Source organism: Mercenaria mercenaria, chromosome 5, assembly GCF_021730395.1.
Source record: "Mercenaria mercenaria strain notata chromosome 5, MADL_Memer_1, whole genome shotgun sequence".
NCBI classification, from domain to species: Eukaryota; Metazoa; Mollusca; class Bivalvia; order Venerida; family Veneridae; genus Mercenaria; species Mercenaria mercenaria.
Window position 1 is genome coordinate 94,225,012 of NC_069365.1, and position 72,089 is coordinate 94,297,100.

Here is a 72,089-nt window from a genome sequence, read left to right on the forward strand (position 1 = left end):
AAGTGCATCAAAACTTTAACCTGAAAATCTAAGTGAAAAGGGGGGATAATTCATGAAATATTGGTGCCAGAGTTATGGCCCTTAGGTCAGATGATGTGGATGATGATGAGGAATAAGTATTTCAAGTTTGAATCAAATCCATCAAGTAATTACAGAGATAAGTTGAAAAAAGAGAAAGTGCACCAAAACTTTAACCAAGGTGGGGAAGCGGAAAGACGCCGACGCCGGGGCGAGTAGGATAGCTCTCCTTATACTTCGTATAGTCGAGCTAAAAATGCACGTCAGCTGGCAGGAAATGCCAGAGCACCAATCAGCACAGAATGTGTATTAACATAAACAAACTGGAATAAAGATGACATTTTTTGTTGGGGTTAACGTCGCACCGACACAACTGTAGGTCATTTTGCGACTTTCCAGCTTTGACGGTAGAGGAAGACTCCAGGTGGCCCTCCCTGCATTATCTGATCACGGGCAGGCACCTGGGTAGAACCAACGACTTTTCTTTAACCTGCTGAATGGCTTCTCACATGAAGGGTTTAACACCCCGAGCGAGATTCGAATCCACAACGGTGAGGGGTAAATGATTTTAAGTCAGCAACGTTAACCATTTGGTCACTGATGCCCAAAGTAAGATATTTAAACTGATTTTAATTTGTCGATTTCGTCAGCAAAAAGGATATGTTAAATCACAATCAGATTTCCATCGATATTTCCTGCCCAATACTGTTCATAAATATAGTTTAGTCAAAATGAGAGACAGAACACTTTAGATTCCCGTGCATGAAGATTACCTGTAATCCACGTGTTGACAAAACATATAAAATAATTGTTTTCAGTTTCGTGGAGAAGATCTGACTGGGTTTTTTAGGTCACAACCTTGTTAATTAACACACTATATAGAAGTCATATTTTCTGCTTGATCTTTTAAAACATTGTCAGAATGTTTGTCGTACAATTCAAAACCTGGTTACATGAGGTCAGAAACTAGATCAAATGGTCAAAACATAGAAAGACCTTGCTTACACTTAATGTTGATCCTCATAAAACTCTGCTAGAATGTTTATCTTTTTGGAAAGTAAGTAGGTTTCAAAACTGGGTTACCTGAGGTCACTGGGTAAAATAATTGAAAAACTTTTTTTTAACACTCTAAGAGGTCACATTTTGTACTTGATCATCATAAAACTGTCTCATGTATAACTAAATCAAAATTTTCTGAAACTTTCGAGTAATTCACATTGGAACATAGATTCAATGACGCTGCACAACAGAAAATTAATTTAATCTAATTTTCAATTAAACAGTACATTGGAACATATGCATTAAAATATTATCAAAAAAAGGCCTGTGCGCCTTAATGAGATACAGGCATAATACGAAATCGATATTGGCACAAGGGCTTTCAAAACCTCTCTTTGTATTAGGTACACCGGCCCTGTAAAATAATCTATAATCATTAGTTTGTGCACAGAGCCACACCAGAAGAAGACATACGTTTATTTACGGAATCGGCTTCTGTTTCTCCAGGTGTATGATATTTCCGTGCGTAATCTTGAAATAGCGTTCTATACATTTGTTTTGACACATGAGTTTTGTTTTCCTCACTACACATTCTTAAATAATCAGTATACATCTTCGCCGTTTTAACGCTTTTTGGAAGAGGAGTATGATTGGGAAAGTTGGCAAGGTAAATATCTAAATGTTTATGTACGGTGTCAATTTTCTCTTCTGGGGTTTTGTTACTTGGTACACCTTTTCCTCTCATGTCTTGAACAGTCGAATTCCGAGCTTTCTGTGCGAATGCAGTACATATGTAACTGCTGCTAATACAGAGCGTTCTTATAAAGAATGTTTTACACACAGACACGTGTTTACCATCAATCTCAAAGGAAAATAGTCTGTGTACCTGTCTCAATTTACTCGTTTTTGTTGCCACTTGTTTAACTTGCGACAAAACAAACTCCTTTTGTGCTGTATATGATCCTAACTTCCAGAACGCTTCAAATATAAGCATTCTAGTTTCTTCCGAGATTTTTTCTGTACATCTTTGTTTACATTTTGTACAATCGACTGGTTGCAAATGTCTTGCAGAAACTACTTTACCCTTTGTGTTCATGTATGCCTGTCCCTCTGATCTCAGTTTTTTCCTGACATTTTTCTTCCAGTTTTCTGGCCTTCCTTTCACTCTTTTAACTGACTCGTTTTCACTTTTTTCTCTATTCTTCAATTTCTCCTTACCTGATTTTCCTGAAGTGTTTATCATTTCCTGACTATGAGTATTATTCAACAATTCAGCGTTATCTTCACTCTTTGTGGTGTTAATGTTAATGTCATTTGACGCATCAGTTGGCAACACAGATATGCTGGTCTGTGTCACTGTCATCATTTGGTAACACATATTGTTTGCTGTTTCATCCTTATCTTGCATTAAAGTTGGTTGTGACAAACGTTCTGTAACAGGCAATCCTTCCGAACATCTATCTTGGAAATTCGAGTGAGCAGAAAAATACGATCTTGCAGACTGGTTAAAAGTTCCATGTTGTAATGTCTCCGGTTGGAAAGTCTGGATTGGCTTTCCATTTTGCGTTATAATTCCCGGCCCGAATGTTTCATCCTGAGCAATCAGTGTTTCACAAGTTCCTGCCTGTGCAGTCAAGTAACATCCTCTCTCATGTGCAGTGTCGGGAGATAAATCTTTTTTCTCATCCAATACATCTTTATTTTCATTTCTTCTTTTTACTGCAATGTATCGTTCCTGAGCACCTATAGGATATTTCTCTGTATAGTCTTTAAATATTTTTCTATACATATGGTTTGAGACTGGTGTTTTATCTTCCTCCCTACACATAATTATATATTCATCATACAATATGACCAAGTTGATTCTTTTTCGAAAATTCATGCACATAGGATATTTTGCCAGATAAATGTCTAAATGTTTATGCACGCTGGCAATTTGTTCCTCTGATGTTTTGTTACTTGGTACACCTTTTCCCCTTCTGTCTTGAACAATCATATCGCGAGCTTTCTGTTCAAATGCAGTACATATGTAACTGCCGCTAATTCCGAGCGTTTTTGTAAAGAATGTTTTACACACACACACATATTTACTATTAACCTCAAAGGAGAATAATCTGTGTACCTGTCTCAATTTATTTGTTTTTGTTGCCACCTGCTTAACTCGCGACAAAACAAACTCTTTTTGCGCTGTGTATGACCCCAATTTCCAGAAGGATTCAAATATTATCTTTCTGGTTTCTTCCGAGATTTTTTCTGAACATCTTTGCTTGCACTTTGAACAATCAACTGGTTGCAAATGTTTAGCAGAAACAAATTTACCCTTTGCGTTAATATAAGCCTTTCCCTCTGTTCTCAATGTTTTCCTAACATTTTTCTTCCAGGTTACAGGTCTTCCTTCCCTTCCTCTTTTCACTGATTCAGTTTTGTTTTCTCTTTTTTCTTTATTTCCAAATTTCTCCTTCTTTGCAGTTTTTATCACTACTGGAAAGGGAGTTTTATTTAATATTTCAGCATCAGCTTCACTTTGTGTGATGGCAATGTCACTGTCATATGACGTATCAGTCGGCAACACAGACAAGCTGGTCTGAGGCAATGTTATCACTGGGTTGTCCATATTGTTGGCAGTTGCATCAACAGCTTGCGTAACAGTTGGTTGTGACGAACGTTCTGTACCAAGGAATCCTGGTGAACATTCAGCTTGGAAAATCGAGTGGGTATGAAAATGTGTCCCTGCATCATACTGGCTACACGTTCCATCTAGTAATGTATTTGGGTGGGAAGTCTGGTTTTGATATTCGCCCCAAGTCATACTGCCTTGAACACATGTTTTATCCTGTGTAATCCGTCGTTTACAAGTTTCTGCCTGCGCAGGCACGTAACTCCCATTCTTTTGTGCACTGCCGAAAGACGAATTTTTCTTCTCGTCCAATACGTCAACCTTTTCATTCCTTCGTGCGATTTCAACAAACCATTCCTGAGCACTTCTAGGATATCTCCACATATATTCTTTATATATTTTGCTATACATGTGTTTGGACACAGGTGTTTTGTCTTCCTCTCTGCACAAAACAACATACTCATCATACAACTTCACCATTTTGATTCTTTTTTGAAGATTATTGTTCATAAAATAGTTTGCTAGATAAATGTCTAAATGTTTATGTACGCTGTCAATGCGCTCCCCCGATATTTTGTTTCTTGGTACACCTCCTCTTCTGTCTTTAACAATCACATCCCGAGCTTTTTGTATGAATGCGTTACATATGTAACCGCCGCTAATACCAAGCGTTCTTGTAAAGAATGTTTTACACACAAACACACATTTACCATTTACCTCAAAGGAGAAAAGTCTGTGTACCTTTCTCAATGTATTTGTTTTTGTTGCCACTTGCTTAACTCGCGACAAAACAAACTCTTTCTGTGCCGTGTAAGATCCCAACTTCCAGAAAGCTTCAAATATTATCTTTCTTGTATCTTCCGAGATGTTTTCTGTACATCTTTGCTTACACTTTGTACAATCAACTGGCTGCAAATATTTTGCAGGGACTAATTTACCCTTTGTGTTGATGTAGGCCTGACCTGTCGTTCTCAATCTTTTCCTTATATTTCTCTTCCAGGTTTCTGGCCTTCCTTTCCTTCTTGTCAATAATTCGATTTCATTTTCATTCTTTTCATTATTCTTTAACAAGTCCTTACTTGATTGTCCTGGCAAGTTTATTATTTCCTGATCAGAGGATTTATTTAACATTTCAGTGTCGGTTTCAGTTTGCATAATGCCATTGTTATCTTCATGCAAACTGTCAGTTGGGAACACAGACATACTAGTCTGAGGAACTGTTATCACTGGCATACCCGTATTATTTCCTTTTGCTTCAGTGACTTGCAATAAAGGTAACTTTGGAAAACTTTCTGTACCAAATAATTCCTGCAATCTTTCATCTTTGGACTTCGAGTGGGATCGTGCATCATACTGGCTAAATGTTTCATGTTGTAATGTATTTGGTTCGAAAGCCTCACTTCGGTTTCCGCCCGTGGTTACAATTCCTTGCACAAATTTTTCATCCTGTGTATTTACCCTTTCACAAATTTCAGCCTGTGCAGGCAAGTTAATCCTCTTATATGCTATGTCATGAGAAAAATCTCCCTCCCCATCGGACATAACTTTATTCTCATTTCCTCGACTGATTTCAATTGATCGCATCTGAGCAGTTGTAGGATATTTCCGAACATAGTCTTTAAATATCCTCCTATACATGTGTATCGACACAGGTTTTTTGTTTTCCTCACAACATACAGTTTTATATTCATCATACCACTTCACCGCACTGATGCTATTTTGTTGAGATTTATCAAAGGCATATTTCTCTAAGTAAATATCTAAATGGTTATGTACGCTGTCAATTTGCTCCTCTGATGTTTTGTTAGATGGTACACTTTTTCCTCTTCCGTCTTGAACAAACACATTCTGAGCTTTCTGTTCAAATGCTTTGCGTATGTAACTGCCGCTAATGCCGAGTGTTCTAGTAAAGAACTTTTTACACACAGACACACATTTACCATTAATCTCAAAGGAGAATAGTCTGTGTACCTGTCTCAATTTATTTGTTTTTGTTGCCACCTGCTTAACTCGCGACAAAACAAACTCTTTTTGTGCTGTGTAAGATCCCAACTTCCAGAACCATTCAAATATTACTTTTCTTGTTTCTTCCAGTATTTTTTCTGTACACCTCTGCTTACACTTTGTACAGTCAATTGGCTGCAAATGTTTTGCAGGGACTAGTTTACCCCTTGCGCTTACATATGCCTTTCCCATTGTTTTCAATGTTTTTCTTATATTTGACTGCCAAGTGTCTGGCCTTCTTTCCCTGTTTCTTATAAAATATTTTTCTTTTTCACCTTTTTCTTTATTAGTAAATATCTCCTCACTAGGTTTTCCTGGAGAGTTCATCAATTCCTGGACTCTTGCACTTCTTAACATTTCTTTTATAACTTCAGCTTCAGTTTGTGTGATGTCATTGTTATTGTCATGTGTCAGCGGCACAGACACACTGATCTGAGGCACTGTTATCATTGGCCTATCCATATCGTTTGCTTCTGCATTAAAACTTTGAGTACCAGTCAATTTTTGAGAAAATCCTCCATGGAAAAACAAACCAGTACAACAAGGTCTTACATTCCCCTTCTCGCTAATGACATCTTTATTTTGACTTGCTTGATCATTTTCAGTTAACTGTTCCTGAGCCCCAAGTGAAGTGAAAACATCACGACCTGAAAGCAGAAATAAAAGACAGCTTATTGGGAGCTAGATCTCAGTATGTATAGCATGCCCATAGATATAAAATTCATAGTTCCCTGTGAAATAATATCAAATGTTCTTATAAACTCAAAGTACAACAAGAGTGCCAGACTGTCAAAAATACGCCCATCATCGAACTTGGCCTAATTCAAGGGCCATAATCCAAGAGTGCCACGGGCGATTTGGGTGGTTATCGAACTTGGCCTAGATATTATGCCCACAAACATTGTAAACAAGTCTAGTGAAGATCGGATGAAAACTGACTTAGACAGCGGACAATTTTCCGAGAAATTCAAGGGCCATGATACAAGAGTGCCTAAGGCGATTTGGCTGGTTATCAAATTTAGCCGAGATATTATGCAAACAAATATTGTCAGCAAGTTTGGTGAAGATAGGATGAAAATGGCTCGACTTAGAGAGCGGACATGACAAAATTTGCATTTTTACAAGTAATTCAAGGGCCATAATCCAGGAGTGTCTGGAGCGATTTGGGTGGTTATCCGAGATATTATGCCCAAAATCATTGTCAGCAAGTTTGGTGAATATCGGATGAAAACTATTCGACACGTGAGAGTGGACAAGGCTAAATTTGCAGTTTTTCAAGAAATTCAAGGGCCATAATCCAAGATTGCCTCGGGCGATTTGATCTGTTATTGAACTTGGCCGAGATATTATGCCCACAAACATTGTCCGCAAGTTTGGTGAAGATCAGATAAGAACTGTACAACTAAAAGAGCAGACATGCTTTTGGACGCGACCAAAACCCGATAGAGCACCCACCCGCCTGCTGCCTGCCATGGGTGTCCCTTTCTTTCAGTTGTCTTTAAAGGTGGTCAAGCCTTCCCATATGAACAAATCTGAGGCAGAATTTTATACAGATTCTTCGAAGATCACGCAATAACCTCGGAGTCCACATTTTGGTTAAATGATTGTTCTGTAAAAAAGGTTTTGTCACATTATGGACGTTAGAACATGACTTTTGTTTCAAAACTAACATGACAATGCCAAATCAAGGGAATTCCCTGAAAAACAGCTTTTCAAACATGTTCTATTTTCAGTAAAACTGACCTTGAACTGACAGTTACCTTGACCCTAGTGGCGAACAAGAAGACCCTGAAGGCCCTGTATCGCTCACCAGACCTATGGACCTAATGATCACCAAGATTAACATTCTGACCAAGTTTCATTAAGATATGGTCATAAATGTGGCCTCTATAGTGTTAACTGGCTTTTCCTTTGATTTTACCAAGTGACCTAGTTTTTGACCCCACATGACCCAGATTCGAATTTAACCTAAAGATAATAAAGATTAACGTTCTGACCAAGTTTCATGAAGAAACAATCATACATGTGGCCTCTAGATTGTTAACAAGCTTTACCTCTAATTTGACCTGGTGACCTAGTTTTTGACCCCACTTGACCCAGATTGGAACTTGATCTTTAGGTCATTAAGATTAACATTCTGACCAAGTTTCATTAAGATACGGTCATAAATGTGGCCTCTAGAGAGTTAACTAGCTTTTTCTTTGATTTGACCTAGTGACCTAGTTTTGACCCCACATGACCCAGATTTGAACTTGACCTAAAGATCATTACGATTAACATTCTGACCAAGATTCATGAAGATACAGTCATAATATGACATCTAGAGTGTTAACAAGTTTTTCCTTTGATTTTTTGACCTGGTGACCTAGTTTTTGATCCCACAAAATCCAGATTCGAACATGCCCTAGAGGTCATCAAGACAAACATTCTGATTAAGTTTCATAGAGATAAAGCCATGAATGTGGTTTCTAGGGTGTTAACAAGCTTTTTGTTTGATTTGACCTGGTGACCTAGTTTTTGATCTCAGATGATCCAATATCAAGATCGTCCAAGATTTTATTGAGAATAACATTCTGACAAAGTTTCATTAAGATTGGGCCAAAATTGTGACCTCAAGAGTGTTAGCAAGCTTTTCCTTTGATTTGACCTAATGACCTTGTTTTTAACCCCACATGACCCAGATTGGAACTTGACCTAAAGATCCTAAAGATTAACGTTCTGACCAAGTTTCATTAGGATATGATCGTAAATGTGGCCTCTGGAGAATTAACTAGCTTTTCCTTTGATTTGACCTGGTGACCTAGTTTTTTATCCCACATGAACCAGATTCGAACTTGACCTAAAGATCATCAAGGTTAACTTTCTGACCATTATTCATGAAGATACAGTCATAAATGTAGCCCCTAGAGTGTTAACAAGTTTTTCCTTTGATTTTTGGACCTGGTGACCTAGTTTTTGACCCAGATTTGATCTTAATCTAAAGATCAACAAGATTAACATTCTGATCAAGTTCCAAAGAGATATTGCCATAAATGTGGCCTCTAGAGTGTAAACAAGCTTTTCCTCTGATTTGACCTGGTGACCTTATTTTAAACCCACCTGATCCAGATTTGAACTTCATCTATAGATCACCAAGATTAACATTCTGACCAAGTTTCATTAACTAGCTTTTCCTCTGATTTGACCTGGTGACCTAGTTTTTGACCCCACCTGACCCAGATTTGAACTCGACCTAAAGATCATCAAGATTAATATTCAGAAAAAGTTTCATTAAAATATGGTCATAAATGTGGCCTCTAGAGTGTTAACTAACTTTTCCTTTGATTTGACCTGGTGACCTAGTTTTTGACCCCAATGACCCGGATTCGAACTTACCTTAAAGATCATCAAGATTAACATTTTGACCAAGTTTCATGAAGATACAGTCATAAATGTGGCTTCTATTGTGTTAACAAGCTTTTCCTTTGATTTGACCTGGTGACCTAGTTTTTGACCCAAGATGACCCAATATCGAACTCATCCAAAATTTTATTGAGGGTAACATTCTGACCAAGATTCATTAAGATTGGGACAAAATTGTGACCTCTAGAGTGTTAACAACCTTTTCCTTTGATCTGACCTGGTGACCTAGTTTTTGAAACCAGATGACCCAATACTTAACTCGTCCAAGATTTTATTGAGGGTAACATTCTGACCAAGTTTCATTAAGATTGGGCTAAAATTGTGACCTCTAGAGCGTTAAGAGTCAAATTGTTTACGACGGACGATGGACGACTGGCGACGACTGACACAGGGCGATCACAAAAGCTCACCTTGAGCACTTCGTGCTCAGGTAAGCTAAAAAACCAGTCCCCTAACCTTTCTCTCCAATTAAGCTACCTACATATAAAATTCCATTGCAATATCTCTTTCCTAATTACAGCTACTGAGCGGAAAGTGTTTTTTTTAATTTTTAGTAACAGTGACCCTAAAAACAATCCCAAGCTCATTCTCCATAAAATACCCGCTGTACACCAGTTTAGTGACAGTATGTCAATTGTAATTAAAGATATAAACTGGGAACCTATTTTTCGATGGTTCAATAAAATAAAATAATTAAAATCTACTTTTAGTAGCAGTGATACTGACCCTATGGAAACTAACTGGTTCTTTTTCTATTACCCCCCCCCCCCCCAAAAAAAAAAGTTAAGGCCATACCAGGATTAGAAAAACTACTTATCCATTGTACTTCAAAATTACTAAACAATAGTCTAACGTAGTTCACAAAGCAGCTATGGAATTTTTAAAGTATGCACATAAAATAAGTTACACTGACCTTGATCTTGACCCTACTGAGCACATAATGCAATCCTAACCTTCATTTTTCTATAAGCTACCTATATGCCAAGATTAATTCCAAACACATCAATCCAAACAGAAGTAATTGAGTGGTAACTGTTTTTTCTATTTTTAATAACAGTGACCTTGATCTTGATTCCGCTGATCCAAAATACTATCCAAACCTTGATCTTACTGTAAGCTACACCTATTCTATAGACCAAGTTTCATTTCAATAACTCAACCCAAACCAAAGTCATTGAACAGACACCAAATTCAATCCCAAGCTTGGTCTAACTTCAAGTTTCCAACCGACCAATTTTCATTTCAATACCTCAACCCAAAACAAAGATACTGAACGGACACTACATTTTGTTGACAATTCAAGCAAAAACAAGAACTGTCACTATTGGTGACAAATGCCCCAGAAGCGTACCCAGCAAGAATGCTACAGTTGTCTGTGCAAAACAAATCACACATCATTTCGTGACCTTGACTTGAAAGAGTTAAGGACTAGACAAGAAACACATTTGACTTCTAAGTGTGCCCTGACCTTGGAGCTAGGGGTCTGAGTCTTCCGCATGACACATCATCTGAATATAGGGAAAATTTTTGCCATGTGATTTTAAAATCCCTTCATCAATCACAGAGGTATGGATCGGACAAGAAACAGAACCTGTTAACCTTTAACCTGTAAGTGTGACCTTGACCTTAGAGCTAGGGGACTATGTCTTGCGTATGGCATGTCATCTCATTATGGTACACATTTATGCCAAGTCATTTCAAAATCCCTTCATGGATGGCAGAGTTATGGACTGGACAGGAAACAGACCCTGTTAACCTTTGACCTCTAAGTGTGACCTTGACCTTAGTTCTAAGGACCTGGATCTTGTGCATGACACTCCGTCTCATGGTGGCAAACATTTGTGCCAAGTTATATCAAAATCCCTCCATGCATAAAGAAGAAATGTTCCGGACAAAGTTTTCATTCTTGTATCATTTGACTTCTAAATGTGACCATGATCTAAGACCCTGTTAACCTTTGACCTCTAAGTGTGACCTTGACCATAGACCTAAGGACCTGGTTCTTATGCATGACACTCTGTCTCATGATGGTGAACAATTGTGCCAAATTACATCAAAATCCCTCCATGCATGAAGAGGACATGCTCCTGACATAGTCATTCTTGAATTTGACCTTTGACTTCTAAGTGTAACCTTGACCTTTGACCTAGGGACCTGATTCTTGCGCATGACACTCCGTCTCATGATGGTGAACAATTGTGCCAAGCTTGATCAAAATCCCTCCATGCATGAAGAAGATATGCTCTGGTCAACGTCGGTGGACGCCGCTCGTCCGCCCACCCAAACGGGCAAATAAAAACCTTGTTAAAACATGCAGGTGTCGCGCCCGGAATTCCGCAGCAAATTGAGCAATAAAATTTTTCAATCGTTGTAGACAAATACACCACAGAGAAAGTACAAGTGTTATATTTTAAAGGCTGCTAAAAAAATGTGGCACATTTAATATGTTCACATGTATGATGTAAAATACATTAATTGTATCTATTTCAAGGGCAAAAAGTATTCCTTGTGTTATTTTAGCAAATGATTTTCATTATACAACTAGGCTTTGTGTTTGCAGCTAATGCTACATGCACAATTCATGAAGATGCTGCTACATGCACAATTCATGAACATGCTTGTCAATGAGAAATGTGACAGACCAGTAATTTAACAGATATTTCTTTAAAAGTTTTTTCTTTTAGCACGGTTTGCCTTTATACGAAACAGAGCAAATTCTTTCAACAACTTTGGAAAATGACCATCAAAAGAAAATTCATGCTTAATGGGAATTTATGAACTTCAATAAAATGTTTTAGAAGAGAGGATGTTCTTGAACCAGGGACAAGCATTGGAGAAAAGACACTGAGTGATCACAATAGCTCATCTTGAACTCCTTATGCTCTGGTAAGTTCACTGAAGCAAGACGGCCATCAAGCCCTTTATAGCTCACTTTACTTACTTCTTCAAACCTGACCCGCTTTCAGGAGACAACCAATTTTAGGAAGTTTCATGATGACTGGGAGGAAAAATTGGTTTTTATAGTGTTAACTAACAAGATTTATTTAAAAAAATGATCTACTTTTTGACCTCAGATAGGTACACAAATTTCAAACTTGATCTAGAGTTCATGAAGACAAACAATTTCACAATGTTTCATGAAGATCAGGTAGAAAATAGCTCATCTAGAGTTAATAAGGTTTTTCTACGATTTATCCTAGTGACCTAGTTTTTGACCAAAGATAACACAGTTTCATACATGACAAAGATTTTAACAAGAGCACCGCCTTGTGGGTGCTGACGCTCATCTGATTTTTTTTTGTATAACAGAAAAATTGTCCTACCCATGATTTTCTAAGTCCAAGAAGGGCTATAATTCTTGCAAAAAGCAGGCTGGAGTTATATTTCTTGATGTACATAGTCAGCTTATGATGGTGAACAACTGTTGCAAGTTTCAAAGCAATAGCTTGAATAGTTTAGGAGAAAAGCTGACCTAAACATAAAACATAATCAATAAATCTGATATTTTCTAAGTCCAAAAGGGGCCATAAGTTTTGCAAAAAGCAGGACTGAGTTATGTTTCTTGCTGTACATGGTCACCTTATGATGGTGAACAAGTGTTGCAAGTTTTAAAGCAATAGCTTTGATAGTTTATGAGAAAAGCTGACTTAAACATATTACTCAACCAAGAAAACTGATTTTCTAAGTCCAAAAGGGGCAATAATTCTTGAAAAAAGCAGAATGGAGTTATGTTTCTTGATGTACAGGGTCAGCTTATGATGGTGAACAGGTGTTGCAAGTTTCAAAGCAATAGCTTTGATAGTTTAAGAGAAACAGTTGACCTAAACATAAAACTTAACCAAGAAATCTGATATTTTCTAAGTCCAAAAGGGGCCATAAATCTTGCAAAAAGCAGGATGGAGTTATGTTTCTTGCTGTACAGGGTTAGCTTATAATAAGGGGAACAAGTGTTGCAAGTTTTAAAGCAATAGCTTTGATAGTTTAGGAGAAAAGCTGACCTAAACATAAAACTTAACCAAGAAAACTGATTTTCTAAGTCCAAAAGGGGCAATAATTCTTGCAAAAAGCAGGATGGAGTTATGTTTCTTAATGTACAGGGTCAGCTTATGATGGTGAACAAGCGTTGCAAGTTTTAAAGCAATAGCTTTGATAGTTTAGGAGAAAAGCTGACCTAAACATAAAACTTAACCAAGAAAACTGATTTTCTAAGTCCAAAAGGGGCAATAATTCTTGCAAAAAGCAGGATGGAGTTATGTTTCTTAATGTACAGGGTCAGCTTATGATGGTGAACAAGTGTTGCAAGTTTCAAAGCAATAGCTTTGATAGTTTAGGAGAAAAGCTGACCTAAACATAAAACTTAACCAGGCAACGCCGACGCCGATCAAGTGATGACAATAACTCATCATTTTTTTTCAAAAAATCAGATGAGCTAAAAAGGCAAAAATTCTGATAAAATTTCATGAACATCAGGTAAAAATTGTGACATTTGGGTATTAACAAGGATTTTCTTTGATCTGACATAATGACCTAATTTCTTGGTTACAAATAAACCTAAATTCCAAACATTCTGGTCATATTTCATATAAATCAGGTAGGCAACTTGTTTTCTGGATTGTTAAACAAGAGGGTTATGATGACCCTGAATCGCTCACCTAAGTAATAAGAGCCACATGTTTCAAATGGAAAATTGACTTTAAAATATTAGAAAGTAGGTCAGTAGGTCACATTCATGGTCACTGAAAGACAGTTTTAAGATTGGTGTGCAAAACTGTACATGTCATCCACATTTCAAGTCTGTACCTTAAAAAACAAACAAGAGCTGTCTCCATAGGATGACACATGCCCCCGATGGCACTTTGAATGAATAGTTATGGCCGATGTTAGAGTTTAGGACCCTTGACCTACGGAGCTGGGTCTTGCGCACGACACGTCGTCTTACTGTGTCACACATTCATGCGTAGTTATTTTAAAATCCATGCATGAATGACAATGATATGGACCGGACACGTCCATCAATGCACAATCATGAAAAATGACCTTTAATGTCTAAGTGTGACCTTTACCTTTGAGCTACGGACCTGGGTCTTGCGTGCGACACGTCATCCTACTGTGGTACACATTCATGCCAAGTTATTTGAAAATCCATCCATCGATGACAAAGATATGGACCGGACACGCCCATCAATGCACTATCCTTTATTGTCTAAGTGTGACCTTGACCTTTGAGCTACGGACCTGGGTCTTGCGCGCGACACATCGTCTTACTGTGGTACACATTCATGCCAAGTTATTTGAAAATCCATCCATCGATGACAAAGATATGGTCCAGACACGCCCATCAATGCACTAATCTTTAACGTCTAAGTGTGACCTTGACCTTTGAGCTACGGACCTGGGTCTTGCACGCGACACGTCGTCTTACTGTGGTACACATTCATGCCAAGTTATTTGAAAATCCATCCATCCATGACAAAGATATGGTCCGGACATGCCCATCAATGCACTAATCTTTAACGTCTAAGTGTGACCTTGACCTTTGAGCTACGGACCTGGGTCTTGCGCGCGACACGTCATCTTACTGTGGTACACATTCATGCCAAGTTATTTGAAAATCCATCCATCGATGACAAAGATATGGACCGGACACGCCCATCAATGCACTATCCTTTAATGTCTAAGTGTGACCTTGACCTTTGAGCTACGGACCTGGGTCTTGCGCGCGACATGTCGTCTTACTGTGGTACACATTCATGCCAAGTTATTTGAAAATCCATCCATCGATGACAAAGATATGGACCAGACACGAAAATTGCGGACAGACTGACAGACCGACGGACCGACAGACGGTTCAAAAACTATATGCCTCCCTTCGGGGGCATAAAAAGTAGGTCAGTAGGTCAAGGTCACAGTCAAGTGATCCCTAATCGCTTGGGTCATCAGGTAATTATAATTAAACAGTCTAGGAAATATGACCTGATAATTTTTGAAGTATTTTTTCCTATATAACTCATAATTATAACAAGTGATCCCCAGGGCGGGGCCTCGTTTCATCCAATGGGCATAATTTGAACAAACTTGTTAGAGATCCACCAGGCAATGTTACATACCAAATATCAAATGCCTAGGCCCTGAACTTTCAGACAAGAAGATCTTTAATTTCTTTTCCTATATAAGTCTGTTAAACTTGGTACCCCCACTGCAGGGCCTCTTTTCACCCAAGGGACATAACTTGAACAATTTTGGTAGAGAAACACTAGGAAAGGCAACATACTTAATATCAAAGGTCTAGGTCATGTGGTTTTAGACAAGAAATTTTTTAAAGTCTTTTTACTATATAAGTCAATGTAAAACTTGTGATCCCCGGGGCGGGGCCTCTTTTCACCCCAGGGGCATAATTTGAACAATCTTGACAGAGGACCACAATATGCCAAATATCAAGGCTCTACGCCTTGCGGTTTTGGCCAAGAAGATTTTTAAAGTTTTTCCTTTGGGTTGCCATGACAACCAGAGTTCTGCATGGAATTTAATTCTTTGAAAAATTTTGAAAGGGGACCACCCCAATGATCATTCCTGTGAAGTTTGGTGTAATTCTGACCAGTGGTTTTCAAGAAGAAGACTTTTTTTTTCAAAATGTTGACGGACGCACAACTGACGACGGACATTGAGCGGTCACAAGAGCTCACCATGAGCCTTTGGCTCAGGTGAGCTTAAAAGGGTTTATTTTTAATGGTTTTACTTAGTGATCTACTTTTGATCCCAGATCATCCGGTTTCAGCCAAGAAGAATTTCATTAATTTAGGAAAAACTTTCTGACCAAGTCTTCTGTAGATCAGGTAGGAAATATAGTCTATTGAGTGTTAACAATGTTTTTCTATAATAATAAATTTGACCTTGTGACATAACAGTGACCTCTAGACTGTTGCCAAACTTTACAAAGTTTTTAAATCATCTGACCTAGTGATCTAGTTTTTGATCCCATATGACCTAATTTAAAATAAGTCCAAAATTTATTAAGGAAAACATTCTAAGTTTCATTAACACTGGGCAAAAAAGTGATCTCTAGGGTGTTAAATTGTTGACAACTGATGGTGATGATAGACCACAAAGGACACAGGGTGGTCACAATATCTCACCTTGAGCACAGTGTGCTCTTGTGAGCTAAGAAACATGTTCATAATACAGATTATGTCTGATTTTGTTTGTGTCACCTTTTGGCTCTGCTACTTCTTTGTCTTTGACTTGACTAGAACTAAGTCTTGAAAATGATTTGCAAGTGGTGTTTCCTTGCTTTATTTCTCTTGTTTCTTTAAGCTTTGTTATAAAATCTTCCGGCTCTGATTGTTCCAATGTTTCTGGATTTTCTGCTGGCAAGTCTTCATTTTCTATGGGTTCCACTTTTACTACAATATTTATCGGAACTTCTTTAATACAATGCACTGGTCCTAAGTTCTCTCCATGCTCAGTTTGTTCTTCAATAGATTTGGGCACAAGTTCAATATTTGCAGTTGTCTGTTTCAATGGTTCCGAGTCATTTTCATAATCAATAATGAAAGAATCAAATATTTCCCCATCTTGATTTTCAATTTTAACAACACTTGATTTTGAAACCCTTGAGTCATTTATATCATATTTAAAGTCTGTTTCAGTCTTACTCAATTCATCTTGATTCACTTCAGTTTTAATATCACATTTTACAGAGGTAGGGATCTGCATTTCTGCAGCATAATTAAACTCTTCTGAATTACTTTCAGTCTCATCCTGACAAACCATTTGTTCAGGAGATAATGGTTTTACTGTATTAGCCTCATCTGCATGCAAAGCAACACATTTTTCAAGAGCTTTTTTTCTGCATTTGACAGTATGTAACTTTGTATTATTTAATCTTTGTCGTTTTTCGGCTTTCATCTTTAGCATTCCTTCACAACAGATCGTTCAGAGGAAGACATCACCACTCGTTTTCTTCGAATTGTCTAACTGACGTGACTACTGGTGGACTGATGTTGGGTTTATTTCCCTTGCAGTCGTGCAGGTTTGTCAGCTTGTTTTGGGGACTGAAAAGAAAATTAATGCACATTACTTTTAATATGAACTCAGAACGTATACAATAAGGGCAAAGAAATAATATATCCCTTTGGGGTTACCAGACTGACCTTAAACTTGAGCCCCAACCCTAATACTGTTTAATAATTTGAAAAAAAAAAATTTCATCAAAAGTGTTTGAGGCATGTTCACCTGATATTTGCAGCATATCATGACAAGTGTTCAAGGCAAACTAAAACATTTCCATAATGGTCACCTGACACTGTTTTTATTTTCTCATTTTTGTGTCTTAACCCCATTTGTTTACCTATCCATTATTGAACCACAACATCCGCATTGACTTTCATGAGAAACTGATGACCTAACGTGAAAATTGTAGCATCTCATTAATTCTGAATGCTAAAAGGTCAACATTTTTTATACAGTATTTATAAATTTAACCCAACCTATAATCATCAATGAAAGTACATAAAAACATACAGTGTTATCAGTGAAAGTACATAAAAACATACTGTAAAAAATTTAAATCCACATAATATTATCTATGCCATCCTTAACCTAACCTCAGTTTTTCTATACACTACCTAAATGCCAGTTTAATTCCAATATATAAATCAAAACTTTAGTTATTTTAAGCAGATTTTTGCTTCTATTTTAGTACAAGTGACCTTGACCTTCACCTTGACCCTAGTGACCTTATATGATCTCCAAAGCTTCATCTCCATGCATGGTACTCAGTATACTAAGTTTTATTGCAATTAGCCACTCCTAACGTTTTTGCAAGAAGACAAAAGTTTCAAAGCCCGCAAACAAACCGGCCCACCCAATGACAGTCTCCTTCTGGTTATCAGTTGTTTTTTGAACACCTGACTGAAAATGAATTAAAAACATATCAAAGCAAAAGGTTAGACTGTGACAATTTGTAATTTATGATAAATATATAGTGTCACAGATTTCTTGCATAATTCCTGGCTAGGTTTAAATAAGCGGTTTGGAGACCTAAAACACTTGGTAAACACAATGTCATACTTGATTTCAATTTTTTACACTAGATGAATTCTAGCAAAAAAAATCTGAGAAACAGCATGAACAACAAGAGCTCTATCATGACAGCATGTTCCACTAGTCAAAGGACTGTTTCTACCTAAGAATAGGTATACTGTCCAAATTCATGTAAGAGTTATAATATTTGATGCTATGATTTTGCTTAATTGCACACTACATCCGTGTTAAGTTTTAACCAATTATCTGCATTAGTTTTAGAGATTTTAGTAATTTCTAAGCAAACCTTTAAACTGCATTTTCTCATAACTCTTACATTAACTTGGAAAATCTAGGTTGAAGTTTTGCATACAAAGTCAGAGTTCTGCCGAGGCTGCGTTTTTGCACCATTGGCGCGAAAAAAATAAGAATGGCGCAGCAAATTTCGCGTCGGTGGGCCTTTGGCGCGCCAGAAAATCTGACACTCGAACCCGATAACAATTGCTAGTTTGCCGGTCTTGCACGGTAGATAGACATACCTCCAGGGGAGATCACTGTGACGGATTTGAAAAAATAATGTGTCGTGATAATTGCACCATGATTGTATCAAAATGGCGGCCGCACCGAAAGGAAAAGCGATTTTGCACAAATGATTCAGTCCTTCTGCCCCTAAGAAAATGAACCAGACTTTAGTTACACTGGGGAAAGATACAAATAGAAATGATACATTGAACAAAAGCGACGATTCAACTACATATGTCGCTGAACATTAAACAACAACCCCAGAATCACAGTGATTCGACCCCCACCCAGTCAAGTAATTTGAGTAGAGCGAAAAAGTAAGAGTAAAACATCTGACAAAAAGAGCTTTCAGAAGAAGTTATTGGTTGAGTATACATGGTTAAGTTATAAGGAAAAGAGAATAAATGGCATGAACTTTGTGTATAATTTTACATTTAAAAAAAAAAATACACTTCTTAAATGCATAAGAAATGTAAAGTCTTTTTAATGTAAAATTGGTTCTTTTTGAATGGCCCCAAAAGTTTCAGAATGGCCCCATGTTTTCAGGGTAGATGGGCCATGGGCCCATCATGCTGAAATCCTCGGCAGAACTCTGCAAAGTGCTGTTTCCAAGGTCAATACATGCAGGTATTGAACTGAAACTTAATGCAAGTTATTAAGGCGAATAAAAACAGCTAAAAGTGCATGTCACATATTTCTGAATTATATTTTGGCAAAGTTATGCCCTTTTTTTAAGTTACAAAACCAGCTACTTATAGTAATAACAAAGGAAAGTAATTCTATAAAAAAATATTGTTAGTCCACAAACAGGGATGTGCCAAATAAAAAATATATTTTAAGTTATGCTCTGGACACGAAATATAATGGACAGATCTGTCCTTGCTTTGCTGTGACCTTTACCCTGGTTCATGCACTCTGCACATCATCTCACCACTGCCTACCTACACACCAAGTTTGAAGTCAATACTTTGAATGGTTAATTAGTTATGCTCCCGACATGAAATATGATAGACAGTTTTGACCTTTTAGCTCAATTCATGACCTTGACCTTCTGTACAGACCTGGTTCAAAATGCATTGCATATCATCTCGTCGCCACCTACCTATATGCCAAGTTTAAAGTCAATACTTTAAATGGTTAAGTTATGCTCTGAACAAATTATGACTGACGGACAGACGCACGCGCCATCACATAAATACGTCCAGTTTGTCCAAAATGAGGCATAATTCTGGAAGTATTGCAGGCAGAGTTATAACTTGTCATACTAATATAATTTGTCACTATGAGCAAGCGCAGCAATATTCAACTGAATATCTTCAATTATTAATAACATATTAGATTTGATTAAAAACTTTAAATATTAATTTTACTAATAGAATTATGGTATTTGTTGCGGTGTTGTTTAATATCTAATTAAAGTCTACTGATTTAATATCTTAACTCATTCTGCCCTAAAGGGTTATCTCCACTTCTACTCTGCTGATACTTATCTGTCAGCCACCTAGGAGGCTGATAAGCGGATCTACCCTGAATACCTAGAGATGTTTTGAGAGATAACATTGATTTTGTAGTTATTTGCTTGGGCTATTGTTGTTAATTAGTGACAAATGACATCAAATATGTGCTAATAGATATAGAATTTGCACTTTGTAAGTAAGTTGAAGTAGCTACGCAACAAAGATAATGTCATGCAGCTGTGTAATACATTCATTTCAACAGACTGTTGAATAAACACAAAACATCAGATTTTGTTTAGGCTTAAGGGGACGCATACTTTGAAATTAGAAAAAAGTGGGTGGGGTATTATAAAATTTACCTGCAAAAAAGTACAAGGTTTTGGTAAATGAAATGAATACTGTTTCAACTGTTATAAGTACACAAAGGATTGCTCACTAAAATAAAAATGAGAAAAACTGAAACAAGAAAGTTATTGTTGAATTACATAAGACTTCTTGCGTACATTCAAAGTCAACAATTAAGACTTTTTGGTGCGAAAATAATAGTGCTTCACTTTGTCCAAACATTTATCAATGTCCTACAGATTCTAATTTAAAGAAAGAATGTGAAACAAGTTCACTGTCTTGCTTTTCATTTGGCATATGTGAGCTAAAACACATTATTTAGTTTGTTTACAAAGTAGTGCATAAGAAAAGATACGGTGGTCAAGGAATGCCACATTACAAAACTAAAAGAGTATATTCCCCTTAATACATTAAACATTTATCATTACAGAAGTCTAGTGGCTTACAATAAAGGCCTAGAAATGTTGCCATTATTAATTTTTAACTTGGTATTCATGAACTGCAATGCACTTAAATATCAAAACACATTCAACAAACTTTTGAAAATGTACTGTCTTAAAAATCCCTAAAATAAGGTATGAAATTTGGTTGAGAGGTCCAATCAATGTGTATATGTGCAAAAGCAACATTCTAATCTTGTTCACAAAAGTTACTAATACACAGCAGGAATGTCAATGATCAAAACTGGACGAATATACTGTTATCCTCATTTTAATGTCATTTATAATTTGTCCTTGAATTCTCCACCATACTTTTCATAACTCTGTTTGCATGAGTTGCACGAGAATGCTGTCATTCACGTAAAACAAGAGGGCCATGAAGGCCCTGTATCGCTCACCTGACCTATTGACCTAAAGATCATCAAGATTAACATTCTGACCAAGTTTCATCAAGATATGTTCATAAATGTGGCCTCTACAGTATTAACTAGCTTTTCTTTTGATTTGACCCCGTGACCTAGTTTTTGACCCAACATGACCCAGATTCGAACTTGACCTAAAGATCATCAAGTTTAACATTCTAAGTTTCATGAAGATACAGTCATAAATGTGGCCTCTAGAGTGTTAACAAGCTTTTCCTTTGATTTGCCCCCATGACCTAATTCTTGACCCAACATGACCCAGATTCGAACTTGACCTAAAGATCATCAAGTTTAATATTCTGACTAAGTTTCATGAAGATATAGTCATAAATGTGGCCTCTACACTGTTAACAAGCTTATCCTTTGATTTAACCTAGTGACCTAGTTTTTGACCGAAGCTGACCCAGGTTTAAACTTGACCTAAAGAGCATCAAGATAAACATTCTGACCAAGTTTCATTAGATATGGTCATAAATGTGGCCTCTACAGTGTTAACTAGCTTTTCCTTTGATTTGACCAGGTGACCTAGTTTTTAACCCTACATGACCCAGATTCAAACTGGACCTTAAGATCATCAATATTAACATTCTGACCAAGTTTCATGAAAATATAGTCATAAATGCGGCCTCTACAGTGTTAACAAGCTTTTCCTTTGATTTGACCTGGTGACCTAGTTTTTGACCCCAGATGACCCAATATCAAACTCGTCCAAGACTTTTTTAAGGATAACATTCTGACTACGTTTCATTAAGATTGGGCCAAAATTGTGACCTCTAGAGTGTTAACAAGCTTTTCCTTTGATTTGACCCAGTGACCTAGTTTTTGACCCCAGATGACCCAATATCGAACTCATCCAAGATTTTATGGAGGGTAACATTCTGACCAAGTTTCATTAAGATTGGGCCAAAAATGTGACCTCTAAGAGTGTTAACAAGCTTTTCCTTTGATTTGACCTGGTGACCTAGTTTTTAACCCCAGATGACCCAATATCGAACTCGTCCAAGACTTTATGGAGGGTAACATTCTGACCAAGTTTCATTAAGATTGGGTCAAAATTGTGACCTCTAGAGTGTTAACAAGCTTTTCCTTTGATTTGACCTGGTGACCTAGTTTTTGAACCCAGATGACCCAATATCGAACTCGTCCAAGATTTTATGGAGGGTAACATTCTGACCAAGTTTCATTAAGATTGGGCCAAAAATGTGACCTCTAGAGTGTTAACAGTCAAATTGTTGACGACGGACGGACGGACGGACGACGGACGACGACGGACGCCGGACACAGGGTGATCACTAAAGCTCACCTTTGAGCACTTCGTGCTCAGGTGAGCTAAAAATGGGGTCAAATAAGTTGTAAATGCAATATCATGTAAACGCAGTTAATGGATTATGCAGTTCAAGATAAACTTTATCTCATAACGTAACGAACATGTATAATGTTGTAACAACAACTTTACTTACACTGATTTAAGTAGCAGTCGGTTTATAAGTGACTTTATTGATTCATTTTGTGTTTTGTTATTGTTGTCAAAAGTATAACGGAAGTGCCTCGCAACTGAAGCGGAAACCAGTTTGATGCGCAAAGTAGTCCACTGTAGGTAATATTTTTTGACAAATATCCACAGAAATTAATAATTTTCTAATATTAAAGACGAATATCTGAATAGGATTCATTATTTGATAAGAAATTATAATCATCGACATGTTTTTTTTAAAAATCGTACACGTGCTGACACCTAAGTTGTCTCCCGTTGTTTATTAGAGTTACCTTTCGTCCGGCGCAGTAATACATTTGCAGTGAATCGCCGAGAAGTCGTGGGAAAATTAAAAACCATGTAAACAAACTAAAATTAACCACCTTTTCAAGATGAATTTCAAGTGATCGACATTATGCATTTAACCCGCCTGACCTGTGTAGCATCTTACATATCTGTTCTAAGGTATTCATTGTGTAGAATGTCATGTTCACTGGCACCAGATCAGAAAGAAAATGCCTCCGTACGTGTTAAACCCTACCCCTAGGTATTCTATAAGAACCATGGTCATGAACGGGAAAGTGCACTAACCCGTTTCAATCGTACATTTCTCAACTTAAACGCGCAGTTCGGCGAATGGGTACCTAGTATATTGAACAAGCGATAATTTATCTTCCATCGTGTACCAGTCACATTGTCTCAATATTCCATATTGCTGAGATTATCAACATATTTATGCTTTCGTCAACGTTACAGAAAAAACTTGCTTGAACTTCCCTAATGAACATCCGGTCTAGAGGTCACGGCAGTACGCACATGTTTGGCGAAACGTAAACAAACAAAAACAGATTTTAAAAAAATCACAATTTTACACTAAAAATCGAAATGATGAATGAAATTCATCTTGTATATGATCTTTAATTTGAAATCGTACATTGGTCTGCATTTGTTCTGTATATTTTATTCATTTTGCACATTTTGCTGCATTTTCACATTTTAGCGAACACGTGTAGTAAAATGACGATTGACATACATTTTCACAACAGCCAATCAGAATGGTTTTGTAATCTAGAACGGAACTTCACCAGGGAAGTTCAAGCAAGTTTTTTGTGTAATGTTGAAATTACTATAAACTACGCGTTGTTTTTCTAAGATAAGATGTATTGAAAAAATGTGACCGGTACACAATGGAAGATAAATTACCACTTGTTTGTTATCCATAGTACACATTTACCACACTGCGTGTTTTAGGTATCAAATGTGCGATTGAAACGGGTTAGTATATTTTCCCGTTCACGACCATGGTTCTTATAGAATACCTAGGTGTAGGGTATAACACGTACGGAGGCATTTTCTTACTGATCTGGTGCCAGTGGTCATGTTATGCCCTTGCAATGCTAATCCCACACTGATTTTTTTGTTTACATTTTTTATCAATGAGAAATATGGCGTCCATCCCGAGATGAACTGACGTGGCGTTAAATTTTTACATGTTTAAGCAAACCTGGTGTGTTAGAAAGAAAATCTCATCCCTTCAACATTATTTGGAACACTGTTATTGTAAAAAACCTGTTTTTTCCTTATACAAAAGCTTAATATTTTGTATTGAATGTACTTTCACAAACACCTCTGTTTTCCTATTACATTCACAGTACCACATCCTTATCCACAAAATACTGAATATTACAGGTGTCCATCAGTATTATATCAGTTTAGGAATATGTTTTTTATTTTCCCACCATGGATTTCTTGAATATGCACCCCTTCCGCATTGCTGTATGAACTGTGAATGTAGCAATATGCGTCCCCTTAACAACATTAAAATGCTAAATTTTATCATGCACGGATTTAAACAACAAATAAGAACAATTCTTAAAATATTTCTAAATAAATACGATTGTCATTTTCTAACACTGATTTTACTGTTATACGCATCCAGACAATTAAAACGCATCAAAATAAAGTTATTTCTCATAAAAATAGTGTATGTATCTAATATGAAGATGTAATTAAATGAAAATAGATGAATATTTTAATTATTTTAGACAAAAACTACAGCGCTGAAAATGAGATTTATTTATTCATTTATTTATTTACTTATCTTTTTTTTTTGTTCCAATCATATAAAGAATCATCCGTAATATTCAGGCTTTCGAGAAATCACAAATTATAACTCGAACGACGCTCGCTTTTACAGCTTTCTTCAACGAAAGCATTTATTTTTTCACAACATCCGGTTTTATTTATGTTTTAAAAATGTTACCAAACAAAAAATTTGATTGGTCCAATTTATTTGAAAGAACATTAAGATTTCATTTAAGACCAATGAAATGCGACGACTGAAAGCGTCACGCGGAATTCAGAGCTATTACTGTAAAGACGCATGTATGCGGCGTGCGGTTTCCAGATGTAGGTAACAACACCGCCAAGAAGCGGCACGCGGTATACAGATAAAAATCGACCGACGGATAAATGCGTCGTGCGTAAAGAATGAGTTAAACAATGAACATGATACTTTAATAGCTATTTCTTTTAAACTAAGATAATACCTTACACCAAAAAATAGAAACGCTATCAAAACACCCCTCATGCGGATATGAATGCTATTCGGCATGACCGTCGCGCGAATAAGAAAATAATCTGCACGACAGTCATGCCGATAGACACTTCTTATATACTGATTTAATTTATCATATTTTGTTTGCAAAACTTATCAATATTTACCAGTAGTCAAACTAATTTGATGTGATCCTATGAAATTTTGAGATAATTTTGAATTTTTTTCATATGGGCAACATCTCCACACATGTATGTCAAACACTCGAAAGACCAAAATAGTGGAGGACAAGGGAATTCAGTTCCACATTGATTAAATTAATGGATCAATTGCAAATGAAAAAAAAAACAACAAAAAAAACAAGAAGGCCCTGAAGGCCCTGTATCACTCACCTGACCTATTGACCTAAAGATCAAATCATTAAGATTAACATTCTGACCAAGTTTTATAAAGGTACGGTCATAAATGTGGCCTCTAGAGTGTTAACTAACTTTTCCTTTGATTTGACCTGGTGACCTAGTTTTACACCCCCACATGACCCAGATTCAAACTTGACCTAAAGATCATCAAGGTTAACTTTCTGATCAAGATTCATGAAGATACAGTCATAAATGTGGCCTATAGAGGGTTATAATTATTAAGATTTTTTCTTCGATTCTTTGACTTGGTGACCTAGTTTTTGTCCCCACTTGACCCAGATTTGATCTTTGCCTAAAGATCATCAAGAGTAACATTCTGACCAGGTTTCATAGAGATATTGCCATAAATGTGACCTCTAGAGTGTTAACAAGCTTTTCCTTTGATTTGACCTGGTGGCCTAGTTTTTGACCTCAGATGACCCAGTACTGAACTCATCCAAGATTTTATTGAAGGTAACATTCTGACCAGGTTTCATTAAAATTGGGACAAATTGTGACCTCTAGAGTGTTAACAAGCTTTCCCATTGACTTCACCGGGTGAACTAGTTTGTGACCCCAGATAACCCACTATCGTACTCATCCAAGATATTATTGATGGTAACATTCTGACCAAGTTTCATTAAAATTGGGCCAAAATTGTGACCTCAAGAGTGTTAACAAGCTTTTCCTTTGATTTGACCTGGTGACAGATGACCCAATATCAAACTCGTCCTAGATTTTATTGAGGGTAACAATCTGACTAAGTTTCATTAAGATTGGGCCAAAATTGTGCCCTCTAGAGTGTTAACAAGCTTTTCCTTTTGATTTGACCTGGTGACCTAGTTTTTGACCACAGATGACAGACCCAATATCAAACTCGTCCAAGATTTTATTGAGGGTAACTTTCTGACCAAGTTTCATTAAGATAGGTCCAAAATTGTGACCTCTAGAGTGTTAACAGTCAAATTGTTGATGACGAACGACGATGGACACAGAGCGATCATAAAAGCTCACCGTGAGCACTTTGTGCTCAGGTGAGCTAAAAATAATCGACATTCCAGACACGATCCTCGTGTAAAAAATGAAAATAATCGACAGTACATTTGTGCGGATGAGGACAACTTTCTGCATGACTGCCGTGCGTATAGCCCCGGCCCAATTTATTACACTTTTCTATATAAAATTGATTACCAGGAGATATCTACCCTGACATCGGTTTCAGTACACATCAGATTGCCGATAACACTAAATTGCAGAAACAAAACACAAAATAAACATTCATAAAATGTCAGAAAGGTAAGTTTATGCTTTAATGTCAACATTAATTCATTATTAGAGATGCATGTAATCACTGCAAATACTTTGTACATGTACCAGAAAATGTTCCCAAGAGATTTCTATTGGAGATTTCCTAACAGAAATATGCAGAATAAGTTTGGACGTGATGGGACAGCGACAGTCAAAAGGTATCACGCTGTCCTGAAACGTCCTATTATTTGGACTAAATGTTAGGTAGAAATAAAGAAAAAAATGATGAAAAGTCTTCCCATAGTTCAACTAATTTGACGTGATCCTAGGAAATACTGAGATAATTTTTTCATATGGGCAATATTCCAACTCGCGTCAAACACTCGAAACACCAAAATAGTTAAAGCAATTTCCTACGAAATTTTCATCGCTACCGACGCTTTACGTGCTATAGGTTTAAATGCCGATTATTTTAATAATTGGCAATAAATTCAAATAAAACTTACATGTATAGAAAGGGGATTCAATTCCTCATTGATTTATGTAAAAATTATCAAATAATATCCAAAATGACGCATTTTCTGGTGATTTAAACCTATGTATGTAATGTACATGAGTAACGTTTACTGTGTCTACACACCAATATGCGCAAAAGATAAAGGAAGTGTCTAGGGGTACGGATCCGTACCTCAAGAATCTGATTCTAGAGGTACGTATCCGTACCTCTAGACAAGCCTGTTAGGGGTTTTCTAGGGGTACGGACCACCGTTTTTCTAGAGATTAAGGGTCATTTACATTTCAAATTTTGTTGAAAATGAAATAACAAATAACATTTCACCAGAATTCACCTTAAACTTGGATCTAAATGGTTTACAGATAACAACGTTCATCTGATTTGTTACATTTTCTTTCAGAACGTAAATAACCTAGGAACACCAAATAAATGACGAGGATTCGAACTGGCAGAAAAAAAGATATAAAGATTAAACAAAATAATGTTTAAAAATATGTTGGGAGAAAAGTATTTTTAATTGATAATTAACCCTTAGTGTATTTATGTTTTTCACACATTTGGTAGCCGTTACGAGATACATGGGACGTTTTCACAAACAGTTTCTTTTACTTAATATCGCTTAATTGATTATTAAAGATGATAGGCCTCAGTTTCACCAAAAGCTTACATACAACTTGATAATGTAAGCTTTGAAAATGTCAAACGATAGAAATAAGGTGCATATTGACAAGTTATATAGTGACAGAAGTTCTCAAAAATTTCCTTTAGATTACCTCCCCTGATAATTTTGGTTTTTCATGAGTTATCTCCCCTGAAAACTAGAAAAAAAATAATTTTCTTCTTTTCCCTACAGGGAATTTCTGATTTCTTTTTGATATTTGTATCAGAATTATATAATGCAACTTTCTACTGCAAAATTTTCTCGAAACACAAGCTCAATTTCTCATAATCAAAGAAATTATATATTTCCCATAGGCATCAATGTTAACTTCAATACCGATTATCTCCCTAAAAAATGATTAAATTCAAAAAATCTCTCGGTGAAACGTTTTTTATTTTGAATGTCTTTAAAGTGACCAAATTTCATTTAAAAATTACTATCCAGTTACAAGATATGAAATATGGCTATTACACCATGTTAACCTTAAACAATCAGTTCTGTGCCAATTATCACTATACCTAACCTTTTTAAATAACAAAATAAATTGGTTCATATAATTATGCCTAATTTTTTTTTTTGTGCTGAATTTCAAATAGAATTCATTTAAGGGATAGATCCATTCATTAATCTAGCTGTTATCAATAGTTTATTTGACAACAAACTGGCGGATCGGCACGGAACAGTGTATTCATTTAGATTTCCTCGGTTATTTAGGTTTTGAAAGAGAAGGTAAACAATCGGTCGAACGCTGGTATCTGTAAACCAATTAGAACCAAGTTTTAAGTGAAGAGTGTATAAGACTTTTTTGTTATTTCATTTTCAAAAAAATTTAAGATATAAATAACCCTAAATCTCTAGAAAAAGGACTTCCGTACCCTTAGAAAACCCCTAACAGGCTTGTCTAGAGGTACGGATCTGTACCTCTAGAATCAGATTCTAGAGGTACGGATCCGTACCCCTAGACACTTCCAACGATAAAACCAATAATTTTACATGACTATTTACTGTGATTTATCCTCCATTATTTTGGTCCTTCAAAGTTTTGACGTTTAGATTGCCCGTCACAGATATGAAACAATCTAAACATCAAATTATTTTGACTAAGTCTTCCCATTTCTCCTTAAAGTCTACCCACTGGAGGGGCCCTGGGGTCTTTCTCCACCATTAAAGCTGAAAAGTCACCATATGACCTGTAATTGTGTCTGTGCAACGTTAATCAAAACAAATTATATGTGTTTAGCCAAAGGCAGTGGCTACGATTACGGTACCGTAATCCTAGCCTCCGGTTCTATATTACGGAAGTTCCATATTCCTAGACAACCCTATGAGAATAGGCTAGGATTACGGAAGTATTTAAGAGGTATCAAATACATGTTAGGGCATGCATAAATGACATTGTAAACTTACTTACTTCACTTAATTTCACTATTATTTCGTGCTATCGATCGGTCGTTTTGGGTTAGTATAATGGCGGCGCAGGGAAATATTATAGAATTATCTAAGTTTCATATATACCTGTAATTTTTTCATCAAGTCAACATAAATGGTCTTTCATAACATTAACATACAATATGGTTATAATCATAAAATTCAAAGTATATAATATTTCTTTTAAATCTAACTTTGACACTCAAAACCCAAAACGGCAGACAGATAACACGAAATGGTATCAAGACATTACACCTCTGGGACAATACACCCTTGGACTTTACTCCTCCAGGTCTTTGCACCCTAGGACTTTACACCTCCCATATTTATACTACAGATATCTATTGTGTAGGTAATGATAATTACTGATTATTCAAGTTTAATTGATTTGATTAAATAGAAAGTGTTTGTCACACTTATACTGAGTAACTGATAAGGCTTGCAATATTAATCCACTGTTGATGGTAAATTAAATACAATGAAATATTTAAAGAAATAAAAGTTAATTGTGTATTTTTTGTAGACTCTCAACTGAAAATATTTAACTTAATCATTGACATTTCCCCAATAGATTTTATGTTTTAACATGTTTAAGAATGAATTCGGGTTCAAAATTTTGTCAAGTTCAGATAAGGTTAACTTTTTTTCAGATTTATTTATTATTACAGTATTCTAATTAATAAGACCTCTTCTAAAAAAGCCAAGCCTAGATTCTAATGTCCTAAAAAGCTATAGACCTGTGTCAAACTTGCCGTTTCTGTCTAAAATCTTAGAAAAAGTGGTAGATGTTCGAAATGAAAATCATCTAAGGAACAACGAACTCCATGGAGTTAATCAATCTGCTTATAAACAAGAGCTGTCCGTAAGACAGCCAAGCTCGACTATTCGAAATATTGTCACAGAAGCAGGAAATTATTACCCAAAATGTTAAATATCGAGAGTTTTAAGTTCGAAACGGGACATAATTTGACCAAAATGCATATCAGAGTTATGGGACTTGATGCTATCAACTAGTTTAATAACCCCGAAGAAACATGTTAAGTTTCAATTCCATATCTGCATTAGTTTTGGAGATAGTAACTTGTAGAAGTAATGAAATACATGTTGTGTTTTTTTGCATATGGTATACTTGAAAAAGCTCCATTTGGGTTCAATTTTAAAAAAAAAAAAATCGAACACGGGAGGGGAAACCCCTCCCGCACCCACCCCTCCCACCACGCAAACTTTACCCCAGCGCCTTAAAAAATTCCTGGGGAAGGGCCTGCAATCAAGTTATTTTTATTCTAATTTGTATCATTTGTTATGCTTAATAAATAGACCAAGTTTGAAAGAAATACTGTATCTTCATTATTTTTCAAGAAATATTACTTTTTGTGTCATAATCCTGATCGGGCAATGTTACCAGCCTGTTTATAAAAGCTTGGACTTTACACCTCCCTTTTGGGAGCAGTAATGTCTCAGGTTTGAGAGGTGTAAAGTCCTAGGGTGTATTGTCCCGTAGGTGTAAAGACCTGAATTCCACGAAATAATATGCCTAAGGCAGGCATGAAAAATCGCTATTTTGATAAAGTGAAATAAGTATTTCGATCCGATATGCAAATTTTTCGTAGGAACTTCCGGTCTAGAAAATTTCAGAAGGTCAACAACTTTGGGACAAAAATAAACATTTTATGCTGTTTTCTCCTTGATTCGAGCCTCTTAAATCTTTTAGGGTTGTGCATATTTTTGTAAACCTGTTCAATTAAATATTTTTTGTTTTTAGGTACAAAAATATTTGCATTTAACAATGGACAATAAGAATTACAATGTTACTCATCTTTTATATGAACTTTTTTGCAAAAGACTGAAGGAGGTCAAACTCCACATCATTTTAAACCTTTCTCATCGATTCGAGCCCTTTGTTTGGTAGGTCAATAAGTGTTAATGTTTGCACAGTCTATTTCCATAAAGCAAATTTCTATAAAGATTGACTTTTTTTTCACTTGTTACAACAGTCAAAATATGCTCGGGATGCTTTTAATTTGGAATTTTGGGTCACAATATTGCCCACTGTGTATTTTCCTTTTGAAATAAGCAATTTTTGATGTAAAATATTAAAAGAGGTATTTGCTCAATTTCCCAGTGGTTTCATGACTAATATTTCCCAAGGCATTTTAAAATGTAAATGACACAAGTTTCTGATGGAAGAACATACTACTTGAGCATGATTTTTACCAAAATACAAGGGCTCGAATCGATGAGAAAGCTCGAATCGACGAGAAACAGGCATAAGGCAATTTTAGTGAATGGAAGTAAGTTGCATTAAGATTTTGTTATGGAAATCTGTGTTTTAGTGTATTATGAATGCTACTTACCTTTATTCTGAACATTTTGGACAACTTTTTTATTTTGATGACAGAAACGCTTGTGTTTACTATTTTGAGGTGCTTACTTACGCGTAAAACGTAACGCACGCGGTTTAGATACGTCATGATTGGACTAGCTCGAGAACATAAGTAAGTCGAGAACACATGACGTCAGGATAAGTTTACAACATCATTTATGCATGTTCTAACATATATTTGATGCCTCTTAAATACTTCCGTAATCCTAGCCTATCCTCACAGGGTTGTCTAGGAATACGGAACTTCCGTAATCCTAGAACTGGAGGCTAGGATTACGGTACCGTAATCGTAGCCACTGCCTTAGCCAAATTAATCTTCCTATCCGGCTACTAATTTGATAATATCTTGCTGTTCACGCAATGCATTACAAATCAGGCTTTTCTTCTTCGTTGGTAAGTAATAAATAGAATGCAAATAACCTTGTTAGCAAAGAAGTTAAAGGAAAAACACCATTTAGCCCGCTTGCGCTCGGTATGTTTGTTCGCTTTAGGTCAGAAACAACCAAATTTACCAGCTATACGTTAGGTTGAACACCACTAAATCAGGCATTTTATTTTATCTACATCTACAGTGGACTAGTATGACTGACTGCAAGGCGCTAGTCTGAGACAGAATGTTAAAAGATGAACAAGGTGATAGGTGCAAATCTATGGATGGATGGATGAATGGGTGGGTTTGGTGGACGGATGGACGGAGCGACGGTCATGGGTAGAGACCACCAATTGTTTTCCCATAGACTTACATTATAACATTATGGCGTGTACGGCCTTCCATACATCGAAACATGTATATCTAACTACATAGTTTTCAAGAACTATCTTAGTTCTACCAAAATATCGGACGAAAAACATATGAATAGTGATACTTTATTTAAGTAATTTTCGTTTGAATGAGATGACCCCCTGTTTACATCGTTGGCATGGCGGGAGAAATTCGTTTGATAAAACTTTTTTTCAATACACATAAAATGTAGCAAATTTTGTCAAAATGTATAATAAAATACTGTAAATGCAGTGAAAAAATATCAATTTTGAAAAAATAATCTCTTCCTGGGTTTGTTTACATGACTGACCAATCAGAACGCACAGACGTTACCTTATTCCCAGGTATACACTTACCTCATTCCCAGTAAGTTCCCTGTACTTTTTTGAATTGGTGGTCTCTGACCTATAGAGGAATGTTTTGTATCACATTTTCCAATTTTACAGTGACATTGTCAAACATGATCCAATACCAAATGTCTTACAAAGTTTCATCAAGAAATGTTCAGTTTTAAGAAAGATATGGACAGTTTACTGAGGTCACCCCCTGTTGATTTATATGCCCAGATTCAGTCCCTGTCGTCGTCTGATTTCAATTTTTCGTGAAGATTTAAGTTATCTGCATTGGATTTGACTTGGAAGCTGAAATATGATTCATTCCGTAAAAAATAGAAATAAAGTCTATTAATTTTGTCCATTCTCTGACATTACAGAGATAAAAATGATCCCTTTTGGCCCAAAAGCTCAGATAAAAATGGGCACATTTGTCCAAAAACGAGGCCAAAATTTAAAAAATATTCAAATTTCACGCTTATTTTTGCACGAAAACGTCTTTCTACATCATTTACAACAGATTTGTGGCCATTAACATTAACTGTGATGGTTTCCGACGAAAGTCATGTTTTAGCTCTAATATAGGGTAGAGACCACCAATTGTTTTCCCATAGACTTACATTATAACATTATGGCGTGTACGGTCTTCCATACATCGAAACATGTATATCTAACTACATAGTTTTCAAGAACTATCTTAGTTCTACCAAAATATCGGACGAAAAACATATGAATAGTGATACTTTATTTAAGTAATTTTCGTGTGAATGAGATGACCCCCTGTTTACATCGTTGGCATTGCGGGAGAAATTCGTTTGATAAAACTTTTTTTCAATACACATAAAATGTAGCAAATTTTGTCAAAATGTATAATAAGATACTGTAAATGCAGTGAAAAAATATCAATTTTGAAAAAATAATCTCTTCCTTGGTTTGTTTACATGACTGACCAATCAGAACGCACAGACGTTACCTTATTCCCAGGTATACACTTACCTCATTCCCAGTAAGTTCCCTGTACTTTTTTGAATTGGTGGTCTCTGACCTCATGCAGATAGATAGATATCACTGTTGTCAACACTTGACATGTATGTATATGTTACACGAACAATGTTATCACAATACAAATCATATATCACATAAAAAAACCTACATTTGACTATATATACTTTCAAAATAGATGTAACTGGAATCCTCAGTCAACATCATATTTTTACTGGCAAATCCTATACCGAGAGTTATGGCATAAGCATCATTGAACTTTTAGTGTCTTATTCATACTGAACAAGTTACAAAGGCACTCGTCCACAATAAGCAGTTTATCATCCTCAATAAGCAGTTTATTATGCCTTTTCAAAACCCCAATCCTTAAACCTGAAACACGAGGGATTTTTTGCTGACCAGTAAAGATAACTGATTCTAAATATGATCACTATGAGACTTTAGGCCAGAGACCACCAATACAAAATGGTACAGGGAACTAACTGGGAATGTGGTTAGTGTATATCTAGGAATAAGGTAATGTTTGTCCGTTCTGATCGGTCAGTCATGTAAACAAACCCAGGAAGTGTTACTGCATTTACAATATTTCATTATACATTTTGACAAAATTTGCTACATTTTATGTGTACAGAATTTTTTTTTTCATTAAATGAATTTCATCATCATCACCATTTATAGTAATGGCAAACATTCTTGACATAATATAATGGCCATGCGTGGGGTTTAGTAAAAGTGATAGAGTGCTAGGCCTCACAGGCTACTCAATCTACCAGGAGAACCATAGCAACGCGATAAAAAAATAGGTGCAAAAACCTAACACCTTAAAAGCCTTAAATACATAATAATCGACAATATGTACAAGTATGGGTGTTGTGCAGGAAAAACAAAGAGTTAGTAATGTTTAAAATGAAAGCAGATAGGATGAAATTATGGAGTCAGAACGCGTGCAGCCGGCGCTGACTTAAATCCAGAGACCGAGTCAGCGCTGAGTACACTCTGTGGCAGAGAGTTCCACAGACAGACAGTACGTGGAAAGCATGAATGTTTGTATATATCATTTGATGGTGAGGCAGGTTGATAGGCTTGGTTGTGATAATGCCTAGATGATCTGGTTTGTGGATTTAGGAACTGGTTCATATTAAGATCAACATGATTGTTTACAATTTTGTAAAATAGAATTAATCTACTATAACGACGCCTGTCTAGGGATTGCCAACTGATGTTTGTCATAGAGCCTGGAGTTTTTGAATAATTATTTGTCACAAATCTAGCAGCCCTTTTTCGCACTGACTCATTTTATCATGGCCCTGAAAGGCATCTATCTAAGCTAAGGTATTACCTTGTATTACCTTGTATACCATAATGTGATAGCTTGTGCATGAGCCTACCGTGGTGAACAACGTCAAAGGCCTTACTGAAGTTCATTATGGCCACATCTGTCTGATATTTCTGGGTTGCTTTGGCAAGATCATGTAAGAAGCCTACTAACTGAGTCTCACATGATCTGCGGGCATGAAAACCATGCTGGTTATCAGCTAAGATGTTATGCTTGTCACAGTGATCAAGGACGTTGCTCACCACGATATGCTCACCACGATATGCAATGCATGTCAAGGAGACGGGCCTGTAATTCTTTGCAAGGAATCTCTCCCCCTTCTTAATGATTGGAGATACATAGGCTTCTTTCCAGCCTGTTGGAACAGTGCCAGTTTCCAGGGACTTATTGAAAAGAATGGTGAAGATTGGTGCTACTTTTTTGGTACACTCCTGCAGGATCCTAGGTTTATTGGCATCTGTTCCAGCAGCCCTGTTAGGATTGAGATTCCCCAAAAGTTTAAAAACACCCTTCTCCGTGACATGAAAGGAAGACATGGCTGAGGATTGATCAGTATCCATCTGAGGCATAGTAGAACTGTTGTCGTTTACAAAGACAGAAGAAAATTGTCTGTTTAGATCTGTTTAGAACGTCAGCCTTTTCTTTAGAAGTGATAACTGCTCATGAACAGACTCAATCAAACCGAGTCTGCAATTTTTACTGTTTGCATTGTCCTCGGTGCTTCCGAGGGATCTACTTTCCAGATATTTTTTTAAGCAAACCGTTTTCCCTAAGAGGAGAAACACCAATAGAGTCATTCTTTAGGCCTTTAATAAATCAGTTTTATCACAAATGATGTTATTCACGTAATCCAAATATGCATTTCTAGTTTGTTTTTGAACCAAAGACTTTATTTTCTTAAGCTTAGAAAAATACTTGGCATTATGAGATTTCTTCACTTTAATATATGTGCGATCTCTCTTTTTCATAAGTTTTTTGATGTTAGCATTTAGGGAATGTGATGCTTCCAGACACAGAATTTCTCCCGCTATGACAATGATATAAACAGGGGGCCATCTCATTCACGCGAAAATTACTTAAATAAAGTATCACTATTCATATGCTTTCCCTCCGATATTTTGGTGGAATTAAGATAGTTCTTGAAAAAAATGTGATTGGATATACATGTTTCGATTTATGGAAGGCTGTGCAAGCCATTATGTTATAATGGAAGTCTGTGGGAAAGCAGTTGGTGTTCTCTAACCTCTTGTTACCTTTTGAATCCTGCATTTAAGGTCCTTATAGGTTACATTCTACCAATTCAATTCCTTATTTATTTCATATCAATAACAAACATTCAGACCTCATTTTCAGCACTTTAGAGCATTTCAATGATATTAAAAACATATATAGTCATTTAGTATAACATGTCTTCTTATCAAAAATAGAAAAAATATTGACATGTTATGTTGAATATAAGAAAAATAATCTGTTCTGAGAAACATCACCCTCTAAAATTGCCCCCATGAAAACAGCCGTTTAGCAGTTACGCGTAGGTAGACATTTTTCGCAAAGAATAAAACTTATTCCAAGAAATTTACAATGAAAATGGTCTAGATCTATTCTCAATACTATAAGCAATAAACATAAGCCAAAAATTTAACTGTCACCTCCTCATGCCACTCATTATACCAGATTTCATCCATAGCATGGAACTACATATTGGACTACTTCACATGTAACACTGAGTAGTCACTTCCGGTTTGGTGTAATCCGTCCTTAAAGAAACATTTTTCATACTCAAAATGTGTTATTTTCACTTAAATTGTACCAGTAACCTAAATGCATGAAAAAAATACCAGTTTCAGTTTGATACAATCAATTTTCAAGGTTTTACGGCTTTTTCAGTAATGTATGCTAGAGCGCCAAATTTCCTGGAAAAAAATTGTCGCGACATCATTTTTGACCACTTTTCCTTGCTTGAGCTTATTTTTGCCATATTTTATCAAGTTTTACCATAAAGTGCACTCAAATCACACACTGTTACTGTAAAATATACGCAAACTCACCCCTGACACATAAAACATACCAATATTTAGTCAATAAATATGCATTTTTTGAAAAAAGTACACCCAAAACAGTGATTTTGAAATATTTTTAGTTTTTCTTCTTTTTCTCTGCTAAATTGCACTGAAATTGTCATCTTCTATCATAATCTGGCCAAACTAGCCTGTTTACAGCCACATCTAAACAAGTTTAACTTTTTACCCTTTCACAACTTATAGGTTACATTCTACCAATTCAATTACTTATTTATTTCATATTAATAACAAAACATTCAGACCTCATTTTCAGCACTTTAGAGCATTTCAATGATATGAAAACCATATATGGTCATTTAGTATAAAATGTCTTCTTATCAAAAATAGAAAAATATTGACATGTTATGTTGAATATAAGAAAAATAATCTGTTCTGAGAAACATCACCCTCTAAAAATGCCCCCATTAAAACAGCCGTTTAGCAGTTACGCGTAGGTAGACATTTTTCGCAAAGAATAAAACTTATTCCAAGAAATTTACAATAAAAATGGTCTAGATCTATTCTCAATACTATAAGCAATAAACATAAGCCAAAAATTTAACTGTCACCTCCTCATGTCACTCATTATACCAGATTTCATCCATAGCATGGAACTACATTTTGGACTACTTCACATGTAACACTGAGTAGTCACTTCCGGTTTGGTGTATTCCGTCCTTAAATGTTTGAGGGGTGGCTGATTGTTTACCTCGTTTTTCATGTTTGGATACATTTTGTTCTGTTTACGTACACGTCTGAGGATTCTGGGTGATAATCATATAAAATCCACTTACATAGTGACGTTATTTCGACATTTTTGCCACTATCAGATTTTCATTGACTTATATTCCCACCAAGAACTATACCTCCACTACAGAAAAGCAAATAAAAAGAGGTGTTAGCTTTTGGGTAAGAAAGTTACTCTTCATTAGGTCACACCAAAAATAACCCCATTTTGCCTCTTTCAAAGTCACTTTAACGTCTATAAAACAAGTACAGTTAGTCTTTCAAACGTTCGCTCTTAGAGAAGTTGTACTGTAGATCCAATATAGATCATCCATATTTTCTCATTGTTCAGCAGGACAACCACTATAATAAACTTTGCAAAGGTTTCGCTAAATTTTATCGCCGTGATAATTAAGTTTAAATCTAAAGACACTTTTGCGACGAGGTATATCATAGAACTTAAATGATACAATTCTCAGGCATTTCCGACCAATATTTATTACCTTTGAAGATGAAACATTTTACTAGAATTGTCATTGACCGCAACATTCCACGGAAGATTTGCGTGTTAGGTGTTTTCTGTGAAATAATTTAATAATTTTGGTTTTGGATAAAACGTTTGAGCTTCAGAGTCGTGTTTTCGTCACTGAAAGTTCTAAGGCGGTGTTCGTTTTTCACTTATGTTTGAGTCTTCTATGTTTGAGTTTTCCTTGTTGTTTCTGTATGTAAGATGTTTGCTGCAATAGTTTGTGTGTGTTACATGAACGCATACTCAGCTACTGTACACCTTTTTTCCTTGTAGAGTGCGTTCTGTAAATGTGGTTTCCCTGAGGGACTTAATAACAAGTACACAACGATCATATCGGCTTGGGGCATATAACGAGTCAATACAATCATGTTTGTTTTAAGCTGACACGATGTGTGTACCAATTTTAGGATGCAATTTTATATTTATCCATACGCTTCATACTTGGTGTAGTTCGTTCGTGTTAGATGTGTTTTATGTTTAAAGTGCGACACATATAAAAACTAATGCAAGTAATATTCTAATAAAAAGCAATCGTAATGACTTATCTCGAATGTTTTGCTCATAATGACCAAGACAAGTGTTTGATGAACAAATGTGATGTTGCACCTATTGCAAATGTTCACAATTTGACCTGTTACAGATCGTTCAAGTTGCAATATCTGATTAGCGACATCTCGTCCTCATGTGGTATTTAGAATATATAAAAATGGCACCTTTGACAAAACCCAAACTTGACAGTTTACAGTTACGATTGATTTTAATCTCCATATATCTACAAGCGTTCTTGGACCATTCTTTACTAATTTAAAAACAAACAAAAAGTAAAATGTTCTCAAAATTGTTTCCTTAAAACGACAGTTTCCTAACTGTCAATTGTAATACATGCATGACAGATTGTTCATTATACAAAGGAAATAGTATCTATTGATACATTATTTACGCATGCAATTGTATTAATGCCTTTCCTATGAATGGCTTGTCTCGGTGAATAGTCAAACCTGTTTAGACCTAAGAAAGTGGATAACATCATCATTTTTTGTTTCTACGAAATAATTATTAAACAGGCAATTTATTTAGCGATCTCCATATTTTTGTCTCCTACAGATTACCGGGTTATTTTCTAACAGCGCTATATAATCTTTATTTGATTTTTTGACACAACGTATATAAATAAGGGTATTACACACTAAATACATTTAAATGAGATGAAAAATATTATCATATCATGAGATGGAAATAAAAAACATATTCATGCAAATATCAGTCAAAACAAGCAACCCACGGTACATATTTATGATATTATATATTCCATGAAATCAATACAAATGGTCCATTCTTTTATGTTGGGATTAAAACTGTTTAGATGTCGTTTATGATAACTTTCAATAGTTTCTAGGGGGCCTCCCTGGCCGAGTGGTTAAGGTCGCTGACTTGAAATCACTTGCCCCTCATCGATGTGGGTTCGAGCCTCACTCGGGGCGTTGAATTCTTCATGTGAGGAAGCCATCCAGTTGGCTTACGTAAGGTCGGTGGTTCTACCCAGGTGCCCGCTCGTGATGAAATAATGCACGGAAGGGCACCTGGGGTCTTCCTCCACCAATAAAGCTGGGAATTCGCCATATGACCTATCATGTGTCGGTGCGACGTTAAATCCAAAAAAAAAGTTTTTACTTGACAATACGTGTTTTCGTTAATATTAATTTCATTAATACATTTTAGATCATTTAACCATGTTAGATAAAGAATAGCCTAAGTCCTGGAGACAGGAATTTACAGGTCTAAAGTCTTCTTGTTTTCAACAAACTTAAATCGGTGCCAGGGTGCGTGGGCAGTGTTGCATTTTCCATTACTGCTCATGAACAGACTCAGTCAAACTGAGTCTGCAATCTTCACTGTTTGCCGTGTTCTCGGTGCTTCCGAGTGATCTACTTTCCAGATTTTATTTACTTCACAACAGCGGGTGTTAAGTGCTCTGTGGCGGCCGTAAAAAGTCGTTTCGACTTCATCTCAGTGTTGTTATATTTTCTGGTCCTTCTGGATCATTGATTTCGATTCATTTAGATTAGAAGATTGAATTCTGCTTACGCCGGTGCTAGGGGGCGTGGGCAGTGTTGCATTTTCCATTACTGCTCATAAACAGACTCAATCAAATCGAGTTTGCATTTTTCACTGTTTGCCTTTTTCTCGGTGCTTCCAACGGATCTGCTTTCCAGATTTTATTTAGAAAAGTCCCTTGAATTCCTGAAAGCGAGACAACGTAGTTCTGATATGTCATGGCTTTTGTCAACCTTTATTTATGTTCTGACTTTGCCTGGCAGTGCCACGACTCTTAAAAATGAGTGAGAAATGCCAGTATCTCTCAAGATTTCCTAACCACTAGGATGTATTTCTGCACGTGAAATTAATATTTTATCTACGAAAAATGTTGTTTATTTAATCAATTACTATATTACAAATTACTTTGATAAAGAAACCCACACATATTTTTTTTTGGAGGTGGGGGGGGGGGGTAACTATGATATTATTACACGTTTGTTAAAATATCTTAATTTGCCCGCATTTTGTTTTCCGACATTTTAACTTAAAAAGGATTATTCTACTAGTGTTTTTCAGGATATCCGCCATTTTGAAAAATGTTTCTTCGAATATTTCTTTCTAACAAATGTTTGCCAAAACTAATACTAAATAATTAAAATATGGCTAATAATGTACCATTGTACCAAACAGATCCTACTTGTTGAGATTTTTTTCACCCTTTAATTTGGCTGGCATTCCTGAAATTGATATAAGATGTACAATGGAGTAGGAGTCGGTAATTCTAAAAACTATAAAAGTAGATAAGGTTTGGTTCTGATATTTTTGACTGATATATATATAGTTATATGCTACAAGTGAAATAAAAGTTTTCAACATTGCACTTTATATTTTCCAGGAAATATAAATAAAAAGCAGCAACTAAAAATATAAAAAATCACCAGTTTATAAACATTTTTTTTCTAAATAAATCTCTTAGATGCACGGCGACCCTAACTTTATTTCCAGTATGAAGCATTTTTGCGTGTCATTATATTAAAGCTAAATATTTTTAAAATCCTAACGTCAGAATTTTTTTTTGTAAATTTAAATACGTTTATTCCTTTGAAAATAAAGTGGGTGGGGTAATTATGTCATCATGTAAAAATGAAAGAGATTTGTTAGTGACATTTATGCTTATACAATACTGATATCACTTTGTATTCATAGTAACCTGTAAGACCTGAAATCCCTATAACATTTAATGGGGTATCATAATTATGTTTAATAAAGTACCATCATTTTTTCAGTTTTACAAAATTTCAGAAATGCTTCAACAGTGGGTGAGGAAATGCCCTATAAAATTAAAACGAAGTTTGATTACTGCAGGATAACAACCAATCTGGATTAAAAGCTTTGCAGATCTGATACACTGATGGAATTGAATTGGTGGTTCTGCATTCCATGATGAGAATTCGCGATAAAGATTCTAAACGACATTGGTTTTGGTTATAATAGTCATAGTTTCAAATAGACTATCAAAGTAAAAAACAATAAAAATTGTATGTCTAAGACAAGGCAGAAAACAATTGTAAACTACATTAGAAAATGTCATTTTCACTATCATGTGACGTTTATCAGTTCTTACAAAACTGTTATTTCGGAAAGGCCTGAATCAAATATTGGAATCCCATTTGCTCTTATTATAAGTATATAAATGTAAAATATAATATTGAAATGTACATTGGCTGTAAAACTGAAATCGGGATTTAACTGAGCACCGAAAGACAATTAATAGCAATCCTAGATGCAATCTGTCTTTTTTGTGTTTCGGTGCAGCCATATTAGGATGAGTTTTAAACCAGTCATATTCCGATTTGAATGCAAGGCAATTTGTCATAAATCGAATAACATAATTATGTAAATGGTAAAACGCCAAAAACAGTAGATGCGTTAATATATCAAAACCAACATGTAAATATGTTTGTATTTTCTTATCTCGAAGAAAATCAAAACAAAATAGAATCTGTAATCATGGAAACATTATTGTTTGAAAGCGTACATTCACATATTGTTTACTTCTAAAAGTATGAAATAATACAAACTGGGTGGTATCGCTAAAACTATATACTATACTGACATGGGATGAAGTCAACCATTGTAACAGACTATTATGATAACTTTATGAAATGGAAATACCTATTGCCTTTACATTATGGCTGATTGTTTGTTAGAATCGTTTAGAAAAGTTCAATTCATCATTTTAGAGTATATATTATTCATATTGAAAATCTACCGAATTATTTTTCTACGCGATGTAGTTTTACCGCTTTACACCACAAACGACAGAAACGCAAAAAAATAATTGAGGGTACTGATGAGGGCAATATATATTTTGTATATATGCCCAATAAAAAACTTGATTGAAATATCGTTTCATGTTTCCAATTGCAACAGAGTTGTCCATCTTTTAAAAACCTATTTTAGTAATAATTAGTTATAACAATGAATGTTCTGACATGAATCTTGAAAAAGACATGGGCGGCTCCTGTCTGATCAGTTGTTTAAACGGCCGTTATCGTATAGGATTTGCTTCCGCACAAAATGCTTAGACGGAAATGATACTAAAATGTCTAGTTCGCCGTGAGAGTAACACCGAATTTGTGAATTAAAATATTGACAGCAAATCTCGTTTGAAATGGATTCTCTGTGTTATCTGAATAACGTAGACGGACAACCCTCCATGATTCACAGAAATTCAATTCAGTCATACAAGTGCATCTCGTTACTATTGATTATATCATAAATTACAAATCGGGTGTTTTGAAACTGGCCAGACCTTTTAGCACGCAAGTTATAATGTATCATAATAAGTCATTCCCAACAGATCCTCGTTTGTCAAATCTTTGGCTTCTACAACATTCGCGCTTTGAGCAAGTGCAATTATTGAATGAAAAATGTGGCGTACTAATAGACCGTTTTCACAATCAGATACTTCTTTGCCGCCTGTGCTCTACTTGAAACATGTCAGTTTTCGTGATAATAGAGGCTATGGCATCATGATTTATTGTGAATTCGTCTGTGATACACAATCTTTCACAAGATAAAATGTTACATTTTCTCTTATTTCAAAATGCCGAAGCCCTACAGTTTTGAAAATGTTGCTTTCTATGTAACAGGTCATTTATGTTCAGCATATCAATGATATTCGACATATTGAACACTGTAACAAAAAGAGAAAAAAACAACAACAATGTATTGCTTCCAAACTGGTGTTGCAAAATACGTAAAGTAGTACACATGTTTGCAATGGTAGGACTATACTGGCAAGAAAAAACATTCCGAGAGGATACAGAAATATACACGCTTAGTTAAATACTGCACATAGTGTTGTTTGCTTAATTGTAAAAGAACCGGCCAGTTGTATTTTATCCAACATACCTGAACATCATTTACTTAAGCAAGTGTTGGGATTGGAGACATCGTTCTTACAGTAGTAAAAACAATGTAAGATACACTGTACTTGATGAATTTGTACAGAAGTTCAAATGACCTGAACAATGGTTACCTTGTTACTATAATTTGTTATATTCTGATACGCCGTTCTCATAACTTAACATGTAATTTATATATAAACATGTATGCAGGAACTCAATACAAGCTGTTGCGTAGAAGTATCACTTGTTCTAAAACAAATTATTTTACCACACTATGCTATTCATTATTTGGAATGGAACTGATATTGCGTTTGACATTTTGCCGAAGAACTGTACATATAGTATATTGGCAATTACACTGATTATGCCACATACACTATAAATATGAATTGCTCCAGGCAAGTCCAAATCCGAATTATTTTCAAACAGTATTTACAGAAATAAAGTATTTATGTACAGGTTAAAACGCAACAGTTAAACGGTTTAAGTTATTTACATGGGGATTAATTAAAATTCAAATATAATTTGAAGAACTGGGGTTTTTGAAATATCACTTCAGTTCACAACAAAATAGGGTCATTGTTCGGTATGTTTTGAAAAACAATCATTCATGTCGTGTTATCAACAGATAGTTCAGAAGCCTAAGGCATAGATGGTGTCTAATGCAGGATCAGGCAGCGCCATATTTTACCGAATAATCACTACAAACCATGAAAGATATCTTGAAATGTTGCAAAATTAGGTATAACATTATCACCATACAGCCCTTAGGTGCAATATTCAATCTGAGAAGGAAGATTTTTTGCATTATTACCACAAATATAGAAATACCTCAAGGAGACATAAAAGTTACAATTAAATAAGAGAGACTTTCAGTGTTATAAAATTTCTTTCTCGGGCCCTATACCATTACAATCTTCAGAAAAAAGGTTTAGCAAGATAGCTAACATTGATTCCTGAAAATTAATATGATGTTTGTACATTGTTTATGAGGGAAAAACATGTATTCGTGGATAATAATAACTTTTTCGGAAGGAGGTAGAATAACAGACGTGGTTGGACTGAGTGTTTGTGAGAAATTATGAAATTTGTAACACCTGTATCGTTCCTAGGACTGACCTAAGCAGAACTCCGCTATGATACCTGAACTCTGCCAAATTATGAAATAACATAGATCAAAATCAGAAATGAATGACTTTTATGCATTTTGTTTATAGAGACAGTCGCTACAATAACAAGAAAGATAAAGAATATTACCACGTTGTTTCGAGTTAACGAGGTTCTGCACGTTTGCAAAGTCGAAACTCAATGCTTCACTTAACTGGTCCGGATAACATGGAATAAAGCCTGGACCCGAAATGATGATAGGAAAACCTTCAAACGTATAGATTTCATTCCATATGCACATTAAAAATGAACGGCAACATTATTATCTTTTAAAAGTACAAAGATGATAACAAATTTATAAAACAGGTAAATGTTAAACATTAATATCTTTTAAAAGTACAAAAATGCATGATAACAAATTGATAAAACAGGAAAATATGTCAAAAATAGGTCTACGGACCGATAGACTTTATTTTACCATAGATTAAAGAATAATAGAATAAAATAAAATATGTTGATTAACTAAAAAGTTTCGTAAAAATTACAATTTTGAAAGCATTCTCAAAATTGTGGTTTTCGTCATTTTGAACATTTGCGTGATAAACTTTTTACAAAAAATCAAACATACGACCCTAGATGTGAACCATTTAGAGGTATTTTTGAACGGCTTTTTCGTGTAATTCTAAAATCTATTTTATTAAAGGATATACTAAGGCTCGACGTGCTTTTACACAACAAAAAGCGCGTGCAATTTGATAAAAACCCCAAATTGTTATATCAAATTAGGTATAGCAATTTCATGCTATGATAAGTTAAACCTACTTGGCTTTATAAATGAATGTCTGCATGTGATTTTAAAGTTGATGGATCTCGAAACCAAATTAATGGGAAACATGAAGGTGACAGGTTATTTGTTGGAAAAGGAAAATTAATTTAAAAAAGATCTTACTGTCACATATGGGACGTCTTCGGGCGGAATGTTCTTGACACGAGAATATGCTCGTGGTGTTTTAGCGCCTGTTCCGTTAGAAAAAAAAAACACGCTCGAACGCCAAGAACAGGATCCGAGGGTCAAAATTTTACACCACTTTTTACGGGGAGCACCAGGAACACGGTTCGAGAACACTTAACAAAATGGGGCGGAAAAATGTTCTGCACTTTTGTCTTTTCTTCCTTTTCTTCTTTGTTTACAGAAGTCAAAATAAAAGTTAGCAACAACGAATCATCGGAACAGTCCGCAGTTTCAGCGTCACAAATAATATTCTCTAGCATTTGATGTATTGTTTTTGTTTCTTATGGCGAAGTGATGGGCGCGGCCATCTTGAATGTTCTTGATTGCACGTTCTTGGCGTTTGTGTGGCTCAAATTAAGAACACGGTTCTCCAATATCTCGCACAGACACTCGAGTTATCAAGAACTTCAGCCAGAAGACGCACATGACCGTTATATTATTCTCAAAAAAATTGCCCAGTTTACTCACATTGCACGAAAGCCTTTGGTAGTAGATATGTGCTTTCTTGTCCATTTCTATACGGTGCTTCTTATGTTGTCCTGCAAGGGGCCAAAAATATGTATGTACCTGTTTATGCATACTCTGTTGTACGTTCTTTGTTCATGGCTGTTTGTTTTGATTGCTCATACCATTGGGAAAAACATATCCAAAAAATAAACTTGACTGACAAGTTGTTTGCCGAATACTCATAAACAGGTTACATTCTGAACTTCAACACCATGTGCATGTGCATCGCTCACTCGGAACTTACAAGATAGTCTTTCCGCTTAAACATGTCAAGTATTTAAACTGTACCTTATGTAGATATTTTACTCAAAAATCTATATTGCTTGGATACTATATGACTACTTTCCTTTAATTGTACACTTGGACTAGAAATTTGGTAGCCAACCAATTAATATTAGACGAATTTTCCTTGATATTTGCAATCCAAAGGGTGTAGTGGACTAACGAACATTTTACAAATTGTACCTCTTGAGCATATAATGATCCCTCAAACTCCATGAAATACCTAATGTGTGGACAAAAATGTCTTCCTCTTTTACAAAATTAAGTATAATATTAAGTTGTGTTTCTGGTCTAGTGCTTACAGTTAGTAAGATATAAATGGTTACTTGATCAGTTGGAACTAAAAGATTTTAACTTTTTGATCTGTTGGACCAAGTAGTTAGAGAAGTGGTCTATAATTGTGTCTAGGGAACATATACTGAGATCAAATGAGATGAGACGTTTCATAAATTTACGATGATGAAAATATCTGCATTCAATTTCCAATTACGTATTTAAGGATTTACAAAATGTATTTCTTTAAATTTGAATGTAATGATTATTTCTAGGTTTCAGATAGTTTTAAGTATAATTTTCAAATAAAAATTGTTGAGTTTCAGGCTAATAAAAGATTATAAAAACATATTCTTTGTTTTTAATCTCGTTAGCTCTAGTCTAATTTTGAGAAATACCGATAGTTGCTGAATTCATACTTCACATTTGTATATCGCAACTATGCTTAAGATAAAGGTTACTGTACAATAATTAAGACATAATGTATAGACAAACCGTGTTTTAACGTTATTAATACACGAAAAGTGGTTATACGTCCGCGGAATAATTTCACGAGGGCGTAGCCCGAGTGAACTATTCTAGCGACGTATAACCGATTTCGAGTGTATTAATTTAGTTAAAACACGATATTGCTATACATTATTTCGATTTTAATATGCCCTTAATCTAAAACAGTAGATAAAATATAGTAGCGCTCTTTTTTTGGTCGCAACAAAAACATTGACCTCATCGCACGTTTACGTGACGTCATTTTAGCGTAAGCGTGTTTTAACAGAAACAAGCGTATTAGAATGCATATTTCATATCGTTAATTATGCCTTTCCAAAGCAGTAAATCTGTTGTGTTTGTGTGTGTGTCTTTAGATGTAAATAAGGCAATTTTTAGATGAAATCTGTTCGCCCATTCACAACAACTTCGCTCAAGATACAATAAATATATTTAACACACAACATGCATACAGATTACTAAATTTTCTTCCATTGGACACATTTCATGACTCGGGTATGACTTCTTGATTAACTGCTTGCTATAAAGTTATATAGATAGCTTGAAATACATATACTTTTTCGTCTGAAACAATATTTTCAAACGTAACCATATTTAGAAATATACAACTGGTAAAGGAATGAATTTTTTAATAACTTAGTTTGCTCTTCACTTCAGATTAATTGTTTTGCATCATAATCAACATAGCAATTATATTAAGTTCCGTAACTCTAGGATCAATATTTAATAATGCTAACTGCTTTTACTTACAAAATGTTATACTTGTCATCCAAGGACCATTTTCTGGATAATAGGAGATGTACTCTTTGGTTACAAATATCATATATGACAAGTCAAGGTTCATAATTTGACACCGGTATTCTATTAAAATTAGATTTTTTTTCAAGTCTCAATTTTGTCCGTTATACCCTTGACTTAGAAGATGCGTATAAAATTGCTTTGACTCAGACCTAGATTTGGTGGTTTCTAGACCTCTTTGACAAAAAGTTTATGGACAATAAATGTTAGGGAATTAATGTTATTGAAACAAAAAACGGCCGTTTTGTCAAAGTTTGGTAGTCGCTGTATTACTATATGTAACGTCGCGTAAACACATAACAAATAGTCCAATCTAGAATTTGACAATAAAACTGTAATTATTTTATCTTGTCCATAGTATAAATGAGTAACATAAAACAAACAAAAAAAGTTGAAAGTGGCATTTTATTTGTTCATCTCATGAAAATACTGTTTAATCAGGACAGAAAACCAACTTTATAAGTCCAAAATTTACGCAGTATTCTTATCGTTTTGTAGAACTAATAACCAGTATTATTCAACGGTACAGTGAATCAAGGTAATGTTAACTACAGCCATACGGTAACAATAATGATAATTTGAAAAGTATGCGAGAGTCTTATGAACTTTTACATAGCTCATGATGGAACTATTTGTCTAACAGTATTGGTATGCCTGCAATATCCTTAGCCTTATATTTGACACAAGGAAATGGTGACATATAACACAAGAAAGTTTCGAACTTTTACACCATTTTCAAGGTAGGATAAATATCATGATTTACATGCTTTAGCATTCCTCTCACCATTCCCATTGTTTTGTTGCTCATTTGTTCGTGCATGACTGATCTCTTTCTTCTATTAATTTTGGCATACGTGCACTATTTTAATGCAGATTTCGTCAAAGAGTGTCTAACTGATCTGAGTTTTTCAGCCTATGCGAGAGTGATGTCAACTTTCTTTTGTCTTCGTTTCTCGTCGAGGAAAAGTATTTTTACCCCTGTCGGTATTCATTTTCCAGTATTTTGAGAAAACTGAGGAAACATGAAATTTGTCAAAACCAAACATTATTATTAAATGATTCTGAAATTTGCCCTAATTATCTCAGCTGCGAGTTAAAATGATAATGGCTTTCACAATACCGCCATTCTTCTTAGGAAGTATCACTTGAATTGAAACGGTTTATCGGACAAATAACAATTCGTTATTATTGTAATATGTTTGGAAAAATCAAACAATGTACATTGTTTGTATATGACCATTTTATTCAATAATTCACTGACAAAGATAAAATTTGCTTACATGTATGATCATCAGTTACTAAGTACATGTAGTTGATTTGGTCGTTAAAATAGGAAAATCAATAGCGATTAACGCATCTGTTGATTTGTTTCCTTAATAATACAAGACTCTTCCCATATATCACGGATATTTCGTTTTATTAATTTTTATTATTAGGATCACTGTTTTTCAAAAATTACGTGACAACAGAAATGTGTTCTAGAAAGTCATAAGAGACTTTTTTTCTCTTCTTTTGTAAATACTTAATGTATGAATTAATATCTCAAGTTAATGCCAAATGTCAGACAACATAAACTCCTGCATTAAAGAAGAAATCTGAACTATATTTTATACATTACGTTGGTAATTTACTTTTGTTTACTGCATTGCATGATGACAACCCGTCTGGATTTAAGAGCTTTGTTGTATTAAAGCTGCGCAGAGTGTATTCAACAATGGAATGAGACTGGTGTATATCTGTATATAGAAATGAGTCTCCGAGGGTACTTTTCCTGAATCAAAATGTATCATAATACAGAGCACAGTACAGACTATACTTAAGCTCTTGATGTCGTTAAAGGAGAAAATCTTTGGTCCAGACTAATTATATGGAGTGTTTGAGGAAATAAAATACAAATACCAAAGTCTATGTTCGCATCTTTTAAATTGAGATACATTAAGTGAACATTTCATTTGTACATTAGGGGTTTATCAAGGGGACTATATGTTTCCTATCCGCCATGCATTTGAAAAGACATAAACGGTATCTTAATATTCAATCGGTTTAAAGGAGAAGACTAAATTGTTCTACTATTTTATGCAGACGATGAAATTATAGTCAGAGCACTGTGGAAAAGACACTAACGGTACTTAAGTCATACTTTTGAAAACGGGATGTCGAAACAGGACAGGCTTTAATTTCAAGTATAATAACGTAGATCTAGGAACTGTAAGTAAAAGTTCTTATATATGTGCTGTCGTTTCAACAGGTGGAACCTTTTTTTCCCAAACGGATGAGGCTTTAATGGTGGTAAGTTTGAGGTTAGGTACACCATAAACTTTATACGAGTCCCCAGTGGTAAATTTGCCACCGACCGTTTCAAGCTGTACCCCACTGTGTTCCTTTATATGTTCGCTTTCCTCATCCGTGTCTTTTTAGCAGGACATACACTTCAGTCTATTAACACATTCGTATCGTACGTAAAATACTCTTTTACATGTCAGACATGTACTACAGCTCTTTGATACACTAAATACCAAAATTTCAAATTACGGTTGTAAAGTCTTGGGATTGGCTAAAATAAGCATATGTGCAATAACATAGTACCAGTAGCTCCCTTGCTCGGCGCTTAGCGTTGAATCTTAGTTTATTATTGAATTATTGAATATTCCACAGTGTGAACGAATGTTTGGATAAATGAATGAGTGTTTGTTTAACGGCGAGTTCACATATCACCAAAAAAAGTAGATTTATATAAAAACATCGCTAAACATTATCTTATATGAAACATTGGTCGAATTACTTTTAACGTTAAATGTTGCAAGAAAACGAAATTCTGTAATGCTACTTAAAATGACCTATCGACTTTATTATTGAAAGAGTAAAGAGAAAAGACGATCGTTTTGTTTATCTATTTAGTTTTTCCTCAACAGTTTAGTCACATTTATAATAAAATTCTAGATTATGTTTTGGATGTAATAAAACAGGTCATTTTCAAATATTTTGGACACAAGTTAATGCAAACGTCTATATCTGGCATAATCGTCCTGTTTATATTGATAGCTCATTTTAATGTTATTGACTGAGGTCACCTATAATTCTTTTAACATCTTCTTGTTTCTTCTTTTTTGGATAGTTCATATTTCTATCGGAACAGAAATGCTTTGACATATAGCAATAACATTAACAGTCTTGTGGTTCCCTATTACCAATTAGAAGAATCAATTCCGATATTATCAAAATAAAGTGTCTATTAGTCTAGAGATGTACCTTTCAAGCATATGATGATTCGTCAAGTTTTCGTCTTATACGGTATGTCTGTACGTACATATCCTCTAGACAAAATTATGTTAATTCTGAACAGGAGTTCAACCAGTCTAAAATACTAACAGGACCGGTAGGGAGTAACAATTTGGCTGATATTTAATTACTTTAATTCCTTTTGTATATTTAAGTTTACAGTGTGTGACTTATTATGGTTGAAAGCACTACTTCAAAATGCTGTGTGTTTTTATTTTTTCTGTAAATATTCCTTTGAGTTTAGTTTTATTAACCATTACCCTGCTAAATTTCTATAATGGACTCATCCACTCATTCATCATTCCATTTGGGCAATACCACTTATTATTCGAAGGGTTTTTACTGAAAATTTACTGTGAATAGCGAACAGTGCAGTGTATGATGGTCTTGGTCTGCAATGGTCGCAAAGGCAAAATCTCTTGCCAACAGCAAGCTAAAGGTTAAACTTAGGATAAACAGCTGTTATATCTTAACTGCCGGCAGGTAAACAAGCACGCCCTCAGATTTATCTCTTTGTTTCAAATTAAAAATGTAAACTATTATATTATTTAGTAATAAAAATATCAAATTACAATTACAAGACACAACTAATGTCCCATCTTAGGCTGATAGAAAATTTACACTGTAAACGTACATCATGCGTAAAAAATAATACATGACTCTTTAAAAAGACCGAACCCTTGATAGTATATATATGTAATAGGGTGGGTATTCCTTAAACAAGCAGAAGACATTTATATGTGAAAATCTGCAGGTTGCATTTTTATGATTAACACGAAGTAGAAAAACAAAACTGTAGTAGAAATGTCAGTTTTTACTATGTTTTGATAAAATAGATGTTCATATGTCATAAGAAGAATTTCATGGCACTATACAATTATTTCTCACCCCCTGTGTTGAAATAAAAGTTATCGTCACCCCGTTTAAATTATGCCACAGTGACGTAAATACTGTCGCTGCAAATATTTACGAAATTGCAATAAACACGTACAATCGTATGTTACTTTACATTATTTTACTTCTCTTTATTTGAGGTGGATAATATGACGTTACATTTATGTAAGTGTGGCAAATGCTGATTTTTCGTGTTCAAACTTGATTTTGAAATTTTGTGAAATGTAATTTTCACTAGAATTATAACCATATATGAACATATAGCTACCTTGCTAAACTCTAAACTCCTAAAAATGAATTCGTCACTTGACAACAAATCATGTCGTTTGTAGGTGCAAATATCAGGGACCATGAATGCCCTTAATCACTTATCTTACGATCTTCTTGAGATTCAAACGTCAGAAATATCGTAACTGAAACAATCCACAAGATTAAGTTAAAAGCAGTTTTCGGTTTAGCAGTCTTGAAGAATTTATGGGAGAAAAATGATGAGCAATTTCACGTTATATTTGATAGATGAATTATAATTATAAGAATAAAAGATATATAAATGAACTTTCTTAGATACTTAGATAACTGTTTGTGAAATTTCTATATATTTGCGAGAGGACATTAAAATAGAAAATAACTTTTTGTAATTGTCACGCCGATAGCGAATGGGGCGTTTTATGTTCGCTGTTAGACTATGAACCGTTTGTCCATCTGTAACACAGTTATAATAACTCTGCAATTTAAGGGGTTTGTTAAACAAGGCGTTTTTCTTTTGACATTTTTCAAAAGAAAAACAACAGGAGCGATGACGACTTGATTAAATAAAGGTTTGTTCAACAAAACCAACTTAACGGCTTGATACAACAAAATTACATAGATAAACAATAACCTCTGTAAGTCTGCGAATCATTCTCAGCTCAAGTCTGCTTCTGTTCTTTATCATATATGTAACAGTTTGAGTAAACAACTTTTTGACATGTCGATTAACTGATGGACAAAATTCGAATATATAAAAATAAAGTGCTGCATAACAAAACTGAAGCGCCATGACTCCCTTGACCACAAGTAATACCAACCGCATATAAAAGGTGCGTTCAGTATTGTCTGAAATTCCTGAGTTAAGGAACAGTTTTACTTTGGCTGTGAATTTGGAAGAATGCAATGAAGTACAAATGTAAGGTATTCGTTAGTACCCAGGTCATGTACATTTTTCTAGATTTCAAAGATACAAGACCGTCCTACCGATTGAATACCCGTTTATATTTAAATAATTTACATGTGTACTTGACACCATTAAAGCAAGAATAACAAGGGAAATTTTTCTACTCTGATAGAATCCTAATTTTAAACAAGATTTCTATTAATAAAGTCATTGAATATTACAATACATAATTCAGAAATGTAACAGTTCTCAATATTTTTTTCAATGTTATGTTTTCATTTATTCAACAATCTTATTGGTCATCTAGTACACTTAGCAATGTACCTCCATAAAAATGTGGTTACGGTTGTTGATATCAAATCACTTAACCATTGTCTCTGTGGGTTTGAGCCATTCCATGGTTATCCTGTGACCTGGCTTGCGGAAGGTCATGGATTCTACCAGGTGATCACCCATGTCTGTGTGACGTTAAACATACATGTACAACAAAAACTGTCTTCAAGAAGTGGCCTATGACGCTTCGAAACAATTTAGGAATATGGCAATTTTCACAGTTTTGAATGGTAGAGGAAGGTTCTCAGGGGCCCATCAGACATTATTACAGGCAGATGTAAATATATATTATGAATATTTAGTACGCTGTGTTACAATTTAAAACAATTTTATAATTTACACTTAGTGGTATGAGCTCACAAATATAGTTTAAACTTCTTTACATCAATGTTTTGTTTTCTTAAATTTTCCTTTGGAACGTCGGAAATTTTCAAAATAATACAATTTAATATAATACAGACCTTGTTCTTTTGCTCGAAAACACATAATATACTTAATGAAATTGTATTAAGTCGAATTGAAGTTGGAAGCACATAAACAAATATGTAAGCATCGACCAATGGCTTACGAAATTAATCACAAAAATAATAGATTGACAGGTTGTCAACTGAATACAATATTATACACAAATAAATTGAACGTGAAAAGATCCAGCATCTGAAGCAGATAAACTTTTCTCTGCTGTAATCCAATAATTATTACAGGAAGGTACTGCTTTTTTTGTCCTCTTGTCAAACGTGATAAGCTTGTAAAGATACAGTACCATGTTTTTGTTGTTGAACTAATACACCAGTCCTACTTTAACTGCATATTCTACAATCACTAATTTGTAAATGGAATTCTTGAAGAAGTAGTTCGAAGATCTACTTGCCGTGTATCATATATTCAAAAGTTTTGTGTGTGGCAAAAAGACCGCTCAACAATAAGTAAACTTAAATACACTGGTTTAATTTCTTTGATATACCATGAATGGGTAATACATAATTATGCAGCATTGATTATGTTCGTTTACCTACAAGTAAGATATTGCTAGTATTAAATGCAGATCGAGTTTTGTACTAGATTTTAGACAGTATTAAATAATTAAAAACTCTCATTTTTGTCTCAACGATATTAAAAGGACAACAGATAAAACCACATGGGAAGGGCGCAGCAACCCATACAGCATTTTTCATTACATTGTATGCCAGGAGCACAGACAATGTTTACACAATTACAAAAATAAGATGAAAAGAACAGTCAAAAAAGAATACAAATGCATCAACGAGTTTGAAGAATAGACAGAGACACATAAAATCGATTTATTTGCAGTAAACACCTACACTGACCCTTAAATATAAAATAATATAAATGAGAGTAATCGCAAACGTAAGAAAAACTGCATAATTGATATGTTTATTTAAGACACTTATGCTACATGCCGTCAGATAATGTGACATAAGTACATGGTTTGTGTCCCTTAATTGGAAATCAATATTTAGATACTTTTTAATTTACGTTTAGGTCTATCTAATAATAAAATTATTTTCTCTCATACCAAATGCGGTCGAGAACAGAACTTTTTTCATACCTTAGGTACAAAAGCTTCTATCGATATTATATCCATCTACCTGTGTATGTATGTCTGAGGTTATGAGGGTCTGAGGTTATGGAGCCTGCATATCACAGGAACTGTCAAAAGTCAAAATTAAAAAGCAGGCACCATATCCAAGGGGTGATTAAACAATACCCAAGGCTATGAAAGCGGGAGTATTGGAACCACCCAGGCCGAAATGGTCATGTTGAGAAACTAAACAGTACCAATAACATAAAAGTCGTGCTGAAAGATCTGAGAAGATCGAAATATAACAGACTTTAAAAGAAATTTAATCTGTTCTCGGTTTACACAAAACTTACGCATAGAAAAACATAAACGATATATCATGTAATTCAAAACAAAATTCACACTAAGAAAAGAATACACATATGCAGAATTACTGTTATTTATCTCAATGATAGACATTGTGATCGCTTTTAGAAAATTCAGACACGTTGTAGTGAAAGAACTACACTGAAATTAAAAATATCGCATCACTTTTGCACATTTATAGGACAGTAGGCTCTAAGACGTCTTCTGTGATGTATAATCCATTTAATGGCAAAAAAACTATTAGAATCTATAACATTTTATACGACAATTATCATATCATTTAAAGTTATGTACGTATCACTGTCACAGCATTACAGTACATTGCCTGATACTGATCGATTAGTCTGATGATAATATCATTAAATGTTTTCTATGTATTACTGTCACAGCATCACATTATTTGATAAGGTTTAATGTCTAATACCGCAGTTCCCTTAAAAGTTATGTACGTATTACTGTCAAAGAATGTAATTATTTGATACGGTTTAATGCCTAACATCATAATGCCATTAAAAGTTATTTATATTCTACTGTCGCGATATCATATTACTTGATACTGATCATAGAATCTCATATTCTTAAAGAGTAATAGTTTAGATACAATATGTTGTAAATCGGCTTTGCTACGTACGCAGATATTAACATCTAAGAAACAAAGAGAGGATGTGACCCACACACTTTTAGATGGACAGAAGGAAATGTGCTAAACCAACATGTCTGCCTTACGGCACACTGTTAAAACAACAATTTGCCTTTGGTGTTATTCTTAATGTTCTGTCTTCTGCAAAGGCTCTGACTACATGACCGTTCCTAGGCAGGTACCACTGTGTTCCTTTTTTGTTCGTTTGATTTTTGTGTGTTTGCGTTGTCTTTGTCTGTGTATGTTTGGCTATATGTGTGCTAGTCTTGTGCACGTTCGCGTGCTGTAGATTGTGAAAGGTTCCAAACAGATGACCTTACAACTCTTTCAAAATTTTGTCCTCTTGGCTACCAATCTTAAAAAATGGTCTAAGTTAATATATTAAATCTACAATGACTGATGTTCTTCTTAAACTAAAATGTTTACTTACATCTTCAATCTTTGGTGTTTGGCCAATTGACGTTCCACAAAATCGCTTATATCATATCTTACATTATATTTACCGCCCACTACTGTAACAATCTCAAGACACTGTAGTTCTAAGTTCTTCGACAATTTCATTAATCATGTTGCAGTTTGCATTCTGTACATATTAACAACGATTCACAAGAGACCATCTTATATCAGCACAGATAAGTAAGGTTATTCATCTTTTACTTAAATAAAGCCTCCAAAACACACCACACGAGTTGCACAGACATTCTCATTATTAAAGAATCGACAGTATTCACAAGAGAACGGAATAGTGAGTAAGCAATATAAACAAAGGTAAAGTTTCTTGTTTAATGTGTGTAGTCGACGATAGTCCCCACCTGGAATGGATGGAACAACTTATTTCCAGCCGAGCCCACGGCAGGCATCATATTTACCTCCCCAGCATCCAATCTAGGCCAATACTGCTGAAAACAGTACCAATTTAAGCAAATTACCCAGCGCTGAACACTAGTAGGAATATCAACCACGACCTGGAATCGAACCTGGCCCGCTGGCGTTGTAGTTCAACCTGCTAACCACTGCGCCACTGACTCTAAGCACCTTATTGGTTCAGTAGCGACTTTTCAATCTCCTTTACCTCAAATTTCGAAAATATCTTTTTTTGTTATGGCTTGTATTTCACAACTTCAATAACTTGTCACAGTTTATGATAATTGTAGCATTTCAGTAACATGGTATATCGGAAAACAACATTTTCATTCAGGAGGATAAAAGTGTCTGACAATGTTACTTTGAGGTTTACTTTTAAACAAAGCAATTAAATTATTTAGTTCAAAGTTTATTACGTGCTGTTTCTTCTTAACTTACGTCTGGTACTAGTAGCTTTCTCGCTTAGCGCTCAGCAGTAAGAGGGTAGTTCTAGGACTGGTCAGCCCGGTGTCAGTATAATGTGACTGGGTGGGGTATCATGTCACGTGTCTACGGCGTGATATTCCAGTGAGTCAGCACTATAAAGTTGGGCATTGTGCACACTGCTACAAGTAGACACAGTCGTTTATATGACTGAAAAGTTGTTGAACACACACACACATACGTCTGTTTTTGTTGTTGTTGTTATTATTGTTGTTGTTGTTGTTTTGTTTCATATTTAAAAGATAACAGATGGGGAAATATTATTTATGCAGGAACTGTCATCCAATGAAATTTAAGGTAAGGTTAGCGTGTTGTTATTCTAGAGGTATATATACAAATCATATACATAATTTAAGTTTTGATTAATTATAATTTAAGAAAAATGATCTAGAGAGACGTTAATCAATTATATCATATGAAAACAACTACCATTTAGCAAGTAAATATGTATATTGCTCCTTTCAACGATGGTCCATAAGGTCATTCGTGTAAGTATGTCTCATAAAAGGTACTGTTTCAACCATGCAGATATCAGATATAAAATGCTTTAACGTACAGGATATATGACAGAAGTTTCTACAGTACCACGTCGTTGTCACGTATATCATATCTGACTTTTTCTCAACGACAAAAAAATTAATAATAATAAAAAAAATAATTGAGTAATTTTCATCAATGAATAAAACGAAGACAAACTTGATTAAAATTAATATTATTAATTGTCTTGGGAAAAAATTAAAACCTGTGCATGGTATCATTACTTAATTGGCTTGCTTTGGCGTTTTTAGCGTTGCAGTTTATCTATGCGTAACTTTGCTGAATTATTTTTAGACATACTGACACTGTTCCTTTGTGCCAAGATGCAGTTTCACTACTACATTCGTGTCATACTTCGGCACAACTTTCATTCATGCAGACTATTTCATCCATTTTCAACTGACTGGCTAACAGCTTCAAAATACATTGCAGGAACTCTACTAATTGCATACCAATCACACGGCTCTTACAGACTGTTGTTTTGATAGTTAATAAATTATTTAGGATAAATTTTGGAAGCAGAGGAAGCACCAAATTAAGTTAGTAATTTACTCGAAATTACAATGTAAAAACATAACGTCACAGTTTGTCTCACCTCCTGATGTAGACAAAGACGTACATGCAGAGACAGACGACACCTTGTGGCTATCTTTTAAGTTTGGTTACGTGGGTGACGTAGCTAGATGGTGAACAGGCCTCTGTATTTTCTAAATGACTATCATCGAAAACGTTATTTGAAAGATTATACAATATACTGTTCGATTCGCTCAAAGATTCACTTACAGGTTTGCTGGGACTATCTGATGACAACTCCCTTGACGAACCTCCAGTTCTATACACCTTGATCAGGTTCACAAATTCATCGCCACTACTACTTCCTTTTTTGTGCTTTTTGTGTTTTATCCAGCCTTGCTTTCGAACTCATTATATATAAATGCCCATCGTCACACCAAAAACAATAAAAAAAGGTCTTTAATACACATATTGTATTCAATTTTCGCACCGAGAGGCGATTTACGTGTGTTCACTATCAAGTCGCATTTCATAAGTTACGGCCGTCGAAGATATAGCCCGTAATGTTTGATCATATTTGACACTAATGCCTAGCATGTTACGAAATGTGCCGCTAATGCCTCGCATTTCAAGGAACGCCTAGAATGTCAGGGTACGTGACTCTAATGCCAACCAGACGATGTCAATGAACGTGAAGCTAATGCCTAGAATATCAATGAATGTGACGCTAATGCCTAGAATGTTAATGAATGTGACGCTTATGACCAGAATGTCAATGAATGTGACGCAATGACTTGAGTGGTTCCAATACCCCAGCTTTTAAAGCTTTGGGTATTGTTTGATCGCCACATGGATATGGTGCCTGCTTTTTAATTTTCTCTTTGGCAATTTATCTGATATGCAGGCTCTATAACCACACATCCCCTCTCTAAATTCCAGTTTGTTTAGTTATGCCCATTGTTTTCTTGTTTAGGGCAAAGCCATTATTTTTATATGGGGACCATACGCCGCTTTTCATGGAATTGCACTCTGTGCATCATTGAAGGTTCCATGTGCACCGCCATATGAATATATCTGCGGATGTCTGCAAATTATATTCTCGTACTTATAACATGTGTAAATGTTGAGTTTTGTTCAAGCCGGGGCTAGAGGGCGTAGACGGTAGCTTGCATTTCCACTACCGTCCAATCAAACCAAGCCTGCAACATTTTCGTTTATGTCGTGTTGGGCGACCTGTGGTTTTCCACTTTTTTTATTCTAAATGTCAATGAATGTGTAGCTAAGGCCTAGAATGGCAAAGAATTTGACTCTAATGCCTAAATGTCAACGAATGTGACGCTTTTGACCAAAATGTCAATGAATGTGACGCTAATGCCCTGAATGTCAATGAATGTGTAGCTATGGCCTATAAAGTCAATGAATTTGACACACTAATGCTTAAATGTCAACGAATGCGACGCTAATTCCTAAATATGTCAAGGAATGTGACGCTAATGATCAGAATGTCAATGAATGTGACGCTTATGTCTAGGATGTCAAGGAATGTGACGCTTATGCCTAGAATGTCAAGGAATGTGACTCTAATTCCTAGAATGCCCAGGAATGTGTAGCTAATATATAGAATGTCAAGGAATATTAATCTAATGCTTAGTATATAAAGGAATGTCTAACATTTTTACCATACGCACGGATGTTATTTAACAATCTCAGCTGTGTATAACATAGTACAATAGCGTAAAACGTTAAAATTATAAAGCAAATGCCCGGACCCAGTCCCCCCACTCTCCCCCGCGTTGACTGAGAAATGACCTATACGCATCAAAGATGCACCCTACTATTTTGGAAAAGGAATAATGTTTTCTCAAAATTTAGACCCAGAAACGCACCAGAGGCCAACACTTCATACCTATATTTCAAAATTGTCCACAAGCGTGCCTCCTGATCTCCTCATCAAGAGAGTAGTAACCTCTCCATCACCTCAAAATTATTTAGACATAAAATGCACCATTTCATGCCTGTATTTCAAAATTTTCCAGGGGGAGATCCCCCTGACCGCCCTAAAATGAAGGGCGTACACTAGACTAGACACTTGACTGATAATAAAGAATTTGTCACCAAATTTAAGCTTTTGTAATTTTGCTTTTATTCTGTGTAATAGTGACAAATGCCAGATATTCTAGAGATTTTCTGAGCGAACTGATTGTACTATAATCAATATGATATTGGGCAGAGGATAAAGACTGGCTACATTCACAACTTTAAAAACAAAAATTGAAAAGATATCATAGTGTAGGAGCTAGTCTAGGAGTACCCTCACTAGTAAATGCACCAGAGGCCACCATTTCATACATATATATAAAAATGTCCTAGCGGGGAGACCCCAATGACCTCGCTAACATGGGCAGAGTCCCCACCCCTCCCATACCTACCCGCTCTCAGTGCCATGCCCCTCGACTGTAACGACTTCGTTCTAGACTGGTGCCACCTCCCCCAATCAAATATTTCTGGATCCGGGCCTGAAGCCAGTATTTCGTAAAGTAAAATCTAGATTGAAACATAAATTTTGATAAGATTTAATGTACGAATACTTACATTTTAATGTACGAATACTTACATATTCATATTAAATCTTAATTATGTTAGAGCTATAAATCAAATTCCAGAGTAGTCAATTTAAACAGTTTGTGCGTGACAAACATGATTTCTGTAATAATTGATTATTTAACTTGTTTTCTTCCAACATTTGCCTCGTTGAGCATAATTCAAAATAACAGCAAACATAAAACAAATTCATTGATTGTCTGATGTCCTTAGATATTTCGGATAGAAAATAACACATAAAACAACAGAAACAATAGTTATAAATGGGTCTAACAGGAAAAATGTTGTCTGAAATAAATATATCTATTATTCCATGTGATAAAGCAGTGTCTGGAACCACAAACTTGCGTGTCATTTTTAGCCTAATTTCTCGTAATTGAGCACATACGTTGTCTGTATCACATTATCACATAAATCATTTCATACTCTCTAAAATATCTAACATGGGATTTGTTTATGCATGCTGTAATCCATCGACTTACTTCTAGCAAGAACATTGTTCTGTGACTGCCTTTTTACTTCGCGTACGTGTTAGGCAATCTGACATTCTGCTGTATTCTCGAGATGGTAATAGCAAAACAACGATTTGTGTTGTTAATATTTGTTGCATTAATCATTATAAGATTATCAGACCGATATATTATTTGATATAAGTAATAACTTACCAGGAAAACATTTACAATTTGTTTACTGACATATCACTATGCGAACAATGGGCGTGCAACAAATATCAAATAGTAAACGCGCATATACCGATCTGATCAGCTGACACTGTATGATTAGTGCGTGTGTGCAAATAAATAGTGATATTTGTAATGCCTTTCTAGATATAAAGGGGAGTGTTTGTCTAGTGGTTAAGGTTTCAGCCATTCGACACCCACGAGGGTCAAGACAACGCCTTCTCATATGACACCAGAACTGTTTTTTGCAGGAAGTGGAGCCGAGGGTGGTTCAAATATGCTTGAAGCTTTCATCGCTGTCAAGCTATCTAAAATAGATAATTATAAACTTACCTGACAGGAATAAGGAAGTAAGTTACACTATAAAAAGAACATCTAATATTAGTATCCATTAGCAGGCATTCAACGGGAATATCTTTCATTTGAGATTATTCTATTTTTGACTTCACAGATGACATCCACAGTAACAAAACGGAAATTCATTCGAAAAAGACGATGACACTATAATTACGTATGATGTTATAAAGATCAAGAGAAATTTCAGTTCCCTGCTGTCATGTGGTGATATCTGTCTGTCAGGTCCATTTAATATTATTGATGCGAGGTCATAAACAACATCCACTCTTTAACTTTAGACCAACAGAAAAGACATGTGTACTTAAATGGAAACAAAATACCTTCTAAGCTTAACAAAAACATGCTTTTTGTTGATATTTATGTCAGCTATTTGTTTATAGGGCCTATAAATATGCTACAGACAAACGTTTAACATAAAAATCGTCTAAAACAGATAAACTATGCAAACATTCCAAGGTTTCGAAACATTTTGAAGGAATTTCGTGGATTGACGCAGCCACGAAATCCGAAAACATTAGGACCCTTTTTTACAAATGGTTTTGATTTCACAAAAATTGGACATACTCAAAACTAAACAACAGCTGAGCAATACAGAACTGTTAAAGTGATGCACCCTTTATACCCAAATGAAGAGCTGTCATAAACTATATTATATTTCCCAACATAAATATTCTAAGATAAGGATGACGCGTGCAGTGATCCGCTGGCACATTTGGTATAACTTTATTAATCTGATGAAAACACATGACAAATATTTGTTTTTACATGTTAGCTGAAAGTAAATTTCGTTGTGAACATTTTCATTAATGACAGCATCTCTCTTGAAAATACTATAATTTGAGTTCTTGGGTCTCACATCGAAACAAACAAAATTAATACCATGTTTGTTCGTTATGTCTTCTCTTGTTATTATTTTTACAATTTTTATCTCTTTAATACTATTTTTGTAAATATTGTGATACTTGAAAATAAATAACTGTATGTTGTTACTCCGCTTTGACAGCAGAATGTTTATGAATTGAGCTCCGTTATAGGCATATAAATATGTTCCGTACGTGTGTCATTGGCGCCTTCCATAGGATGTTAACAAAACAATATTTACATTAGCCAAATTCTTTTTCCACGTTCATTTAAAGGAAAGGTGCTAAAGTTACGACAACGCTGCTTAGTGATAACGGACCACTGTTTTGGTCAGAGACTACCAATTCAAAAAAGTGCAGGGAACTTACTGGGAATAAGGTAAATGGATACCTGGGAATAGGGTAGCGTCTGTGCGTTCTGATTGGACAGTCATGTAAACAAACCCAGGAAGTGATTATTTTTTTCAAAATTAATATTTTTTCACTGCATTTACAGTATTTTATTATACATTTTGACAAAATTTGCTACATTTTATGTGTATTGAAAAAACGTTTTATCAACCGAATTTCTCCCGCCATGCCAACGATGTAAACAGGGGTTCATCTCATTCAAACGAAAATTACTTAAATAAAGTACAATGTATCACTATTCATTAATATTCGTCCGATATTTTGGTAGAACTAAGATAGTTCTTGAAAAACATGTAATTAGATATACATGTTTCGATTTATGGAAGGCCGTACACGTCATAATGTTATAATGTGAGTCTATGGGAAAACAACTAGTGGTCTCTAACCTTTTGACGACGTCCGCTTATAGCCTAGCTTAGATGGTGTCGCAATTGTTCCATCTGATGAACAGAATGACCGGGAAGCTGATTTTAATGTTAAATGTAATAAATGTATGCGATTTATAATATAACTTTGTTTACAGATGGAGAGGAAGTATAATGTAAATATAAGAAATTAATTAAAACAAAATCGGAGTTCATGTGAAATGAACGATAGAATAGTATCGGCAAATTAAACATGAATCGCTAGAACAAAATAATCTTGCTGTTCTTATAAATGTACGTTTGGAATGTGACTTATACATATGTTGATTTTGATTTTCTATTTAGGCTTTATTCTATGTTATCCGGATTAATGTGCAGATCTACCTTACGACCATATCATAAGACAAGTTCAGATATTTGTATGTTAATCAGTTATCTCCCGCAAAACAGCTCATAGCATGATATCTTTTCACATTTTTACCAGGGTAAACATTTACTGTGTCTCATAAGATATCGTCTTCAGACACACTCCAAAGTTTATCGAAAAATTGTCAACTAGATATATTTATGATTCAACACACGGTAGGTAATCGCTTTGAAATGACAAAACGACTACATCTTCAAGCTCAAGGTATATTAAAAAACTTTAAATGCAAAAGAAGAAACTATCTTATGCATTTAAATTGTGTCTTTAGGAAAGAAGCAATTAGATACTCCTAAGTAGCGTTTGAATTTGAAATGTTTCATTCGTGCTGCCACGGAATAAACTAGTGAACAAAATTGGCAAAAGTGGCAACGTAAATTGCTTTTTTTTTGCAATTTCTGGATAACATAATAATATTTTCCACACACACATTTTGATTAGGGAGATGATTGCAATATTTGTTTTATAAAGGAATAAAGGAGAAATTTCACTTTTGCCCAAAAATGGCCCAAAACTGAAACTCTTTAAATGGAGCAAATGTTAAATTTACTTTCATCAAGAAGTACATTGTATTGTCTTGTCAAACTGCACGCAATATTTTACAATTTACTTACTCTTTATCAAGGAAAATATCTAACGTAAATAAAATACTTTTAACATTGGGACACTGGATGTGACCCCTTTTCTGAATCCGCTTGTGAGACAAAATACTACAATTCTGAGTTCAATCTGGTGATATAGCTGTGTACCAAACTCACAGTTACTGTAATCGCCATGCCGACTTGTAGCAAGTGATGTTTTGATTTCTTCTACAACATTTATAAGCAGGATGCATAGAATGCTACACAGACTCGCCTTGACTGAGTGTGTACATAAGAGTTAATTTTTAATGTTCATAGTACGCTGTAGAAGATAAGTAAATAAAGTGAATCCTCTCAACTATAACATAAGATATTCATTTCGTTATAATGGTAGAGACTAAAACGATTTGTGATTTTATCCAATACATGAAATGTTTTCTCATTCCACTATGCAAATGTATTTTCAATGATTTAAGACACATATGTAATACATACATTTCTATATTGAATTTAATATCAGAATGCATGTTCTGTTTTAGGGTACAGTATGTTTTAATTATGTCATATGTAACTTGCAATTCCGAAACGATATTTGTATCTGAAAAGCATGTCATATACATTAGAGAAAATAAATGTCTTTACTTCAAATACTGTTTTGCAGGGCGTGTTAAAGGTGTGTATTTATTTCTAAGACGGGATTTGAGAATATACTTACACTTTATTAAATCTTGCTAGACTGAAGTCTTGATTTGATTCACACGAAATCCTATGCATTTATCAGTAAACGGGTAATAGACATAACCCCCAGACATAAATTCTATATCTTGAAGAATGAAAATATTCAGTACCGTTTCCATAACAGATTATATTGTTAAAATTATTGTCATCAGATGAAAGAAAAACAGACAAGTTGATAGAAACAGATATATAAATAACAAAATTGGTGTGACATTTAATATGGAAATATAATTTACTTTCTTTATATGAATAGACAATGAAACATCCGTGATATATAATCTTTTCTTTTATATTGTCATTCGGATTATGTATTGATAAAAGTTGTTATTAATGTATTCCCGTGGTGTCACAGACGGGGCAAACTGACATGTTCAAGACGTACTTTTAACTCAGTTTGACATAAAGCCTCTATGGGATATATCAAGTGAATTTATTTTTCAAATGTTCTTTGAAAAATGTTTGTCTTTTTATTCTGTAGGTCTGATCAAATGCAGTTCCTGTTATATCTATATTCCATTTATAAAATGAAAATGTATTATCCGTTAGCGAACATTTCCTATCCAGCAAGAAATACGGTGGATTGGTTAATGAACAGTTTTTTTTGGACAGAATAAAAGGTATGCACTGTAGTTGGGAAGATTAAATTGATTTGTTGATATTTCTTGATGTGTTACCATTTACGGCCCTTCCTTTAGAAGTAATGGCACTATCTGAATAAACTGTGATTTACAAGTCTTTGCAAAAAACGCAAGAATAGACGTATAGTTACAAATTTAATTTTAAGTTTTTCCTTTTCAGTTAACCAGTACTACAACAGTAGTTAATCTTTGTCCTTTCCGTTTTTCAGCACGATATGTCATTCTTTTGAAGCTAGAACGTATTTAATATGAAATGTTATTTTGCATGACAGACGACGTTATAATATATAACAAAATTCAGTGGTCTCGTATAATTGAACGCAAAAAGACAGAATTCCCGTGATTTTGTTTTCTTGATTTACCGCCTTTCTTCCAAATTTAGTTTTATCCTTACTTTTCTCCAACATGACAAGGTGCTGGCATAAAACTAACGAGGACAAAAGACGGAATGTATAGGAAACACGTAACTGTGGAACAAATCTGATTTGGCTTTTTAATGCAATTTGAATACTTTCCAATTTAAAACAATTTAAAATTATATTTCTATTTACGGTGAACATGTCATGCAGTATAAGCATTGGGATGACACTGGGCTTCCATAAATTCGAATTTGATCATGCTATAGCCTTTCTTTAAAAAGAATGCTTATTTAACTGTCTTTATGTCTTCATATCTAACAGACTATTTTCACATTTCGCAAATCTAAAATAAGCCTCTTCTTGCTAGGAGTTTAACAGATATATTTCAGGAAAATATAATGTGCACTTTTCTATCGAATACTTATCTAATAAATCTTGAAAAGCTTCTTCAACAAAACCTGCCTTTAAAAATGACCTGTTGTTTCTAGAAAATGTTTTGCAGTGATTATAATGGAATTTACGTCCTTTACGCGCTTTCGAAGTTACCATTTTCATGTAGCCAGACGAAAAGTTGTTAGAATCATCTTTGCATATACAAAGACATACTAAACACTTTCTATAAATATTGCAGACCGTCAACTATTTGTCTACTTGTGAAATACTTGTGAGTAGAATAATTTGCATTAGATATTGTTTGGCGTAGACGGATAATTCTATGGGTTTCAGAAGTTTCAACTAGACTTAAGCAATTGCAACTTTTGGCAAATCTTTTGGGTAAGATGTCATAATGAACATTAAAAGTTTCGTAAACATGTCCTGCAATTTTGACAAAAGTCTATCAATTGAAAAAAAAAAGCGAAGAAAAACTTGAAACTGTGACTGCAAATATAACAGTTCATTAACGGTTGGCTTTTGCCCAATAAGATAAACAAAAAACGAACGCATGTTGATGTAGAAAATTAACAGAAAAGTAACAGAGGAACTGCATACATACTGTCAAGAAAAATACGCTTGACAAAGGATTACTAATTCAACGAACATATAACAGTATACACTTAACACAATTAATATTATTGAATTTTAAATGGAATTTTGGACACAAAATTTATGGAAAATATTTTCTTTTCTGATCTAAAAATCATTGCGTGATGTTTGAAACTATTTCTGCTATATTTAAAAAATCCATAAAGTTAACATAAATAATTTATATCTATTTGACCTTTATCACTTGTGGACATACAGATTAGTACTGTGGTAAAGATAGATATTACACAAGCCAATTCAAACAGGTAAAAATGAATTTGAATGTGCGCATGGAATGGAATAAAAAATTCAACTGTTTATTCATCAAAAGTAGTAAATTTGAATAAACGGAAGAGACCACTTTGCCGATCTGAGCAATGCAGTTATTGAAAATATGTGTTTATATACTGTAAAAACTTTTATTTATAAATTATACTTCGTCGGTACTATGTAAACAGTTGGCCCTTGTGATAACATAGTTTATGTCAATGTGATTTATTGTTTGTTCATCTCTCACTAACCAAGTTCTACCAAGGAGCGTTGTCTTTTATTACTCCGCTACTTGTTGAAAGTCCACGATTTCCTTTTCAGTCAAGGGAATATAATATTTCTTAGCAGAGATGTTCCTTGTTCTAGAAAAGCAGACGTCTGGAGGACAAATGTCAACAGTGGAATTTTCCTGTTTGTAATTCAACCATCTATTAAGACATTTTAATATTACTTAGCACAAATATTCCTCATAACGAGGCAATATGTCTTTCAAAACTTTAACACGCCTAGATTTGGAAGTCAAACACACTTCGAGTTCAAAGGTAAACATGGTATATAAAACTGGGGTCCTTTTCGCATCCAGTCCATAACTCTGCTGTTCGTCAATGAATATTATTACTTGGCAGAAATGTTCACCAGAACATAACGACGTATCATGCACAAAATGCAGACCCTTGATTTAAAGGACGGTCATATTTAGAGATCAAATATCAACATGTCTTTTTAAAGATTTTAGGTCATTTTTCTTGTCTAGTCTCTATTTTCTCATCCATTCAGTTATTCAAATATCTTGGCACAATTATTTTATACAGCAAGCTGATCTGTCTTCTGGATCCAATTGAAGAAGTTGGAGTACGTCCTAAGAATTACTTCCCGTATTTCATTATATCTTTTTCTATCAGATTCTCTTTTAAAATGTTACTGAAGTTATTGTGTTTGTATTAATAGATGGTAAAAGTTTATAAAAATTGTAGATTATCAGATATGTAAAACTAAATCCAAACCTTTTGCATCATAACATAATATATATGCAAAATAGTGCAATGCCATGTAGATCGTTAATAGATATCAGATCATTACATTATGCTATAATTCAGATAATTTGTGTCACCTACCAGTAGGAGACTGTATTGCATGGCAAAAGTTCATTCGCTCATTACGCTTGACATGAAATACACCCAACATATTTCGAAAATGTTACGTGGAAAGTATATTTAACAGATGTTATAAAGTGTTATGTACTGTGTTGTGTCCTGGTTTATGGTGGTTAATAAGGTTTTGATTAAGTAACGAATTTGTTTAAAAGTTTAATAAATGATGTTCACCGAGTGATTAATGCATGTAAGGTATCCACAGGAGGTACTCTTACAATTTGATTTTCCTATCCTGGTTGCCCAACCAAGATAGAACTACTGCATTATATTTGTCAAAGATTTACATTGACAAATGCATATTTAGTCAACATTAATTACAAATGCAACTTTGCAAAATTATTATTAACTCCCATTACCTATTTTGGATGCTCATCCAGGATAAATTAGATATAAATCTAAAACTGTTTTTAAACTTGCCTTTTGTTCCAGATTGTTGAAATATCTCAATAATCATAAAATGCAAATGTTAAACCGAACTCTTTCTAAAAAATAAGTCTTTTTAATTACTTTCGTATTCAAGGGGATTCATTACAAAATTTCATAAAAATAATAAAACAAGCATATTTAGTAGGGATCTAACTCTCTGCAATAATGTAATGAGTCTTTTTGTTCATTAGATAAATCTCTAACAGAATATACCAAAGATTCTAATTTCTTGGATAAGAAAACAGAGTAGTTAAAAGTAACTTGAAATATAGTGTACGAATTGACTCTCAATTTTGTTTTAAATAACACACTGGGGATCAGACGTATCAATAGCTTTGTATTCAACTACATGAATTAAGACATAAATTGTAAACTAGAATAAAGAAGCTCATTTATCAAAACCATTTTGACTTTATCAAACTGCATCATTTTACTGAAATTAAACGCGCATTTGGTAAATAATTCTGTTCAGTTTTATATTGCAGCAAATAAAAGTGACTTAATGATGTCACGATATCGTTTCAGATGAAAGGGATTTTGGATAATAGCAATATAGAGCTGTTTTGTTAGCACCTAATAGAAAGTAAAATTTAGAAAAAAAAACTGAAAACATTTCTTGATGGCTTTCTGTGTCAGAGTGGAATTCGGAATTACAGTTTACAAGCAAACAATTGGCAAAATAATTGTGTCACGAGACAACGTAACTGATGTCGAAGATAGTTTCAAAACATGAATATTTGAATGAAATATGTTTTCAATCATTTTCAAATATATATTTAAACTCTTAGGAATCAATATAGATTAATTATATATTAATTATGCATTCTTAAAATGGAATTGACTTCAAACAAATATCAATCAAACAGAACTTGTCATTTTCCAAAATTCTCCTGATGTGATTTATTGATTATTCAGAATGTCATGATAAAAATTAAACTGCTCTTTTAAAATACATAAAGATATTTTGTACGGATATTTTACAGCGTACTAAAACAGAATGTCCTACTTTAAAGCCATTGCAAATTAATTTGAAATAAATACTCTATACAGGCATGTTAATACTGGTCATTTGCTATTATATTTCGTCAGTATATGCTCTGAATGCAGGCATGCATGATGCATGATGAATTGCGTAAAAAGAGCGGAAAGCAGAAATCTACACATAGTAGATACATGAAAGTCTTACCGCTGTATGTATAGTAATGATCTACTCTTAAGGCTAAAATGGTATAGAGACAAATATAATTTTGAATTTGAAGTCATAAACTGGTATACATCTGTACTGTGTATTTAATTCATATTGCACATTTATGCTGCATATACAAATTTTAGCGTACACATGTAGTTAAACGACGACTGACATACATTTTCACATCAGCTTATCAGAATAATTTTGTAATCTAGACCGGAACTTCATGAGGGAAGTTCAATCAAGTTTTTTGTGTAACGTTGAAAAAACTATAAACTACGCGTTGTATCTCTAATATAAGAAATATTGAAGAAATATGACCGGTACACATTTACCGAACTGCGCGTTTTAGGTATGAAATGTGCGATTGAAATGAATGAGTATATTTTCCTGTTCATGACCATATTCTTATAGTATACCTACGTGTAGAATATAAAATGTGCAATGGCATTTTCTTTCTGTTCTGGTGCCAGTGCACGGGACACATTCACATTAGAATGAAGGAAAGGACAAGGTTCACGTAAGCCTTACATGGCATACACAGTTTGGAAAATTTCCAAATTGGTTATTAGTTATAACTTGGAAAAACATACATTTTTTGCTACTTCTACAGTGAATTTAGTTTTATAGAAATGAGTGAAACATGTTATTGCTGAAATCACAGATTTTTCAGAAAATGAGTATTTTTGCCATATTTAGGTCACAGAATAATGTTTTATTAGTAGTGAGCATAGTCAATGACCACATAAATATTTTGACCAAAGATCCATTTATGACGTTTTTTTTTATTGTAGTCAACAGCTGTGCTCATATT

General features: G+C 34.7%; 1 protein-coding gene across 2 annotated transcripts; it reads right to left on the reverse strand.

The window, feature by feature from the left end:
- Window positions 1-1,262: 1,262 nt before the first annotated feature.
- LOC123557984 (uncharacterized) lies at window positions 1,263-32,415 on the reverse strand. 2 transcript variants are annotated; one of them, XM_045349829.2, is made up of 3 exons: window positions 32,331-32,415; window positions 16,249-17,091; window positions 1,263-6,285 (listed from the first exon to the last, which is right to left on the reverse strand). In XM_045349829.2, the coding sequence occupies exons 2-3, from the start codon at window positions 16,952-16,954 to the stop codon at window positions 1,454-1,456; spliced, it is 5,538 nt and encodes a 1,845-aa protein (XP_045205764.2). In that variant the 5' UTR covers window positions 16,955-17,091; window positions 32,331-32,415; the 3' UTR covers window positions 1,263-1,453. The 2 variants fall into 2 exon arrangements, with proteins under 2 accessions (XP_045205764.2, XP_045205765.2); XM_045349830.2 differs by having other exon boundaries at window positions 32,362-32,383.
- Between the last annotated feature and the right edge of the window lie 39,674 nt (window positions 32,416-72,089).

Coding starts and splice junctions, on each gene's coding strand:
- LOC123557984 (XM_045349829.2), bottom strand. CDS start 16,954: ATGCTAAAGATGAAAGCCGAAAAACGACAAAGATTAAATAATACAAAG. Junction 6,286..16,248: donor AGAAGTAGCAGAGCCAAAAG/GTGACACAAACA, acceptor TTCTGCTTTCAG/GTCGTGATGTTTTCACTTCA.